Raw genomic sequence first — 65,688 nt, 5'->3', positions numbered from 1 at the left:
TTCAATTCTATGGGATTTTGGTTCCAAAATCCCAACAATCCCCCACATGAATGAGAAGTTCAGATATCATGACTCTTTGTGTATGCATGAGATGCAATGTGCGATTATTCCATGAGAAAACGTTGCATCAGGATAAGTAGTCTGAGACCTTGAACTTTCCTTAGTGAAACCTATCGGACTTACTCGGTCAATCGAGATTTGATGTCTTTGAACCGTCGACCTTTGGTGTAAGCCTAGACAATAGAAATCACACAACTGTTTCTCGAACAAAATTGGTTCTCACTTTGTTGTGTTCGTTTTGGCCATGAACACCGCTGGTCTCATGAGTGTTTTAGAGAATTCGGCCTTTTCAATTCTCACGAAGCGGCCCTCACTTCACACTCACATAGGTGATTTCGAACATATAGTATATCACATACTCAATTCGGAATCATTAAAAGCTTTTGCTTAACCTTCACATATTAGTCTTGTCTTCATCGGGGAATGAGTAACAATTTAACAGTACTCTACACTGTCTTCATAACTTAGTTGTCCCTTTGAACCTAGATCTTGGGATCTCCAGTCAACTAGGTAGGGTTTCCGCTATGATGACTTGTTTATAGGCCTTAAACCCATTCCCCTTGATGTTTTTGCAACCATCTCTCCAGTTAGGCCTTTTGTCAATGGATCCGCAATATTATCTTTTGACTTCACATAGTCAATGGTGATAATTCCACTAGAGAGAAGTTGTCTTACTGTGTCATGTCTTCGACGTATGTGTCGAGACTTACCGTTATACATGACATTCCTTGCTCTTCCTATTGCCGCTTGACTGTCACAATGTATACATACAGCGGGCACTGGTTTAGGCCAATTAGGAATATCTTCCAAGAAATTTCGAAGCCACTCTGCTTCTTCACCGGCTTTATCCAAAGCAATAAATTCTGATTCCATAGTGGATCTAGCAATACAAGTTTGTTTGGATGATTTCCAAGACACTGCCGCTCCCCCAAGTGTGAATACATATCCACTTGTCGATTTTGTGTCTTTAGTGCCGGTTATCCAATTTGCATCACAGTATCCTTCAAGTACCGCTGGATATTCTGTGTAATGCAAAGCATAATCTTGAGTATGCTTTAAGTAGCCCAATAAACGTTTCATTGCTTTCCAATGATTTTCATTTGGACTAACTGTAAATCGACTTAGCTTGCTAACCGCACAAGCTATGTCCGGCCTAGTACAGTTCATGACATACATTAAACTGCCTAGTATACTAGCATACTCATTTTGAGCCTTACTTTCACCAGTATTCTTCGAAAGATGTAAATTAACATCTATAGGAGTCTTTACCGGTACAATATCTAGATTCTTGCACTTTCCAAGAATCGTCTCAATATAATGGGATTGTGATAGAGTTAATCCTCCATATGTTTTATGGATTTTAACTCCTAAAATAACATCTGCAACCCCCATATCTTTCATATCAAATTTACTTGTGAGCATGCGTTTGGTCGCCTTAACAACCTCACTATCGCTGCCCATTATAAGCATGTCATCTACATATAAGCACAAAATGGCAAAACCATTATGAGTGTTCTTAACATATACACATTTATCACACTCATTGATCTTGAAACCATTCGACAACATGACTTGGTCGAATTTAGCATGCCATTGTTTCGGTGCTTGTTTCAATCCATAGAGTGACTTGATAAGCCGACATACTTTCTTCTCTTGACTTGGAACAATGAACCCTTCGGGTTGTTCCAAATATATTTCTTCTTCCAAATCTCCGTTTAAGAAGGCCGTCTTAACATCCATTTGATGGATTTCAAGCTTATACACCGCTGCTATGGCAATTAGCATCCTTATGGATGTAATTCTAGTAACAGGTGAATAAGTATCAAAATAATCAAGACCTTCTCGTTGCTTGTATCCTTTTACTACAAGCCTAGCCTTATATTTATCAATAGCACCATCCACTTTCATTTTCCTCTTGAAAATCCACTTACATTGTAGTGGTTTATTACCAGGAGGAAGGTCAACCAATTCCCATGTATGGTTTGACAAGATGGATTCAACTTCACTATTGATAGCTTCTTTCCAGAACGGGGCTTCTGGCGAAGTCACAGCTTCTTTGAATGTCCGAGGCTCATTCTCTAACAGATACGTGAAGAAATCAGGTCCAAAAGACGTGGAAGTCCTTTGTCTTTTACTACGTCTAGGTTCATCCTCAATTGGATCATTTCTAGATATAGTATCTCGAGACCTCTTATTATTATCAATTGGCTCATATACTATGTTATACGGAAATATATTTTCAAAGAACGAAGCGTCCCTTGATTCAATTATCGTATTAACATGTATATCTGGGATCTCTGACTTGTGAACAAGAAAACGATATGCATTGCTATTCTGAGCATATCCGATAAAAACACAATCAACAGTCTTTGGTCCTATCTTAACCTTTTTAGGCTTAGGAACCGCAACCTTAGCCAAACACCCCCACACTTTGAGATAATTCAAGTTAGGCATTCTGCCTTTCCATTTCTCATAGGGAGTTTGTTGTGTTTTTCTGTGGGGGCACTCTATTTAAAATAAAATTCGCCGTCAAAGCAGCTTCCCCCCACAAATTCTGTGGTAAACCGAAACTATTCAACAATGCATTCATTGTTTCCTTTAAAGACCGGTTTTTCCTTTCTGCCACTCCATTAGATTGCGGCGTATAAGGAGGAGTCATTTGGTGAACGATACCAAACTCAGTATAAATTTCCTCAAAAGGAAATTCATATTCACCTCCTCTGTCACTTCTTATCATTTTAACTTTCTTATTCAACTGAGTTTCAACTTCGGACTTATAAATTCTAAAAGCATTCACAGCCTCATCTTTGCTACTAAGCAAATAAACATAACAATACCTCGAGCAGTCATCTATAAATGTGATAAAATACTTATTACCACCTCTTGACGGTATTGATTTCATATCGCATATATCTGTGTGTATTAAATCTAAAGGTTCTGAGACTCTATTGTCTACAGAATGAAAAGGAGGCTTAGAAAATTTAGATTCAACACACACTTGGCATTTCTCACTAGAACATTCGAATTTTGGCAATAATCCCATGTTCATTAATTTCTTTATCGACTTATAGTTAACGTGTCCTAATCTATCATGCCATAAATTAGGAGACTCAAGCACATAAGCAGAAACAGCTTTATTCATAACATCATTGGGTACAACAGTCATTACATTTAACTTGAAAAGACCATCACTGAGGTAACCCTTTCCTACATACATCTCATTCTTGGAGAGTACAAACTTATCGGATACAAAAACCAACTTGAAGCCATTCTTGCTAAGAAGAGATCCGGACACTAAATTCTTGCGTATGTCTGGCACATGTAGCACATTATTTAGTGTCACAACTTTCCCAGATGTCATCTTTAGAGCAACCTTTCCAACACCTTCAACCTTAGAGGTCGATGAATTACCCATGTAGAGTTTTTCATCACCTTCCATAGGCATGTAAGATGAGAACATTGATTTATTGGCGCAAATATGACGAGTTGCTCCAGTATCAATCCACCACTCCTTGGGATTTCCCACCATATTACACTCGGATATCATGGCAGTTAGATTGATATCATCAACACCATTGGAAATTTCTTCCACCACATTAGCCTGAGTTTTCTGTCTTTTCTTGGCTCTGCAGTCTTTGGCTCGATGTCCAGACTTGCCACAGTTGAAGCACTTGCCAACGAACTTCTTCAGGCCTTGGGTGAATCCCTCTCCAGACTTGCTAGTCATTTTTCTCTTCTTGTTGGGTTTTGATCCTTCTTCAACAACATTGACCCTTGAGACCGCCAAATTGCTGCCAACTTTCTTTTCGGAATTTCTATTGTCTTCCTCTATCCTCAACCGAACAATCAAGTCTTCAAGTGACAACTCCTTTCTCTTGTGTTTGAGATAATTCTTGAAATCTCTCCAGGATGGTGGCAATTTTTCAATGAATGCAGCCACTTGAAATGTCTCACTTAGAGTCATTCCTTCAGCATGAATATCATGCATAATCACTTGAAGCTCTTGAACCTGACTTAAGATGGTCTTTGAATCAACCATCTTGAAGTCCAGAAATTTACCGACAATGAATTTCTTCAATCCGGCATCTTCGGTTTTGTATTTCTTGTCCAGACTATCCCATAACTCTTTAGCCGTTTTTAGCGGACTATATACGTTATAGAGAGTATTGTCCAGACCGTTGAGGACATAGTTGCGACACAGGAAGTCAGAATGATTCCATGCGTCCACAGCAGCAAGCTGTTCTTTATTTGTCTCTCCAACGTCCAATTTAGGACCATCCTCATTGAGGAATCTAGCCAAGTTCAAGGTCGTGAGATAGAACAACATCTTTTGTTGCCATCTCTTGAATTCCGTACCATTGAACTTTTCTGGCTTTTCGCCGTGATTCGGAACAGGATTAACCGAAGTTGAAGCCATTTCTGAAATATAAACACATACCATATTCACGAACAGAATTGAAAATTTCTAATATGAACAATATTCGAAAAATTCATTAACGAACAGAATGTGCAAATAGAATCGTATTCTATACGATATGACAAGGAACATACGAACTATACAAAAGTTCGAATTAAGGAAACGGCAATATGATATTTGATATGAACAACGCATAAGAATATACGAACAGAACCGAAGCAAATTCGTCTTAAGATTGTTGTCGGCTAAGTTCGTATATCAGAAATTAAAATCAAACGTTAGGAAAAAACTAACCTGAAAGCAGTACAACCAAATAAGCAGAATGTTGATCCGAGCCCAACGAATTAACGTCGTGTCCTTAAGACGAATTTGGCCCCTCAATCGCACTCCGAGGATATTGGACAATCGTCTCCCAGGGATAGAACGGATCTCGTTCCTCCGAGCGGTACGTATTCGGAGGACTCCAACGAACGCAATTTTGCGGAACAATCGCACCAAATGACAATGATGAAGTGAATATGCGTAGAGTGCGTCGGGAAAAAAATGAATGCCACGAAGTGATATATGTATTCCGAACTAAACTGTTCGGTCTTATTCAAGTGACGAAAAATGAAGAGTCGCGAGTTTTCGTGAATAGTAGCGAAGGTTCGCTTGAACCGGTTCGGTTCATGAACGATCGCGAGAAGGGCTTCGGTTTTACGTTCGGGCGAACCGAACCTCACGAACATACATGTTTATTTGTCCAAAAATAAATAAATAAATAAATAAATTCTAAACAACGTGTCTGTTCGAAAAAAATAAAAACCGATAGAGAGTGGACCCGGAACCGAGCCGAGCCGGCCGGACGGACGGCGGCGGCGGCGCGCGGGAGGTGGACCGACCTAGCTTGACGTAGGTCCTCTCTCTTCCACAAAAGTGGGGTACCCCTTGGGGCCCAAAGCCATTTGTGAGGCTCAACTATTTGAACCCATCTCCCATCTCTCTTCTACCCTATGTGGGACACTTTCACCCACACACTTCTCATTCAATTCTATGGGATTTTGGTTCCAAAATCCCAACAATTTTGTATTCGCCAGACAAAAAGTTTGTCAATACTTTCAAGAAATCGAAACAAGCGTGCCTCGCCAAGTCTTTGAAGATGAGTAACGTGGGTGTTCTCAGTGGGAAGGGCAAGACAGTGATATTTTAGGAGTCGTCAAGCAACGTGGGTGTTGAGGCTCGATCGTACGATGTCTAAGCATGAAGCTATATAGATAAGGAAGAAGTCAAATCACGAGCAAAGATAGATACCACAAGATGAATTCAATTCTGGGTGTAGATAAGGGCTGTCATTTCTTAACTTGACTTGACTTGCTCTTAGATTTCGTCGTTCAGCAGTCCAGAAAAATTCTTCTCTGTGGCCAAAGAGAGAGAGAGAGTCAGAAAGCCTTCGCTTGCGTGGTTGGACAAAGACGGCGTCATCGTGCAAAGGGCACGAATCAAAAGGAAGAACGCTGTTAGGTCATGGAATTGAAAAGAAGTAGAGATTTGAGTTTGCGTTTCCATCGTAAAAATGGAAAGACAACGAGTGAAATGAGACAATTCTTTTCGTACTTAAATTTTTAGGATAATGGCATAAATAATTCCTAAATTTTGACATAATATGTAATTTGATCTTTGAATTATATGAAAATGGACCAAAAGTTTAAGAATCACATTGAACAGATTAAAAATTCAGGGACTAAATTGAATATTAAGTTAAAGTTCATGAATTATATTGAACAAATTAAAAGTTCATGGATCAAATTGTACATTAGGTCAAAGTTTATGGACTATTTATATCATTTGTCCTTAATTTTTCTAAAATGAAAATTGAAGCCATACAGTGATTTCTACACTATCGTGCATGACAAGGTGAGATGAGTAGAAAGGGTAACAAACTGATAATTGAAGCACTTGATGTAATATAAGAACTCAAACAATAGAGAGAGAATTTGGGATTCGGGATTTCTAGGTAAATTGTTCTCAGCTAGGAACGTTCTTGCAAATCCAAAATTTCGATAATGCAGGAGGATTCATATGCTCGGTGCTTATCCAAATACTACATCAATCAAGATATACTCACTTTCTTACCATTTTCTTTCGACTAGTGTGCCATTCCTAAACCGTCTTTTTTATTTTCGTTATATTTTACTATTTAGGTCTATTTTGTGGTTGAAATCACAATGGGAGGACCTATGTGAGTTTAGTAGAGCGTTTAATTATTATATTCTCTCTCTTTTTATCAACTCTAGCTTTGAAATGGATTAGTGAGAGACGGCTTGGAAGAAAGTAATATCCATAACACACTCATCTAATTCTCTATGTACCAAGAAATCTCGAGAGCTGCTTGTTTGGAATGGCTTTAAGCCCGGACCCCAATTAGTAATGTCTGGAATAAACCAAATTTCGTTTCGGAAAGAAACTATGATACGCTTTAAGTCACTTTAACACTTAAATGATTAAAAAATCGTAAGTGAGCAATACTAAAAGAGTGTTTACTTTTACTTTCTAAACGTTAATGGACATCCATTGCAATTGTGTCAATTTATATCTTTTTTTACCAATTCAGTCTTAAACCTTTTGTATTTATGCCAATTCGGTTCATCTAGCCAATTTTGGCTAGCTTGTGCTAATGTGGACGCCGACCGGTGCCGAACATCCGACCGACGTTAATGTGGTAATTTTTTTAATTTTTCTTTTCTTTTCTCATTTGTTTTTTTTCTTTCTTTCTTTCTTCCCTTGGCCGATCCGACGACCAGCCAAGGGTTAGGGCCGGCCCCTCACAAGTGTTGGCGAGGGCGAGCCTCACTAGTGGCTGGCCAAGGGAAAAAGGAGAGGAAAAAAAAGGAAAGAGAAAGGGAAAAGAGGGAAAAAAAAGTAAAAAATTTGAAAAATATACTTAAAAATTGCCACGTCAATGTTAGCCGAATGTCTGACGTCAGTCGGTGTCCACGTTAGCACTGGCTGGCTAAAATTGGGCGGATGGACTAAATTAGCACAAATCCAAAATATTTAAGACTGAATTGACACAATTGCAATAGGTTTAAGACTTTTTGGTGATTTTCCCAAAAAATTGTCTCCAAAACCGAGAGCTCGACCCTTTTATCGGTAAATTCCCGACAACCTTGTCTTTTTCTTCTTTTAGTTTTGAAAACTTTTCACTCTAATAGATTTTATAAGATGTCTTTACAGGTGGGTGGATATAGAAAATTATCAAAAAAGTCTTAAACCTATTATATTTGTGCTAATTCAGTCCTAAACCTTTTAATTTGAGCAATTTAGCCTTAAACCTTTTACAATTTGCCAATATAGTCCATCCTATCAATTCTGGTCTAAAATCGTTGACGTGGACGCCGGCCATCATATGTGGCGTGGTCGGCGCTGACGCGGACAAATGTTTTTAAATAATTTTTTTCTTTCCTTTTTCCTTTTCTTTTTATTTTTTTTCACCCGTGGCCGGCAAGAGTTGCTGGAGCTTGCTGACCACTAGGCAATGGTCACGAAGCCCTCGTCGGTTGCTGGCGAGGGTCGAGGCCTTCGACGAGGCTAGCCTCGCTCATATTTGGGCAATGTGGCCTCGCTCGTGGCTGTAACCCTTGCCAACAGCCGGCAAGGGCTTCGTAGCCCTCTCCCAGTGGCCGGCGAGGACGGCGACAAAAGAGGAAAAGAAGGATAAATGACAACGATATGTATAAAGAATCTATCGTACTCGTATTGAGTACTGCTAAAGTAAGAATAACTTTAGAGGATGATATTGCAATTTCAACACAGATGGACATCTCCAAAATCAAGCTTTAACCGTTTATCACTTAAAGGTTTGAAAATTGTAAGTTTCTATCCTTTTGCTCGTTAACATGGCGTGCATCTCGTTTAAACAAGTGAACAACCAACAAAAACACAGCTCTATGCAATCCATCAGACTTTTCACCTGAAAGGCTTTCGCAAGGGAAACAACGAACATCAATCTCACTCTCTCTCTCTCTCTCTCTCTCTGTGCAGACGAGAAATGATTCCATGAGAGAGGCTCTAGTTGACTGCGCAATGCAGTAGCAGTGCAAAGTACACGCTGTCTCTCTGGCTTTTAGGTTTTCGGGCCATGGCCACTTATCACCATACAATGTCGGAGCCACTTTTCGAAGCGTTTCTGTGGATTGGGAGTCAAAATCTCTGCAACCTTGTCAAGAGCCACGACAAACGGGGCTTTTATTTTCAGCCATGTGGATCAAAAGGGACCATCTTCTCTAATCCGCGAGACACGACTCGTGACACATTTGTTAGCACCAGCGAGCAAATGACACGGGGGAGGTGTCCTCGGCGATGGTCCTGCAATGCAAGAAGATAATGACAAGCATCGTAAACTGTATGTTTTATCTCAGATGGGTCCTCCCAAAAAAAGAGAGCAATAATTGCTTCTGTGCTGATACCGTGCGTAAGAGAATCTATCACTCTTCTTCAGTACTGGGGCCCCCCGCCCTATGCCCTATATAAATTTATAGAACGAGCATAGCTCTCTAGCTCCCTCCTAATTAAAAGTTTCTGCTCTCAAATGGGTAGATCTTGTTCGTGTGCTATGCAGTAAATTCCATCTTTGGGGAAAGCTCCTATGTATGGGGAAAAAAGGAAAAGAAAATGAGAAAGTGTTTCAAGTTCAAGTCATTTATAACCGAGATGTTGAGCTCCATTCAACTATATATCATTGGAAGAATATACATCTTATCACTCCCTCTTATTTAAAAAAAAAAGCAATCTATTATTTTTAAAATAAGGATACGAAGTAATGTCATTTTCTAAATAAGAACTTAAAGTGAATATTGTTTCAAATAAAAGCCCAAAGTGGATAAGTTGATCTCAATAAGGTTTAAGCTCGCCGGATGGCCAAAATTTTGTCGGCCAGGGAGGCATTTTATTTTTCCGGTGATCGGAACAAAGCAATTTTGTCTAAAACAAAATCTGGATACAATTTGAAAAGAAAAATTCGACGTAGCGTTGATGTAGTAATTGCGTGGCGTCACATAAGTAAATAATTTTAAAAAAACTAAAATTCAAGGTCTTAGGGTGCGAATGGTAACCATTCTGCTCCAGAAATCAAATCCTTGCCAAAAATTGATTTCTGGAGGAGAAATCTGTTTGGTAAAACATGACTAATTCTGCTCCAGAAATCTGTTTTGCACCTAAAAAAATTTAAATTTTACTCAAAGTGGGTGGCCACATGTATTATAAGCCATTCTGTAAAGTTTTGAAATTTTTGATTTTTTTAAATTTTTTTGGGCACCTAAAAAAATTTAAATTTCACTCAAAGTGAGTGGCCACAGGTATTCTAAGCCATTTTGTGAAGTTTTGAATTTTTTTATTTTTTTTATTTTTTTGGGCAGCTCAAAAAATTTAAATTTTACTTGAAAGTGGGTGGCTACGGATATTAAAGCCATTACGTGAAATTTTTTATTTTTTATTTTTTATTTTTTGGGCACCTCAAAAATTTAAATTTCATTTCAAAGTGGGTGGCGCGGGTATTTTAAGCATTTTGTGAAGTTTTGAAAATTTTTATTTTTTTAATTATTTTTCTTTTTTTTGGGCACCTCAAAAAATTTAAATTTCACTCAAAATAGGTGGCAACAGGTATTTTAAGCCATTTTGTGAAGTTTTGAAATTTTTGATTTTTTTTGGGCACCTCAAAAAATTTAAATTTCACTAAAAGTGGGTGTCGCATGTGTTTTAAGCTATTACGTGAAGTTTTGAAATTTTGATTTTTATTTTATTTTTAAAAAAAATTCACCAAATTTCATATTTTCCAAATCTGACTTTTTTTATTTTCGGACATTTTTATGAATTTTTCTAGAATTTTTCAATTTTTATGCATTTTACGAAAAAAAAATTGTGAGAAAATAGGGAGAATGCGTTCGAATCAAGAAGCTAAAAAAGTAGCTTCTCTTTTTCTTGCCAAAAACTTATTCTGGAATCAAGAATGCATTCTGGAATCAAGTATTTTTAACAAATGTTTTTTTATTCCAGAATGCAAAAATCGCTCCAGAATGCATTCCGGAACAGAATGGCGTTTGTTAAAAAATTTCCGGAATGCATTCCGGAGCGATTTTTGCATTCTGGAATAAAAATGCGTTTGTTAAAAATACTTGATTCCAGAATGCATTCTTGATTCCAGAATGCATTTTTGATTCCGGAATGAGTTTTTGGCAAGAAAAAGAGAAGCTACTTTGTATAGCTTCTTGATTCCGAAATGCATTCTCCCTATTTTCTCATAATTTTTTTTTCAGAAAATGCATAAAAATTGAAAAATTCTAGAAAAATTCATAAAAATTTCCGGAAAACAAAAAAAAAGTCAGATTTCGGGAAAATATGAAATTTGGTAAATTTTTTTTTAAAAATAAAATCAAAAATCAAAAATTTCAAAACTTCACAGAATAGCTTAAAACACATGTGGCCACCCACTTTTAGTGAAATTTAAATTTTTTGAGGTGCCCAAAAAAAAATCAAAAATTTCAAAACTTCACAAAATGGCTTAAAATACCTGTAGCCACCTACTTTGAGTGAAATTTAAATTTTTTGAGGTGCCAAAAAAAATAAAAATAATAAAAAAATAAAAATTTTCAAAACTTCACAAAATGGCTTAAAATACCAGTGGCCACTCACTTTGAGTGAAATTTAAATTTTTTGAGGTGCCCAAAAAAATAAAAAAAAGTAAAAAATTTCAAAACTTCACAGAATGGCTTAGAATATCTGTAGCCACCCACTTTGAGTAAAATTTAAATTTTTTGAGGTGCCCAAAAAAATAAAAAAAAATAAAACAATTCAAAACTTCACAAAATGGCTTAGAATACCTGTGGCCACCCTCTTTGAGTGAAATTTAAATTTTTTTAGGTGCCCAAAAAAAATCAAAAATTTCAAAACTTTACAGAATGGCTTATAATACATGTGGCCACCCACTTTGAGTAAAATTTTAATTTTTTTAGGTGCAAAAAAAATCAACAAATCAAAACAGATTTCTGTTCCAGAAATCAATTTCTGGAACAGAATTAGTCATGTTTTACCAAATAGATTTCTCCTCCAGAAATCAAATTCTGGCAAGAATTCTAGAAATCAATTTCTGGTAAGAATTTGATTTCTGGAGCAGAATGGTTACCATTCGCACCCTTAGTTTATGCGTCATCCTCAAACGCTTGTTCTCTTTCTCAGCTTTCCCTTTGTGGGGGCAGGTTTCCACAGCACATCGGAGATGACTTTTCGTGGGTCTTCTCTTCTCGAGCAAAGGGAGGTTCAGTTTGACTCGAGTGGCTCGTCAAAGCTTTGATGGTGTTTAGGACTGTGATTTTTATAGAACGGTTATGGTATTTTATGTGACGAGTTATGAGTAAATGTTAATAAACAAGTTGCACCCAATATTCGTAAATATATAGTGTGTCGATTTTGCAAATCAATCTAGTATCATTGGTTTAGACACGAGAATTGAAAAGAGCTAGCAAGTGACAATCTTTTAAAGTTAATCGGTGACTCGAGACATTTGGTCGTGTGGAGTGCTTCCAAATTGAATTTACTCCTTAATTTATTCGATCAATTTAGATTCTTGGAAATTGGTTATTTTATTCTATTAATTTAGTTTGGGATGTTTATAAAGTATAGGAAATTTGAATCCATTGTCTCCATTATTCTAAGTTTTGAGATTTCTTAAGGCATCTTATCTTTGGTTGGAAGAACCCGAGGGATTTAGTTGTTCTTTAGCTTTGTCTATGGTTTTATTATCGTCTCCTTGTTTCCTTGTCCTGTTACTTTCTTGTTTAGTAATTCCTAGGGTTAAGGTTGCAACAGTATTTGTAATGTATACTTTGTCATAGCTCTCAGTTAGCCCTCTTTTCAGCAATCAATATAAAAAATCTGGAGACTTCTCTTTGCGCTATGGGCGTGCGTGCTTGTGAGTTGCGACTCGTGCTTTTCATTTCCACCATGTCATTTTGGTTCTTCTAATTCTGTAGCATAACATGCTATTGGGCTCACGTGAAAGTGTGGTTATGCACCGAAAATGCACGAACTTTATTCGTAGAATGTCCATAACCACGACAAATTACTCATAGCCACTTAATCTTTCTTCATGTCAATCAGCATACTTTGTGTCTGTAGCACTATTCGTCTATACCCAATTCAGATCTTCTTTCAACAAAAGAAAAGAACATCAGAAATTGTTAATGCCTCCTTCGTTTGGGCTAGATTATGTTTTTCTAACGGGCTTTTTTTCATTAAATAAATTTGCTTAACAGTTATTAAGGTGTGGTAATTGCGAACAAAAGCCTTCATTCTTTAGAGTAAAATAGAATGTTCACTAGCTTAGGGCTTAGCCCAAAACATTTCTAGGTCCATAATATCATTAGAAGTTCAGTCCAACCCAGGCCCAATTGCAGTCTTGATTTACATGCCATTTTTTTCATTTTCTTTTTGTGATAAACTTGAGTATGATTTAGTCGCAACAAGGTGGAACAAAAAGAAATGTATATATAAAGTGAATCTTTTTAATACCAATATAACTCATATGAAAAAAAGAAGTCCAGACATTCACTTCGACAACATATTTTTTGTTTCCCATTATTCAATTTCCATTTTCCACTGATCTAGAGGCAGAATCGCTAGAACAAAAACTTTTTACCCAGTTTATATAGCAATTTTTATTTCTCCCTCACTCGGTCCATCTTCCTCACGAAAATTAGAAAAGGGAAGAGAGACGAGAGCGTGGTCCTGCAAAAGTAATCACAAAGATTAGTCTTGACCTATGGGTTTTGGCCTGAGGCTTCTCGCGCGTTAAGCCCTCTATATAGTTCAAAATGCCATTAATGAGCCAACAAACCTAAGATTGATCGTACCGAGATTCTTTTAGATCGACTAAAAGATCTAGTCAATCTTCCATGACGTGGACATGAAATTATCAAAAAATTCCTAAACCTATTATACTTGTGCCAATTAAGTAAAAAACATTTTAATTGTGCCAATTGAGTCTAAACCTTTTGACAATTTGTCAATTTAGATCTTTTGGCCAAAACTTACTGATGTGGATGCTAACCGTCCTATGTGGCATGACCGATGCTGACGTAGACAATTTTTACAAAAATTTCCAAAATTTTTTATATGTTTTTTTTTCGTTTTTGCTTTTTCTTTTTTGCTTTTTCCTTCTTCTTCTGTTGATCACTAAGCCTCGGCAATGGCCGGCAACAAGCCACAGGTGACAGTCAACCTCCCCCGCTTCGGGCGAGGCTCGTTCTTGCCCTAGGCTAGCGAGGCCAAGTGATGCTCGAGCTTGCTGGGATCAGAGGCAGGCTCAACCTCACTAGTCTCAAGTGAGCTTGAGCCTCCCCGGACTTGAGGGAGCTCAATCTCGTGGGGACTTGGCGAGTTGGAGCTTTCTGGGATTAGGCGAGGCTCAACCTCATCGGCCTTAGGTAATTTAAGTGGGGGGGGGGGGGCTGGCGATGGGTTGCTGGGCTAGTCTCCCCCGAGGTATAGGCGCCCCGATTACCTGTGCGGGCTCATCCCCGGGGAATGATGGCGGATCCTCGGTTACCAAAAAAAAAAAAAAAAAACCTCATCAGCCTTAGGCGAGCTCGACCTCACCAGTATCTGACAAGCTTGAGCCATGCTTGAGTCTAGCGAGGCCAGCCCTCTCCTATAGTCGGTCGCCAAGGCCTGGCGATTGGCAGAGGAAAAAAAACAAAGAAAGAAAAGAAGAAAAATATTATCCACGTTAGCGTTGGTCGTGTCACAGGGGATGATCAGCGTCCGCGTTAGCAATTTCCGACTAAAATTGATCGGAATGATTAAATTAACAAATTTTCGGTTTAAGACTCAGTTGATATACTTGAAAGATTTATCACTGAATTGTACAAATGCAATGGGCTTAGGACTTTTTTGATAATTTTCCCATTTAAAGATCTATTTTGCTAAAATGCTAATTATGATTAAAGTCCGCCTACGTGGGTTTACTTTTAGAAGAGCGTATGAAATGTTCATTTTTTGAAAGGCATGTATGGACGTCCTAGACTAAGACTAGAGAGCGATAACTGTATGTACAAGGAAAAATGACCATCATAAAAACGAAAAAAAAAAAAAAGAAAAGAAATTGGGACTTTTTAATACTCGAGAGTAGAAAAAGCCAGATATCCTCTATGTATCTAATGCCCTGCCACGCATAGTTGAAGTGTTGATAAGGATCGGAACAGATTCAGGGAGGTATTTAGATGCTCTGAGCATACCATACATGTCGTCTATTAATCTAATTAGTGACAGAATGCAAAATATTATGCACCGTGGTGTCTTCCACCCAAAAAATGTGATGGGCTCGACATTATATACCCAGTGATTGATTAGGTGGACGGACGACGCGATCTTCTTCCGAGAGCACTAATAAACTTCATTCCAATGAATATGTTGGATTTGCGATGCATATATAGATCAGCGTAGTAAATGGCAAAGAGGACCTATGAACATGCTCGTGACAATGTCTGTGCTTAGCTCTTCTCCTTTTGGAATCAGTCAATACCATATCTACATGAACAAACGGTAGAAGGAGAAGTAGAGCAAGGACAAAGGGTTCCTTACTTACTCAGCCCAAAGTGGTGCGACGGTTCAGGATTTGCTCTTCTTGCTACATTTTAGGACATGGTTTTTCGGGAAACCGCAGCCTGAAGACGATGATCGACCTCTAGAAAGATTATCAGCTAAAGCTAGGACAAAGATTCGTGTACAGAAACGTGCGAACTGGTCGGGTCTAAGCTGAGGTAACATTTTACTGCACTGTTTCGTACAAAGAAAAGCGAAAATCAGTGGCCTCTTCTGCTCGGACATGGATCGCTCTTTCCATCCCCTTCCATGCATGATGCAAAATCGAGGGAGGGTCGTGAAGTGAAGAGCCTAGCCGCCGGGGGCATGCACCAAGACAGACGCGAGTGATCACTGATTGGTATCTACTGGAAGCTAGAGCCACGTGTACCACCACGTGTACCTCCTCTTTTCGCTCGGAATATTTATGGTTTATTGGATAGGAATGCAAAGACCCATCGGACGGTGACCGGCAAGATCGAGAGACCCTGGTGACGGCAGCCGATCGGGGAGGGCGGGGTTCTGGAAGCTTCCACCGGATTCTCAATTCATCCATCACCCGACGGAATCCTGAGCTCCACCGCAACAGGTACGAGCCCGACACAATATTTTACTACACAAAATCACCACCACCACCACCACCACCACCATAGCAGAAGTGTGTACTGTGTACAGATTTCGACTGAATTCAAAGCTACGACCTTTTCCTTTCTTTCTTTCTTTCCTTTTTTTGTTTGTCTTTGGTCTCTTCGTTCTGCGGAGGCTTAGCTCGGTGCAGATTCAAGGGGATTGGTGTTGGTGCGGGTGTTGGTGGGTTGGAGAAATGGGGTTAGATTACTACAAGATGTTGGGGGTGGATAGGAGCTCCACAGACGACGACTTGAAGAAGGCCTACAGGAAGCTGGCCATGAAGTGGCACCCCGACAAGAACCCCAGCAACAAGAAAGAAGCCGAGGCCAAGTTCAAGCAGATCTCCGAGGCTTACGAGGTGCGGCAAACTTCGTTTCTTGCCATGTTGCCCGTTCTTGTTTTGTTTGCTTCGTTTCGATTCGAGCGAGTTCTTTTTTCCCTCTATTTGATTGGTGGATTTTTTTTTTTTATTTGGTGTCGGCGTCCGATTCGAAGTTAATCTTGTACGCTTCTGATGGGATTGACTGAAGTTGGCATTTGAAGTCTTTCTCTGTGCGAATTTCGTTCTAGGTTTGAAAATCTGACAGTATGGTTCATGCACCCGGACAATTGATGTTGTTGCTTTTGATGGTTTTGCACGGTAATGACAATTTTGAGCTTGAGATGGTGTTGTTTCAATTGAATTGCTTGTAGGTCCTCAGTGACCCCCAGAAGAGAGCGGTGTATGATCAGTATGGCGAGGAGGGTCTGAAGGGTCAAGTGCCGCCGCCTGATGCCGGTGGCCCTGGCGGTGCTACCTACTTCTCGACAGGAGATGGGCCAACGGCGTTCCGGTTCAACCCCCGAAATGCAGACGATATCTTTGCTGAGTTTTTCGGGTTCTCGAGCACCCCCTACGGCGGCACGGGAGGGATGGGTGGCGGCAGCGGTGGTGGAATGAGAGGGTCAAGGTTCTCGAGCAGTATATTTGGGGATGATTTCTTTGGCTCCTATGGAGAAGGAGGAGGTGGAGGAGGGTCAATGTACCAAGCAGCTCCCAGGAAAGCTCCTCCTATTGAGAACAGGTTGCCCTGTAGTCTAGAGGATCTTTACAAAGGGACTACCAAGAAAATGAAGATCTCCCGGGAGATTGCTGACATGAGCGGGTAAGTCTGAGAGGCTATCTCATTTAAAGAAAGTAGTTGTTAGTTTGTCAAAAGTGTACTTTTCTTTGTTCACCAGAAATCCACGAGTTTTGGGTCAGTATTGGGTGAGAGAATATGACTGAAAGCCGGAAACTATTTTGGGAATGCATTAAATGTCTAGTGTTACTCGTTCGTCTTTTTGGATAGAACTAAGAACTAGACAATGGGCTCAATAGGGAAAGAATCGATAATGGAGACAACTTTGTGCCTTTGTCCTTGTTAGCCTCATGCCCTCGGGGTACCTAAAATTTATGTGGTTGTGTCGGGGCTGATCATTTTGTTGGTTAGCCTACTTTATTCCTTTGGGCCGATCATTGTGTTGGTTAGCCTACTTTATTCCTTCTTTACAGCTGAGACGATGCAGCTTGGTGTAACCCACAAATGATTGCTTGGGTTCATCTAACAGTTTCTGTTAAATACTATCTTACATATTGGGTGACTGGGAACCTTGGCAGGATTAATCCTCGAGTTGTAGGACTTTGTCTTCAGTGACATCATAAAGAAGTTTTTGGCTGAAAAGCTGTAATTTTGATATAATTTGAAATATCGCTGTATTGGTTTATGCACCTTCTGTAGATAGTCCATGTTTTCTATGCCACTGTACAGAGTTGTATCTAGGTAATATACAGGTAAAGCCACATTTCCTACAGGTGCTTTGCCATGGATATGCAGTGTGGACGTGTGGGTTTCGATGATTATTGGTCATCATTCTAGCATGGAGCTGCATCTCTTGTTGTCCGATGAACTTTCTTTTATGGATTGGTATTGAATACGCTGCCGATATGATGCCGTATAGTTGAGAACTAGTTAAATTGGTGTGCAGCCAAAGACATCCTGTCTTTAGGAATGAGCACACATCATTGAAAAGAATAATATGGCGACTGCTGAGTGGCACATTCTCCTTTTGCCCCTCTTAACTCTTTGCAGGAATGTCTGCATTTAATGCAATTATATGATATGAATATGGCACGATATTCGCAAACAAAAAACTGTGCATCTGTTGGTTATGTCAATATAATTAAATACCCTGAATAAAGCAGAATTTGTGCAGGAGGAGTTACTGGTGGTTGTTTGGTTTACTGGCATATTCATGACACACAATCATTTGTGCATGCAGACGCATGAGGATTTGTTGGGAATGTTTAAAAGGAAGTATTGCAGTCTTTTTTCCTCAGCTAGAGGCTTATATACCATGTTAGATTAACTGGGACTATGAATTTTGAAAGCTGGCAACTTATCAACTTTTGATCTAAACTTATGGAAGAGTATTGCATCACATGCTGAGTATATGGATATTCTGAAATTAGATGTCGCATGTTCAGCTCCGAATAGGGTTCGTTGCATGTCTACTCCTGCACCCAAAAAATAATTTCTTCTTAGGTTTTTAAATGTGGACCATGTGATATTGGAAATGTGTAAGGTTTATGAGCTCCCTGTATGATGATTTTTCAGGGATTTGGCCTTTCATTCTGTAAAGGTCTTGAACTTAGGCAAACACTTTGATTTTGCATGATCCACATTATCTTGGTGTTTTTTTCCATGATCTATCCTTCTGACTTTTGCATGTTATGGATTGATGCAGAAGAACTATGCCGGTAGAGGAGATATTAACCATTGACATAAAGCCAGGTTGGAAGAAGGGAACCAAAATTACCTTCCCTGAGAAAGGCAATGAGCAGCCAAACGTCATACCGGCTGATCTCGTCTTCATAATTGACGAGAAGCCTCACAGTGTGTTCACTCGCGATGGAAATGACTTGATCGTCACAAAAACCATATCCCTGGCCGAGGCCTTAACAGGTCTCACGGTCCATCTCACAACGTTAGATGGCAGGAGTTTGACCATCCCTATCAGCAATGTGATCCATCCAAACTATGAGGAGGTAGTTCCGAGGGAGGGGATGCCTCTCCAGAAGGACCCGATAAAGAAGGGTAACTTGAGGATCAAGTTCAACATCAAGTTCCCAACGAGGCTGACATCAGAGCAGAAGGCTGGAATCAAGAAACTTTTGGTTGCTTGAGAAGATGCAAATGGAGTCCCGACGAGCTAATGTGAATATTTGGTCCAGTTGCTTGGTTTTGCAAGGTCAGAGAAATTGCATGGGATCTTTCTGGCAGCAATTTGGGGTTTAGTTTATTGTTATACTTAAATTACGGTCCTAATTGAGAGTTACAGGCAGGTTCTTTAAACAAAGTGATAGTTTTGGTTGTCTTAGAGGCGATATCTGCAGATTCAAGCAGATTAGCACCCCGTCGGTTGATGCTGTTACCTGTATGTATGTAACAATGTGTTATGTTTCGATGTATAACTTAAATCGCTGATACCAGGACAATCTGTTGATAGTGAGGATGGCATGTTCCTTGTAACTGTATCAGTCCTTGTGTTTAGCAAAAAGAGAGGTATTAGTCGGATTCAAAATTTGAGGAATGAAGATGAACTCTGGTAAATGGTTACATGATATGAACTGAATATGTTATGTTGCGAGCGTCCCTCGATGGATTTTGGTTACCAATTGGAAGGATGTCCAAGAGCTTTGCTGGACAAAGAACAGGAAAGAAGCTGCGAGATCCTTTGATCCCCCTTGATGTTGTTGGCGACAATGATAATTGCAAGAAAACTAAAAGCTTCTTTGCCTTGCTCACTTCGTTTTCATTGAGCGAAAAACAAGAAACTTCATTGCTTGCTCACTGTCTTTGTGGTAATTCAAACCTCAGCTCAGTTCATGTCTGAGAAGTTCGGTTGGGCGATGGAATTAGCAGCAAACGAGTTTACAGTGCAAATTATGGTCAAGTTGCAGATCACGCTTCTGTTAGGCTTAATCTATCAAAATGTGACTAGAGATAAGCGTGAGATTGCCAGGATGATCAGGACACATTAATTTAGACGCAGCTATTTTTGTTTAAGAATATAGCTGGGTAGTCGGGTTGTCATCGTAAATTTCCCCCGTGGAGTTGATGAAAGATTACATATGGTGACTCAGTTCTTGCTAAGTATACCCTCCAACTTCATTCTTCCTCTGCTGCATTGCATTGTACGTATAAAAGAGAAGCACCAAATTTTCGAAGTGATACATACATATTATGGGATACATAGATCACAAATGAAGCACGGAGTAAGGTACAAGACGTGCACACATCGTGAGGCATCGAATGTGCTTTGATGTTATTGTTGCTGGTTCTACTTCTCACGTGAAAGAGGAAAGCCAATTCCATGGCGCGTGGTTGGATACAGCAAAAAGAAACCGGTACAAACACCTCCGACTGCCAAAGGCATGACCTCTAGGAGCCACTTGGCCAGCTCCGACTCCACTGGGAAGAAGCACTTGATCACATTCTGATCGAAAAATGCGACCACTGCAAAGACCAGCACCGACATGAATGCGTGCAAAAAGTCGATCACCTTCAACTTATATTTCTTTGCATCAGCATCTGAGAGCTTCACCGTTGCAGCAATCACCCACAGCCCTTTAGTCGTGGCGAATCCATACCGGACCTTGCCTTTTGGGTCCCTAACACTGTCGGTGAAGCATAAAAGGGAACACACAATCGCAGAGACTGCAAGGAGGCTTATGGTGAGGATGTGATTGAGAAAGCTGATGCATTGGCCTTTGTTAGTGAAAACTGGAGAGAGAAGCGAGAAGGCGAAGGTTGTGCCTGTGGGAAGGAGATTGGAGAGAGTTGCTGTGCCTTTCAGGGTTTTTCTCAGGGCCTTCTGGCTCCGGGTTTTTGGTTGTTGGAGGAGGGGTAGCAACTGATCTAGGCCTTCCGGCATAGTTGGTCTAGGTGTAATTTTTCAGTCCTCTGTGTGTGAATAGTTGATAATTCGAAGAACTTGCTTACTACTATACCTATATATACACAAAGAAAAGCATCACATATGATGTGTGCCATGCACAAAGGCTATAATGATTTGATGAATGCGGCATGATGGGATGAGTTTATCATTCTCTTTCTTGTGCATTAAGGGAAAAGAAAAATTACTTTTACAAAGACTCACATGTGGAACAGGATAAGACGGATGTGATGCAAAATTGATAGGCATTATAATTGATTAAATTGAAAGGAACCTGATCAATCTTTCATGTCCGATAGATAACATGCTCGAGTAAATCTATCTGAGGACTTGATGCGTCTTTTTCCGTTTAACAAAGAAATAGAGTAGTACTTAACAGAGGGATACAGCAGCACAGAAGCCTAAGCTAGGCCGCTCAATAACTCGAGTTATTGCGCAAAACATTTGATCCGTTAACCATTTTAAGGAACTTTCTCTGGGCAACGTCTGGATGAATTTCCATAGTAACCATGTAAGCTTTTCTGAGAGTTGACATCCCATTACTGTCAAAAGATTTCATCTGTGCTTCAGTCCCCAAATTATCCTGGACAAGATTAAGCTGCTGGGCGACTTTTGTAAAGGAAGTCATCAGCACTAGCACATGCAAATCTCCATATACTTTATATTGAAATCCCATAAGACTACTCTTCATGACTTCTGATCTGACTAGTTTAAGACTACTCTTTCCAGACATTCTCACAGAGGGTGATTTAATCTCACTTAGAAATACAAAAGCTGTAGTAAGTAGTAATGACTTCAGCTGAATGGTAGCTTACAACAACACACGGACAGTAATGTAACTGAGTTCAGGAAAGCAATCATAGTACATTCCAATGTTCATCAGACGTCATTTTCCTTGTCCGCAATTGTCACCTGTCTTTGTGATGGGCAGAGCATTCCAAATCAAAACTATCATCATGTTTTTCTCCAATGTTCTCTTGCACGGTGGCCTCGACATTTTAGTGGGGGAATCATGGTAATGGAGCACTAGAAAGAGTGGCAATGGACCAACAACTACCAGCCCAACCCCAAGCTGAACGTCCGAGCCTTCACTTTTTCTATGGTCAATTTTCTTTTAGTCTCATCTAACTTTTACTTTTGGGCCTGAATCAGGAGCAAAATCTTGTAAGAGCATCCTGTTTTACTTTTGTTCAAATAATCAACATTTACATCCCATCACTATTCTTTCATCCCTTTCAACGTTCATCTTCCCCCTTGAGGGTGATCAGTGTTACTTCAGTAGAGTTTAATTTTATGAGAAATAATGAAAAAGTTCCCTGAGGAAAATGTGAAAGTATTGTAATACTAGGATGATATCACTGGCTCGCCGCGCATAATAAGACATTCAATTACCATTTCTGCTTATTATTCACAAGACGAGTTATCATCATCTTTGACAATCCCTGTTTTATGAAAAACTGATGCTCCTGCACAAGATAGTATCAACACTGCCATTAAACCTTCAAAGAAGCTACTCTGAGAAGTACTTTAGCTTCGTGCCCCATGGCAGGCTCGGGAATAACTTTCCATTTTATTGCATGTTTTACTTGGTATACATAATGAATTGGCTGAAGAAGAGTGAAGAGGCAAAAATTTTCTAATTTGCAACTGGATCTTTTGCTTGTTAGCCTAGCCAAAATAATTCTCTAGTAAATGTTTTCTCCAGAATATGATTACTCTGCCATTTCAATAGTAAAATTTGACGACATTCATGATCTCATGACTTTCATCACCAATTGACATTGATTTAGACACCAAGGCGGAGAACCTCATAGGTTCATCTGTGCATCTCTATCCTGGTACTACGTCCGTCAATACTAGGGCATCACGTGAATGCTAGCTTTATTTGTCACCAGTACGGTCCGTACGAATCGAATTTTATCGCAGCAAATTGGCAGCACGAGCACCATCACCATGTGATATTTTATCAGCCTTTTCAGTTTTCACGTTTCAGAACTTGAGAAGAAAATTCCAAGGAGACCTTCCCAGCGAAATCTGAATAGTTCAACCAGGCACTACATTTTCGCTGCCTTCCCATGATCAATCTTGTGATAATTAATCACCATCAAAGTAAACACAAGCAATCCAAAACTCGACTCACCAAACTGCTGATTAGCATACGTTTTTTTTTTTTTTTTTTTTAACCGAGGATCCGCCACCATTCCTCGGGGACGAGCCTGCACGGGTAATCAGAGCGCCTATACCTCGGGGGAGACTAGCTCGGCAACCCACTGCCATGGCCCCCCACTTAAATTACGGAACCGAGCGGGGATTCGAACCCAGAACCTCTGAGGAGGAAAGGAAAGCGCCCACCAACTCGGCCATGCGCAGGTGGGTCTGATTAGCATACATTTTATTCGCTCATAGACTCTAAAATATTAGGGAAAACACGAGATAGCTTATGTATAGGGTCCATCAATTTCTCTGAAGCACAGGATGATTTGAACAGTAAAGTCGTTCCAGACATGCATGTGCGGTCGGCAAAATTGGCAGGCATGTACTAGCTACTTTTTTGCAATCTAGCTTACTCTATATCTATATATCTCATTAAAAGGATCAACCATGACAAAAAGGGCTATTGGGCACGTATTATGAGATCCAATGATGTGGCTTCAAGAATCAGACATAATGGGCATTGCGCAATCAGGAAAGAGTTCCAAATCTACATGGATTTATTTCACTTGCCAATCTACACTCTGCACTCCCTGAACTCCTACAGATTCTTTTCGACTAGTGCATAGATTTTTTGAACTGGAAGACTTCAACATTCTACAAGAAAGGCAAAAGATGAAAAACAATCGGGGAAAGATGACAAGGTTACTATAGTTGAAGAGAGAACATTTCAGGGAGAATGACTACATCGCTTACAAAATCACATAATGCAAGGTCAACATTTAGAGTCACTGGTTTCTTCCCACCGCGAAAGAAAGTTATCGGAGGGCTCTGCTTCGGATGATTCACTGGCGAAGTAATACAGACGGAGATATGGAGTAACAATGTCAAATGTTATACATTCAAACATAGGTTGGTCTTTGTTCTTTGAAGCAACACATGCCTTTTGTTCCAAGAAAGACTCAAGGACGCCAAGGGAATGAAGTCATCAACTCATCTGAATCAAACTGAACGCACCCAACATTTCAACTTCAACGATCCAGCAATCAGACGAAACCACCACATAAGTCCCCAAGAAGAACTCAGAGAATAGGCAATCCAATAAGAAGAAAGTAATTATTTTTATCATCCATCTATGAATGATTACACACCATTGCAATATTTCTAGCCCACGATACACAATCCCGTATTACTAATGGAAAATCGTAACAACAAGCAAAGCACAAAACTATCAAAATCTCCGAAAGAACAAAAAGAACTTACAACTCATCCTTCTTGTCTGTTAGAATAATTAAATATTAAATCACACATTTATCTAATATCTTAAACTTTTAGAATAGTTGACATTAATCCTATCAAATCTCACATGGTATCAGAGTTAGACGTCATAAGTTCAAATCTTTCCAGACCCCATTTGCCTCCCTAATTAAATATATTCACACTAAGTATTAGGTAAAAAGACCAGACTAAGTGTGAGGGGGAGTGTTATAATAATTAAATATTAAATCTCGCATTTGTCTAATAACTTAAGCTTTTAGAACAATTAGTAGATGAAAACAACGTCCTCAGGGTGCAAATCCTCGTGCCTTGCCTTCTCCTTCACGAAGCACCAAGCCAGCCGTGCCATGTAGAACGGCCATGCCACGTAGGAAAAAAAAGAGAAAAAGTAAAGAAGGAAAAGAGAAAAAAAGAAAAAAGGAAAAAAAAAGAAAAATTAAAAAATTAGAAACATATATTAAAATATTATTAAAAATTATTCACGTCAGCGCCGGCCATGTCACGTAGGACGGTTGCAGTCTATGTCAGCGATTTCCTGCCGAAATTGGCCAGATAGACAAATTAAAAAATTAGAAACATATATTAACATATTATTAAAAATTATTCAGGTCAGCGCCGGCCGTACCATATAGGACGGTTGGAGTCCACGTTAGCGATTTTCTGCCAAAATTGGCCATATAGACTAAATTGGTAAAACGTAAAAAGGTTTATGATTCAATTAGCATAATTAAAATGTTTAGGTTTCCCGTAAAAAGATAGATATCCTTTATGTATCTAATGTCCAAGCTATATGCCATGCATAGTTAAAGGGATTAGTGTGGATACCGCAAGTGTCGACAAGGATTGAGATAGATTCAGAGAGGTATTTAGATGCTCTGAGTGTACCACACACGTCATCTATCCACCTAATCAAAAAATTATGCATCGTATTGTTATGGGCTTGACATTTTATACCCAGTATTTGATTAGGTTGGCGGGACGACGTGATCTTCCAAGAGCACTAAAAGATTTCATTCCATGAATATGTTGGATTTGCGTGCATATATAGATCAGTGCAGTAAAATGCAAAGAGGATCTATTAAGTTATACACATGTTTGTGACAATGTCTGTGATAGAAGGAGAAGTAGTACAAGGACAAGGTTTCTTATTCAGCCCTAAGCGGTGCGACGGTTCAGGACTTGCTCTTCTTGCTACATTTTCCGTTAGGGTTTTTCGAGAAATCGCAACCTGAAGATGATGATCAACCTACAAAGAGATTATGAGCTACAGCGAGGACAAAGATTCACGTAAGGAAACGTGCGAACTAGTGGGAAACTAGCTGTCATGACTTTTACTGCACTGTTTTCTAAAAGAAAAGGCAAAATCAGTGGCTTTCTTCTCTTCTCGGACACGGATCGCTCTTCGATCCCATTCCATGCAATCAAGGGAGGGTCGTGAAGAATCTAGCTGCTGGGGTATGCACCAAGACGAGTGATCACTGATCGCTGATTGATCATCATTGGAAGTGAAAACCACGTGTGTACTGCTTCTTTTCGCTTGAATATTTGTGGTTAGAGGAATGCGAAGACCTGAGTATTCATGGGAAAGTTTATCAATGGACTAGAATTTTGCGTATGAAAAAGTATCGGGTCGTAAAAGGAAGGGAAATCAGAGCAACATTGGACGTCACCGATAAGATTGAGACATTGACATGGAATAAAGGGTTATTCCAGACTTACACCGAGACATTGACATTAATGGTGATTCTCATATATCGAAGAACAGAATATGATACGATGAGGTAGAATGTAATAGACATAAAAGACACGGAACGGATTCTCAATTCTATCACGCGACGCAACCTACGAACATTACATTCACATTGAATTCAAAGCTGCGACCTTTTTCTTTCTTTCTTTCTTTTGTTTTTCTCTCTTTTTTTGTTTTTGCGAGGCTAGCTTGCACAGATTGTTTGGACATAAGAACCGCCTGGTATAGCTCTCACCTTCAAGAAAGGGGATTGGTGGGTTAAAGATGGGGGTGGATTACTACAAGATATTAGGGGTTAATAGGAGTGCCAAAGATGACGACTTGAAGAAGGCCTACAGGAGGTAAAAGTATACTAGAAGTGTCATAACTTGTGTACGGCGATCATTTGGTGCCATAATTTTTTTTCGGATCACTTTGGTGTCAAATCGGAGGAAAATCGATCACTTTAGTGACTCCGGCCAAAAAGCTGACCTGGCATTTATACTAAAAAAAATGGTCTGACTTGTACACGGTGGAAATTACGTAGCTTTTTTTTCGATTTTTTTAATTTTTAAAAAAAAAGTTGCAGCAGCGGCGAGGGAGCCCTCGCCGCTGCTGCCGCCAACCCACCACCGCCAGGAAGGGCTGGCGGCGGTGGGCGCAGTGGTCGGCGAGGGTCGCCGGCCCTTGGCCGAGGCCCGACGATCCTCGCCGAGCCCAGCGAGGGCCGGATCCGGCGAGGCGAGACCTCGCCGTCGCAACCCAGGCGACGGCGAGGTATGGCCTCGCCTTTCTCGGGTGAGGCGAGACCTCGCCGTCGCCTCGGGTCGCAACGGCGAGGTCGGCCTCGCCTTCGCCGGACGAGGCGAGACCTCGCCGTCGCTCGGTCGCGACGGCGAGGTCTCGCCTCGCCGTCCGGCGAGGCGTGACCTCGCCGTCGCGACCCAGGCGAGGCTAGACCTCGCCGTCGCTTGGGTCGCGACGGCGAGGTCTCGCCTCGCCGGATCCGGCCCTCGCCGACCACTGCGCCCACCACCACCGGCCCTTCCCGGCGGTGGTGGGTTGGCGGCAGCAGCGGCGAGGGCTCCTTCGCCGCTGCTGCAGGTTTTTTTTTTTAAAATATAATTTAATTTTTTTTTAAAAAAAGTACACGTCAGCGGGATAAACGGCGTCGTTTTTGGTTTTTAATGCTGACTGGACCTCTCCGGCGAGCCGTGGACCTCTCTGGCGAGCCGTGTCAGCGCCACATCGGATTTCCGGCAAGCCACGTCAGCATTGGCACTAAAGTGATCGATTTTCAAAAAAGTTGGCACCAAAGTGATCCCAAAAAAAGTTATGACACCAAAGTGATCGCCGTACACAAGTTATGGCACTTCTAGTGTACTTTTGCCGCCTACAGGAAGATCTTTGAGGCTTATGAGGTGACAACCGTCGTTCTTGCAATATTGCTGTTTGCTTGTTTCGATTCCAGCAAGTTCTTTTTCCCCTTTTTGATTGGTGGATTCCTTTTTATTTGTGTCGGCGTCAGTCAGGACCTCTAATGTTTTTGGATGAGACTGATTCGAAGTTAATTTTGTATGCTTCACTGTTGGGATTGATTGAAGTTGGCATTTGAAGTCTCTCTCGATGCGAATTTCGTTCTAGATTGAATATCTGACAGTATGATTCATGCACCTAGACAATTGATGTTATTGCTTTTGATGGTTTTGCACATTAATGACAAATTTTAGCTTGTGAAGAATGGTAGTGTTGTTTCAATTGAATTGCTTGTAGGTCCTCAGTGACCCCTTGAAGAGAGCAGTGTATGATCAGTATGGCGAGGAGGGTCTAAAGGGTCGAGTGCCACCATCTGATGCCGGTGGCCCTAGTGGCGCTACCTACTTCTCAAAAGAAGAGGGGCCAACGTCGTCCCGGGTCAACCCCCAAAACGCGGACGATCTTGCTAAGTATTTCGATTTCATGAACACCTTTGTCGGCATGGGAGGCATGGGTGGGGGCAGCGGTGGTGGAATTAGAGGGTCAAGGTCCTCGAGTAGTAATTTTGGGGATGATTTCTTTAGCTCCTTAACAGAAGGAGGAGGCGGAGGAGGGTCAATGTACCAAGCAGCTCCCAGGAAAGCTCCTCCTATTGAGAACAGGTTGCCCTGTAGTCTAGAAGACCTCTATAAAGGGACTACCAAGAAGATGAAGATTTCCAGGGAGATTGTTGAAATGAGCGGGTAAGTCTGAGAGGCTATCTCATTTAAAGAAATTACTTGTTAGTTTGTCAAAAATGTATTTTTCTTTGTTCATTAGAAATACACGCCTTTTGGATTAGTATTACTCTTTTACCTGCGAATGCAATATAAGCATTTGGTTCGGCAATAATGATATCCCCAACATCCCAAAACTAGCCGTTACCCCATAAGTAGTAGGAGATGTAAGGATTGATACATAGAATAACTTTTTTATGATATTGATAATCATATAAAGTAGCAGATATTTTAGCCATTTGCATCAAGCTCAAGCTTCCTTCTTGCATACGTGCTCCTCCGGAAGCACACACTAAAATCAGAGGTAAAAATTGATTGGTAGCATACTCGATCAAACGGGTGATTTTCTTGCCTACTACGGATCCCATACTACCCCCATAAACTGAAAATCCATAACTCCAATTGCTATGGGAATACCGTTTAGTCAACCTGTGCCTATTTGAACAACGTCGGTCAATCCTGTCTTTCTTTGATAAGAATCAATACAATCTTTATAAGATTCCTCCTCCGAATGAAATTCAATAGGATTGAGAGAAACCATGTCTTCATCTATAGGATAGGGTGAGAGGATATAACTGAAAGCTGGAAACTATTTTAAGAATGCATTAAATGTCCAGTGCTACTCGATCGTTTTTTTGGATAGAACTAAGAACTAGACAATGGGCTCAACAAGGAAAGAATTAATAACGGAGACAATTTTGTGCCAGTGCCCTTGTTAGCCTCATGCGCTTGAGGTACCTCAAATTTATGTGGCGGTGTCCGGGGCTGATCATTTTGTTGGTTTGCCTACTTTTTTTTCCTTCTTCATAGATGAGACAATGCAGCTTGGTGCGGCCCATAAATGATTGCTTGGGTTCATCTAACATTTTCTGTTAAACATTACCTTACATATTGGGTGGCCGGGACCTTGGCAGGGTTAATCCTTGAGTAGTAAGATTTTGTCATCGGTGACATCATAAAGAAGTTTTTGGCTGAATAGCTGTAGTTTTGACATAAATTGAAATATTACTTTACTTGGTTTATGCACCTTATGTAGATAGTTCATGTTTTCTATGCCACTGCACAGAGTTGTATTTACTAGTTACTATACGTTTAAAAACACATTTCGTACAGGTGTTTTGCCATGGATATGTAGCGTGGACATGTAGGTTTCGATGTTTAGTGGTCATCATTTTAGCATGGAGCCGCAATCTCTTGTTGTCGATGAACTTTCTGTTATGGATTGGTATTGAACATGCTGCCAATATGATTCCATATAGTTGAGAACCAGTTAAATAGGTGTCTGTAGCCAAAGACATCCCTGCCTTTAGGAATGAACATACATCATTGAAAAGAATAAAATGGCAATTGCTGAGTGGCACATGTTCTTATTGCCACTCTTAACTTTTTACGGGAATGGCTGCATTTTTTGCAATTGTATGATGCAAATATGACACGTTATTCGCAAACAAGAAACTCTGCATCTGTTGGTTGTTTTGATATTCTTGCATATCCTGAATAAACCAGAATTTGTGCGGGAGGAGTTACTTGCAAGCATTTGTGCATGCAGATGCATGAGGATTAGTTTGGGAACGTTCGAAAGGAAGTATTGCTGTCTTGTTTCCTCTGCTAGAGGCTTATGCTCCATGTTAGAGTAACTGGGACTATGAATTGTAAAGGCTGGCAACTTACAAACTTCTGATCAGAACTTGCAAGAGTATCACATCACATGTTGAGTCTATGTGGACAGATTTATGCGACATGTTCAGCTTCGAATAGGCATCGTTGCATGAGTACTCCTGCTCTCAAAAAATAATTTCTTCTTAGGTTTTTAAATGTAGACCATGTGCTATTGGAAATGTGTAAGGTTTTTGAGCTCCCTGTATGATGATTTTTCGGGGTGGCCTTTCGTTGTGTGAAGGTCTTGAACTTAGGCGATCCACTTAGCCTTGGTGTTTTTTTTTCCCATGATCTATCCTTCTGACTTTTGCATGTTATGGATTGATGCAGAAGAACTATGCATGTAGAGGAGATCTTAAACATCGACATAAAGCCAGGTTGGAAGAAGGGAACCAGAATTACCTTCCCTGAGAAAGGCAATAAGCAGCCAAACGTCCTACCAGCCGAACTCGTCTTCATAATTGACGAGAAGCCTCACAGTGTGTTCACCCGCAATGGAGGCGACTTGATCATCACGAAAAATACATCCCTGGCTGAGGCCTTGACAGGCCTCACGGTCCATCTCACAACCTTAGATGGCGGGAGTTTGACCATCCCAATCAACAATGTGATCTATCCGAACCATGAGGAGGTAGTTCCGAGGGAGGAGGGGATGCCTCTTCAGAAGGACCTGACAAAGAAGGGTAACTTGAGGATCAAGTTTAACATCAAGTTCCTAAGGAGGCTGACATCGGAGCAGAAAGCTGGAATCAAGAAACTTTTGGGTGTTTGAGAAGATGTAGCTAATGGAGTCCAAACGAGCTAATGTGAATATTAGGTCAAGTTGCTTGGTATTGCAAGATCAGAGAAATTACACGGGATGTTCTTTCTGGCAGCAATTTGGGGTTTAGTTTATTGGTATACTTAGGTTATGGTCCTAATTGAGAGTTTCAGACAAGTTCTTTCGACGTGAAAAATGATAGTTTTGGTTGTGTCTGAGAGGCAATATCTGCAAATTCAAGCAGACTAGCATCCCGTCGGTTGATGCTGTAATCTGTACGTATGTAATGATGTATTATGTATCGATGCAAGTATGCGTAACTTATTTTGTAGTAATTCAAACGGCAGTACATGTTTGAGAAGTTAAGTTCAGCGTGAGTGATGGAATTAGCAGTAAATGACTTTACACTGCATGGATCATCAGGACACGCTAATCCGTACGGTTATTTTTGCTTAAGAAAATAGACGGGTAGTCGGTTTTTCATCGTAAAATTTCCAGCGTAGAATCAATGAAGATTAGATATGGTGACTCAGTTGTTGCTAAGTATACCCTCCAGCTTCATTTGTCCTCTGCTACATTGCATTATACGTATAAAAGAGAAGCACCAAATTTTCGAAGCGATACATACATATTATGAGATACATAGATCACAAATGAACCATGGAGTAAGGTACAAGACATGCACATACCGTGAGGCATCGAACGTACTATGATAATATTGTTACCGGTTCTACTACTTAAATGTGAAAGAGGAAAGCCAATTCCATGGCGCGTGGTTGGATACAGCAAAAATAAAACGGCACAAACACCTCCGACCGCCAGAGGCACCGCCTCTAGGATCTGCTTGGCCAGCTCCGACTCCACTGGGAAGAAGCACTTTATCACATTCTGATAAAAAACGCAACCACCGCAAAGACCAGCGCCGACATGAATGCATGCAAAAAGTCGATCACCTTCAACTTATATTTCTCTGCATCAGCATGTGAGAGCTTCACCGACGCAGTAATCACCCACAGCCCTTTAGTCGTGGCAAATCCATACCGGACTTTGCCTTTTGCGTCCCTCACACTATCAGTTAAGCATAAAATGGAACTGCAATCGCAGAGACTGCAAGAAGGCTAATGGTGAGGATGTCATTGTGAGAGCTGGTGCATTGGCCTCTGTTATTGAAAACTGGAGAGAGAAGCGAGAAGACGAAAGTTGTGCCCGTGGGAAGGAGATTGGAGAGAGTTTCTGTGCCTTTTTAGGGTTTTTCTCAAGGCCTTCTGGGTCCGGACTTTTGGTTGTTTAGGAGGGCTAGCAAATGATCTTGGCCTTCTTGCATAGTTGGTCTAAGTATAATTTTTCAGTCCTGTGTATGGGAATAGTGGATAATTCGAAGAACTTGCTTACTACCGTACCTATATATACATAAAGAAAAGCACATATATGAGGTATGTGATGCACAAAAGCTATAGCAATTTGATGAATGCGACATGATGGGATGAGTTCATCGTTCTCCTACCTGGGCATAAAAGGAAAAGAAAAATTACTTCGACAGAGACTCACGTGTGGAACAGGATAAGACAGAGGTGAAGCAAAGTTGATAGGCAAGATAATGGATTAAATTGAAGGGAACCTGATCAATTTTTCATGTCCAATCGATGACATGCTCGACTAATCTATCTGAGGACTTGATGCCTCTTTCCTCTCTGACAAAGAAATATAGTAGTAGTTAACAAAGAAAATGGAGCAGCACATAAGCCTAGGCTAGGCTACTCAATAACTCGAGCTATAACGAAAAACAATTGAACATTATCAACCATTGCAACGAACTTCCTCTGCGCAACATCAGGAAGTACCTTCATAGTGGACATTTAAGCTTTTCTGACTAATGACTACTAATGATTTCATTTGTGCATCGGTCCCCAAATTGTCCTGGACGAGACTAAGCTGCAGGTCGACTTTTGTAAAGGAAGCCATTAGCACTAACGCATGCAAATGTCCATAACTACTTCATAATGAAATCCCCTATGGTTGCTCTTCGGGACTTTTTATATGACTAGTTTAACACCACTCTTTACAGATCTTCTCACAGAGACACGGTGATTTGATCTCACTTAGAAACATGAAAGCTGTGGTAATGACTGCAGCTGAATGGTAGCTTACAACAACAGACAGACAGTTATGTATCTGAGTTCAGGAAAGCAATCATAGTCAATTCCAATGTTTATCAGACATACATTTTTCTTCCCCACAATGGTCACCTGTCTTTGTGATGGGGGGCAGTATTCAAAATCAAAATCATCATAATTTTTTTCCCCCAATGTTCTGTTGAATGGTGGTCTTGACGTTTTTACGATTGTTTCAGAGCAAAAAGCCACAGAGACGATCTTAGCTCATGGTGATGCCAAAAAGAATAGTGGGGGTTTACGGTGGGGGTATCATGGTAATGCAGCCCTAGAGAGAGTGGCAATGGACCAACTACCAGCCCAACCCCAAGCTGAACGTCCAAGCTTTCACTTTTTCTTAGGTCAATATTCTTTTAGTCCCATCTAACTCTTATTTTGGGCCTGAATCAGGAGCAAATTCTTGTAGGAGCTTTTGTTTTTCTTTTGTTCAAAAATCAACATTTACATCCCGTCACTACTCTTTCAACCCTTTCAATGTTCATCTTCCCCCATGATAGTGATTAGCGTTACTCAAGTAGAGCTTAGTTTTATGAGAAAGAATGAAAAAGTACATTCAGGAAAAGGTGAAAATATTGTAATACTAAGATGATATCACTGGCTCACCACCGGTAATAAGACATTTGATAACCATTTCCGCCATTTCATCAGTAAAATTTGATTTATGACCTCATGACTTTCATCATCGATTGAGATTGAATTAGACACCAAGGCGGAACACCCCATAGGTTCATCTGTGCATCTCTATCCAGGTACTACCTCCATCAATACTAAGGCATCACATGAATGCTGGCTTTCGTTGGCACTAGGACCTTATAACAGACAGTCCGTGAGAATCGAAATTTTATCGCAGCAAATTGGCAGCATGAGCACCAACACCAGATGATATTCTATCTGCCTTTTCATTTTTCAGAACTTGACATGAAAATTCCAAAGGAGACCTTCCTACCGAAATATGAATAGTTCAACCAGGCACTACATTTTCACTACCTTCCCACAATCCATCCTGTGATAACCATTCACCACCAAAGTAAACACATGCAATCCAGAGCTCAACTCACCAAACTACTGATTAGGATATGTTTAATTCACAAGACTAAAAAATATCAGGGAAAACACAAGATAGCTTATGTATAGGATCCATCAATTTCTCTGAAGCACGGGATGATTTGAATGCTAAAGTCATTCCAGACTTGCATGTGCAGTCAGCAAAATTAGCAGGCATGTACTAGCTACTTTTATACAATCTAGCTTACTCTATATCTATATATCTCATTAAAAGGATCAACCATAACAAAAAGGACTATGGAGCAAGGATTATGGGATCGAAGGATGTGGCTTCAAGAATCAGACATAATGGGCATTGCACAATCAGGAAAGAGTTCCAATTCTACATGGATTTATTTCACTTGCCAATCTACACTCTGCACTCACTGAACTCCTACAGATTCTTTTCAACTAAAGCACAGATTGTTCGAACTGGAAGACTTTAACATTCTATAGAAAGGAAAAAGATGAAAAAAAACCGGGAAAGATGATAAGGTTACTATAGTTGAAGAGAGAACGTTTCAGGGAGAACGACTGCAATTATCCCTTACAAAGTCACATGATGCAAGATCAACATCTAGAGTCATTGCTTTCTTCCAACCCCAAAAGAAAATTATCAGAGAACTCTGCTTCAGATGATTCACTTGCAAAGTAGTTCGGAGCGAGATATGCATTAACCATGTCAAACTTTATACATTCATACATAGGTTGGTCTTTGTTTTCTGAAACAAGGCACGCCTTTTTTGCCAAGTAAGACTCGAGGACGCCAAGGGAATGAAGCCATCGACTCATCTGAATCAAACTGAACGCACCCAACATTTCAACTTCAACGATCCAGCAATCAGACGAAACCACCACATAAGTCCCCAAGAAGAACTCAGAGAATAGGCAATCCAAAAATTCATGAGAACAAGATTAGACAGAAGAAAGTCACTGTTTTCATTATCCATCTACGAATGATTACACACCATTGCAATATTTCTAGCCGACGATGCACAATCGCGTATTACTACTAATGGAAAATCGTAACAACAAGCAAAGTACAGAAGTATCAGAATCTCCGAAAGAACAAGAAGAACTTACAAGTCGTCCTCCCTGTCCTTGTCCTTGTCCTTCTTCTTCCTAAGGATGAACACATCAGCCTCCTCGTACGCGTACTCGGGATGCAAATCCTCGTGCCTCACCTTCTCCTTCACGAACACCTCCTCGCACAGCTCCCAGAACAGCTTATCGGCCTCGGGCGACCTCAGCTGGTACCCCAGCAGCACCAAGCCGTCGCTCTTCACCAGCGCCGCCATCGCCTCCACCAGGTGCCCCACCGTCTCTTCGATGTACACCACGTCGGTGGCGACCACGATGTCGAAGGGCGGGTTCAGGGATCTGATCTGGTCGCGGTTGTTCCAGTAGAGGACGGAGGTCTTGAGGGTCTTGCGGAGGACGGGCTTGTTGCGCCTGAGGTTGTGGCGGAGCGCCGGCATGACGGGGGCGATGTCGGTGAGGATGATGTCGGCGAGGCCGAGGAGGTAGAGGCCCATGCCGGCGGCCCCGCAGCCGGTGCCGAGCTCGACGGCGCGCTTGCCGCTGAAGTCGAGGAGGTCGGCGTAGGGGTTGGTCGGGCGGCGGGCCGGGTCGGGCCGGGACCAGCGGTCGAGGAACTTGACGAGGACGAGGGAGCAGGGCCAGACGGAGGTGCCAACGTGCATGGAGCCGTTGTCTTGCCGGAGGGAGAGGCGCGCGTCGCCCACCGGGAGCTCGATCACCGGCGAGTCCGTGAACTTCATCTCTGTCTCTCTCTGTCTCTCTCTGTCTGTCTGCGCTCGCGTGTGTTGTCGGGTTGAGGACTCGAGACTTTGTTTTGGGCTTGGGCCGTTGATTCACATACATAACATTCGTTCCTAGGAATTACATTTGCAAATGCTAAATCTAATCTTTTTAGTTCTTCTTCGTATCTCTGATGTAATTCTCATTAACTATTTAACTAGAGAATAGATACCCTCGCCGGCCACAGACGAGGGATGGCCTTGCCCGGGTAGGGCAAGGGTCGCCTCACCTAGGCGCCGGCGGGGGTGGTCCTTGCCATATCTGGTAAGGGCGACCCTTGCCCAGTCCTCTCCGGACATGGCCAATGGCTAACCATAGCCTGAGACCGACCACCAGCGAAAATGAAAGAAAAAAAGAAAGACAAAAGGAAAAAAAAATTAGAAAAATAAAAAAAAATTCTAAAAAACGTTCAGAGCCTGATTTTATTCCCTTGTGATATAATATTGTGTATTGTGAGCTTGATTTTATAGTCACTTTTTCTTTGTGTGCGTCGTGCGAGCCTGTTTTTATAGTCACTTTTTCTTTGTGTATTGCGAGCTTGATTTTATTCACTTTGTGATACTTTTATGCAAGTTATTAGTACTCACTACAATCCATAATCTGGAGAATATACAAGTGTGTTGGCGGTGCTTATTTATTGATAATGGAATCTATCAGCTTTGGGTGGAAGCAACACGTGTTTCATTGTAACTACTTACAATATTATTGGGGATTGGTGGCTATTAGTCTAGGAGAGTTGGTGTAGGCTTGACATAAGCCGAACCAATTGTAAAATCTACGTGCATCATCTTCTAACTCTTTACTTAGTTCATCATTTATCTGATAGAAGCATCTTACATATGATATTATCGAATTTTTCCCGCATTTATCAAACTTTACTTGAGTTATTCCGCGAAAAAATTGTTAAGTTTTGTAAATCAACCTATTCACCGCCTCTATGTTGCATAGTTAGCCTCAACAATCGGTATCAGAGCCTGTGTTACTTGTTATTTGAAGTGATTTTACTTCTATGAAGGTCAATCTACTATTATACCTACATACTTCGATGGAACTAATTATAGTTAATACAAGATGAAAGCATTATCTAATTGACAGATCTTGCAATGTGGCATATTATCCAAAATGGTTTGGATGTTGTTCAACCGGAGAGACATCTGTTCCAACTATATCATCAGGCACTGAGAATTCAACCGATCAATCAACGACTCCGCTAGCAACAATTACTCCAGAGGAATTGACTAGGATACGAGCTTTAAATGACAAAGCCTTACATGCATGATATTGTGGTTCATCTCCTTCTAATTCCAATCACACACATTCAAGTACCACGGCCAAAGAAATCTGGGACTAACTTCAAGTCACCTTTGAAGGAACTAATAGAGTTAGAGAAACCAAGATAAAGATACTACTTGGAAAGTACGAAATCTTCAAGATGAAGTCGGACGAGATAATCACAATACCATACATGAGGTATAATGAGATTGTAAATGGCCTAGCCAATCAAGGGAAGACACACACTAATAAAGAGAAAGTGAACAGATTTCTAAGAGCACTTCGAATGGAATCACGTGAAGATATTTATTCAAGAAATGCCTTGAATTCAATCTCTATTAATGGATGGATTGATAACCTTGATGGCATACCTTCAGAATGATGAAAATAGTAATAAGGTAACAAGTCTATTGTTTTTAAAGCCAATACAGTAGATGTAGATGACTCAACATCATCCGGCGAAGACAACGAAGATAAGGAGGTGGGTCTATTAACTAGAAAATTCAAAAGGTTCATGAGAAAAGGTAGGAATTTAAAAGGCAAGAAGCAAATTAAGGAAACCGAAGAAAGAAAATTCTCCAAACACAAAGAGGACAACAAAGGTAAGAACGTCATTTGTTTCGAGTGCGGTAAACATGGCCACGTCAAGCCTGATTGCCCTTTACTCAAGAAAAAAGAAGGGAAAAAGAAAAAGAAATCATCGAAAGCCGAATTACGGAGCGACACCGAATGTGATTTCAGCAATGATGAGGAAGAGGAGTAAGAAAATCTATGTCTAGAGGCCGACACTCCATCCGAGGAAGTAGAGGTAAGCAAATACCAACTTGCCGATGATGAAATGGAATATTTCTTAAAAGAAATATATGATGAGCATAAAAAAGGCATAAAAAAAGGTTTTTGAATTGAAAAAAGAAGTTTCCAAACTAAAACGACAGGATATTTTGCAAAAAGAGAAAATAAATCGTCTGAGATTTGAGCTTGCAGCAATTAATGAGGAGCTAGATATTTCACAAAAGAAAAAGTTCATTTATTAAGGAAGAGATCTCTAAGATCATCAAAAAATTATGTCTTGGATCAAAAGCTCTTGAACATAGTTTGTCTATACATATTCTTATCATAATAAATATGGACTATTTTTTCAAAAGGAAAATGTGATTCAAATTCCAATTTCAAAGGTCAAGGAAAGATCGAAACAAAAACATTTTGTTTATGCATACAAAATCATCGTGGAAAGTAATTTGTTAAATCTGTAGGTAAGCAATTTTACAATTGTTCTAATTGCGGAGGTCGTAATCATTGTAAGCAACAATATACAAAAGAATTAAAAATGGTAAAAAAGAATCAACTGGAAGTTTGATGCATCAACTAACGGAAAAGGACCAAGTTCATTTGGGTACCATATAAACGATGAAGTTGTTATTTCTTGTAGGAGTCGAAGGAAAAAAAAAATAACAAATGGTTTCTTGACAATGGGTGCTAGCAGGCATGTGACCGGAGATTCTACCAAGTTTATAGGCCTTTAATGAAGGTAATGTTACTTTGGAGGATGTGTTAAAGGCAAGATCATTGGCAAATGGATCATTAAACTCGGAAATTTAGTCATTGAAGACGTATTAATTGTCAAAGAACTCAACTACAATTTATTGAGTATGAGTCAACCATGTGATAAAGGTTTAAAGATCAAACTTGAAGAAGGTATGTGCGTTGGGGTAAGTAAAGATAAAACTCAAACATTTACAGGAAGATGTCACGGTAATGTTTAGACGGAGAATCTGATTCTATCAAGTTTCTCATCACTATCAAAGACGAAAGTGATTTATGGCAAGAAAAACTTGGTTATATCATAATGAAACAAATCTTAAAGCTATCAATTAAAGAGCTAGTACGAGGTTTGCCTAAATTAAACGAAAAGTCTGATTTATGCAATGCATGTCCATTGGGAAAGAAAGTTAAAAGCTTATTTAAATCTATTAACTCTTTCTTTACTAACCGAATTTTGCAGCTTTTACATATGTACTTGTTCCGACCAACTTGAAGCTTAAGCCTCTATTGTAAGAGATTTTGCTTGGTAATTGTAGATGATTATTCTAGATTTTCTTGGGTGCTTTTCCTAACTCATAAACATGAAGCATTTCAATCCTCTGTTTAGGGTTGTTTTCGATATTGATAGAAAATTAAAAAGATGTGAAAATCAGCTTAGGATTGCATTTAGGTCACATCTAGGCGAGTATCACATTATAGGATTAATTAATTCATGATTATTTAGTATTTATCATTTAGTCTAATAATTCAAGTCTAGTTTAAATTAGTGCATAATTGTATTTTTTTTTACATCTCATGGGGTCCTGTCCCAGGGTTCAATGACAACAAGGCTTGTTCATTTTGCTCGATGTACTTTATTTGATATTGCTCGATTGTTGCTTGATTTAAATTTTTAGTGCTTGTGCACCTGTGCATGGTCATCTTTTACATCTTAAGACGATTTAGGGAAAATAATATTTGTATAGATCGAATGCGAATTGTTTAGATAAAAGAGATAAGGTACCGAAAGGGTATTAAATTCATCTAGCGTAACCAAGTTCCCAAACTCGTGAAACTTTGGTGCGCAGGAGTAAGGCGGGCTTCCACATCTTACTCGGGCTCTTAACTGGCACATAATAAGTTAGTGGAGGCTCCAAAGTAAATCAAGTTAATTAATGAAAGTGAAAATCAAGTTGTGCTCAATTGGACTTGGGAGGCATGTTCTAGGCGGAGGTGCCACCTCGTGAGAGGAATCATTTACGCCCCCCTTAGCAACCCGTCAACTCCCCTAGGGATCTCACCTCAGGAGGGTTAGGTCAGGAGGCCATGTCGTCATTCAATGGCAACTTAACACAGAGTCCCCGACCAAAAAAAAACCACGGAGTCTGCATTTTTGTTTTATCTTTTAATGGCCTAATACCCAAAAAAACCTCCAACTTTAGTTTTTGTCCCATTTCTACCTTTTGTTTCATAAAAAACCTCCAACTTTAGGTTATGTCCCAGTTTTACTCTTAACTTTTTTTTGTTCCATAAAAAACTCTCAACTTTAGGTCTTGTCCCAATTTTACCCTAAGCTTTTTTTCGCCCTATGAAAAACCTCCAACTTTTGGTCTTGTCCCAATTTTACCGTCCACTCTCAATTTTACTGTAAAAATTTTACAGTCTCATAAAAAACCACAAAATTTTACTTGAGTCACAAATCTGACCCCATTAATCCTCCGTCTAAAATTTCTCGTTGACAAGCAAGATATAGAAATCTCTTAAGCAAAAGTTGTTTGAGTGTACCAAGCGCTCTCTGACCGCGAGAGATGGAACATTTCCAAGCATGAGAGATCGATAAGCGCAAAATCCTAAAAGCGATTTTGACGGAGGGTTAATGGAGATTTTTATGAAATAAAAAAATTAGAGTGAAATTGAAATTTGACATAAAGTTGGAATTTTTTTATGAGATAAAAAAATTTAGAGTAAAATTGATACTGAATCTAAAGTTGATGGTTTTTTATGAAACAAAAAAAAGTTTATGGTAGAATTGGGACTGAATCTAAAGTTGATGGTTTTTTATAAGAAAAAAAAAGTTTAGGGTAGAATTAGAACATGACCTAAAATTGGAGGTTTTTTATGAGATAAAAGGTAGAAATGGGATAAAAGCTAAAGTTTGAGATTTTTTTGGGTATTAGGCCATCTTTTAATGGAAGGGCAGAAAGTTGAGAAATATGATGCCGAACATTTTGTAATGATTTTAGAACCTTTGATGCCTTTTGTCAATTATTCCTCGGACGAACCTGCATGTGCATATTGTTACATGGGGGAAAGTGAGGCAAATGTGGGCATCTAGACTTTAGACAACGGGTATATTACAAAGCAAGTGCCTGAGGCGTTGCAAGGTCAGACAAGACAACGCACACTGTGGCTCCATAATGGCCAACTTGGAACCCAAAAAGCATAAAAAAGACTTCGCAAAAGCGGAATAAGAAAGAAAACCCTAGCGAGAAAAAGACAGAGCAACAGGATATTAACCAACGCGGAAGCTAACCCGGATCTTACAATTTATATTAACATGAAATTACCAAAGAAATTAATGAGGAACGATAAGGACACCCAAAATTTATGTGATTCAGTCCGACATATCGGTATCTACATTCACGGAAGAGCCAGTACCAAATAATCTACTATAATCGAAGAATTCAAGTTTACAATAATCACTCACAACATTCCAGTGTTTCTTACACCTAGATTAAATCAAAATCCCAAGTGTTTATAAATAAATAACTCAAATGGATATAAAAACTCAATTCACATCTCGAGGAGTTTACCATGCTGCTGCTTCCTTGGAGTCTTCGGGCGGCTTCCTTCTACGACTCAGAGAAACCCATAATTTCTCTACTGCATACTCCTACGTGCAGCTACTATTCACGTTGAAGAAGCCCTTCTTTTCAAGAAAATATTAGGTGATCCTGACGCTCCACATTGGCGTGATCTCCGACCACTTATGAAGCGCCACATGGATCCGCTTAGCGCGATAGGGCCAGCGAAATTTTTGCCACAGAAAATAATACTCTTTCTCTCTCATTAACCTTGCACGCTAGGCTAGCAATGTGCCCCCCTCTCTCTCTCTCCATTTATCTCCGGTCTCTTCTTCTACGTTCTTTTCTTTGAAGAAGAAAACCCAACGCACTTCCCTCTCTCGCTCTCATATTATTTTGAATCCGTGATTTTGCTCTCAAATTTCGCTCGATGTTCCTAGTTGCTCCGGCACACACTCCATCCCCCTGTTGCTGCTTCCGCTTTCCTTGCTCTCCACCGTTGCCGACGAAGCATACCGCCCCGCTCCGACGAAGCTGCGACGAAGCAAAGCCCCCATCCTCGACTCTCTCCCTCCGGTGCTCACTCGCTCGCTCTATGCTCGGGCACTCGCTCCATCTCTACTCCGGCGCAGCTTTCTTTGCTGGGTAGCAGAGATCTGGGGATCCCATTTTGACTTCATTCAGGTAGGGATGATGAAACTTGCATTACTCTATTTGTTTTCTTGAATCTACATCTTTGCCATAGAGGTAAGCATGGTTCGAGTTGGGCCGGTCCACCTCCTAACCCTAAGACCAACTCGCACAGTATTGGTCCTCAATTTTTGGGATCAAGGACCGACCCTATTGAGCCTGGGACCGAGGACTGACCCTGGGACCGAGGGCTGACCCTGTTGAGCTTGGGATCGAGGACCGGACTGACCCAATGGGTTTGGTCCGGTTCCAGGGTCAACTCGGGACCTACCGATAATTTTTTTGTTTCATTTTTTGTACTCCCTGAAAAGGCAAACCTATTATTTCAAATTACATATCCATCGATAATGCGGTGTTGTGCAACCAAACTATAAATACCAGTACATATTAGACAAATTTAAGATAAGGCAACAATAGAAATTTCACACCCGTTAAAAGCAAGAAACCATAAAAACGATTAAGACCGCTACATACATATGGCTAACAAGTTAAAGAATTGATTGCACAAATTGAGAGTCTCACCTGAAATTCCAATGTCATAGCCTAAGATCGAACCGCCAATTGTAGCAACAAGGCATGTTACGACCACATAAGCGGGTACGTGAAGTAAAAGTGGAAAAATAAAAATCCAACACAAATCAAGAACATACATGAGGTTGAAACTCTAAAATCAAGCACGAAGTAGGACTCACCAGCCAAGTTGTGTTCGGAAAGCAGGGGTGAGCCAAGCGTTAGAGTTTCTAATTAGGGCTTTTTTTCCTTCTGATATATTCGGCGACGAGCGAGGTCAGCGAAGGGAGGTGAGCGTCAAGCTTCGAGTAGGGCAAGCGGTGAGCGGGGGAGCGTTGTGTGGCGAGCGTCGAGCGGTGAGCGGCTAGAGGCGAGCGGGGTGAGTATTGAGCGGCGAGTGGAAAAGTTTTTTCTTTCGATTTTAGCAAACTAAAGATTAAAGAGAGAGGACAAAGAAGACTAAAGGGAACGAGTACTGGAGGAGGACGTCGTGAGGAACCTGTTGAATGTTGTTTGATGCCGTTTGAGACGTCGTGAGGAGCTATTTCACGCCATTTCATTTAGGTTTTCTTTAGAATAGATAAAAAAAATTATAAATAATATATTAGATATATAATATATATATAGTATATTTTAGATATATTATATATAATATATACAGTCAGGGCTGGTCCCGGTTGGACCGACCCTAAACTCCTAGGATCGAGGACCAACCTGCACAATGCTGGTCCAGGGATCCCAGGACCAAGGACCGACCCAGTCCCCTTGGGAACTGGACCAGGACCGGCAGGATTGGACCGATCTAGGGTCGGTCTAGGGTCAACCCTGGACCGATGCTGACCCCTTCGCTGCCATGCCCAATCAAACACTGAGATATGTTTGGAGCCAAAACTTGCACTCTGCTCGGGCGCACGTTCCAGCGCTCGCTTAGTCTAGTTACCAATGAAAAGAAGAAACAGCTTTTAAGTCAACGCGCGAGGGAAGAACAACTCGGGACTCGACACCTCCTTCTCAGTTTCCGGTCAACTCTAGTCCCAGTCTTCACATAGGAACCACTCAGAACTCAACACGTGACAATCCGGGCCCACGTTTCGCAAGAAAAGGTTTCGTCTCTCTCCTCCCTCTCTCTCTCACGCGCGCTCTGCTCTCCGTCTCTGCAAAGCCACGCTCAACCCTCGCTCTCTCTCTCTAAAACCTTCGCTCATGTTCTGACAAGCCTCCTTCGAACTCGAGAGCTCGACCCCGGCGTTCGGTTTCGGCAAGGACAATGGGTTTTGTGTTGTGTGAGACAAGTCCGGCGGGCTGACCACGATTCCGGAGTCCCCGGAGGTTGAATATCTTGGGAAGTTGTCGCTGGAGATGGACCGAAGGCGATCGCATGAGTCGGGCATGAGCGATGGTTAGAGAGAGAGAGAGAGAGGGGGGGTTGAGCATGGGGTTGCAAAGATGGAGAGCAGAGCGCGTGAGAGAGAGAGAGAGGAGAGAGACAAATTTTCTCTGGCATGTGGGGGTAGATTGCTGCAAAAAAATGCAGGGAGCAGGAGGTTTGGGGTCCGCTTGGCAACCGATAAAATAGTAAAATTTTGGTTCTTTTGTTTCCAGAATCAGTTTGGGAGCAAAAATTCGTTTGGTAAACTTTTTGATTCTAGGCACAAATTTGCAAAAATTTATTTCCAGAATCAATTTTGGAACATAATCAAGAATAAAAAAAAGATAGTTTCTTGATTCTGGAAACAAAAATGAGAATCAGTTTTTTTTTCTTCTTTCTTTTTCTTGATTTTTTTCTTCTTTTTCCTTTTCTTTCTACTGGCCTGTGGCGGCCCTCACCGGTGGCTGGCGACCGCGAGGGTCCCCCTCACCGGCGAGGGCGCCCCTCTCCCAGGCCGATAGCGGGGAGGGCCGCCCTCGAGGCTGGCGGCCTGGGCGAGGGCGGCAGCGAAAATCTAGCCCTTGCTGGATCCGGCGAGGGCGGCCCTCGCCCAGGCCGCCAGCCTTGAGGGCGACCCTCTTCCAGGCCTCGAGGGTCTAGCCCTCGCCCTCGCCTGTGGCCAGCAAGGCCCGCGACACCCTTGCCAGCAACCAAGCCATGGCCAAGAAGGAGGAGAAGATAAAAAAATTGAAATATTTAAAAATATTATTAAAATATTAGTAATAAGTAGAAATTTTGTGTCGTTACCAAATGCATTTCTATTCTTTTACTATTCTAGGAATAGAAATTTTGGACCGTTACCAAACGCCTTCAAATGCTTAGAATCAGTTTTCGGGCATAAAATAAAAAAGAATTATTTTTTAGCAGAATCAGATTCCGGACATAGATTTTTATCATACGCACCCTTGATAGTCCAAGCGGTCAACAAGTCATTTATGACTGACGTTACTTTGCGCTTTTCATTGTACCTCTATTTCCTTCTCTTGGAAAAAAATGAATATTTAAAACGTAGGATGCAAAGCCCTGACTTCACTCCATGGTATAAGCGTAACTTGTTGTTGACATCTAAATTTTTCCTAATGATTTAAAGTTTAAATGCATAAAAAATTAATAACTTATTTTTAAATCCTAAGCAAAAATATTTTCATTAAATTACATGGTATATAAATATTATGCGCATTTACATTAATATAATTTAGTGAAACATATTTTCTTTTTATTTTATTTAAAAAATCATTATAAAAATTTAAAGAAAAATAAAAACGAAAAAGAAAAAAAAGAGAAGTCAAAAGGAAGAAAAAGGAAGAAAGGACATAAGAAATTGGTCTGCACATTTTCCTCGAGAAAGAAAGCAAAAAGAGCGGAAGAAGAGACAAACGAACGGAGGAATATCTTCTTTCTCTGGGGGAATACACGTCCAGAGGAGGAGAAGGGAGTGGAGAGGAAGTAAAAGAAAAAACAGAGAGAGAAAGACGTCGGAGGAGGGGAAGTAGGTCGAGTTTCCCGTCGGCCGGCTACGTCCGAACTCCATTCGACGACCTCCAGGCGACGCCCACGAGCCCGCAATTTCTTCGTCCACCGCACCAATCTTCCTCTTTGCCTTGTCTCGGTACAATAGAGACCGGGAGAGAATCGGAAAAAGAAGAGATTTTTGCTCGTTCGCCGGTGGCCCGTTTGAGTAGCTGTCGTTCCCGTCGAAAGCTCCACCAGCTGGCTGCCGTTCGTCGTCAAAGAAGTCACCCGAGCCAGGTAAACCTCCCGGAAATGCCTTTTTTTTTCTCCGCTTACTTGTTTTTAAGAACGTTGAACCAACCAACGAGATTCTGAGCAAACCATGCAAAACCCACCCTGAATCGTGAAGAACAATGTCGAGTTAACACTTAATATACTAGGTTTAGGGCTTGAATGATGGTAAATCCAAGCTTGGGTGTGATGGTCCAAGTCGCATGCTACCTGTTTGATAAAATGCCCAAACGAATGTCGAATCCGTTTTTGTAAAACCGATGCTCTAAAGCTTTGATTTATGCGCGATTCGTTCTAATATTGTTGCTGACTTCAAGTTATCTACGTTTTCTATGTGATTTTCTGGCGTTCGTGCATCACGGTTCGACCATGGACGGAACCTCCACTGGAAAACCATTCCCCTCGCCGGAGCATTGCCTGCGGTTTGAGGCCGCCACAGGCAGTACTATATTTCCTCGCCCTTAGTCTGCATATATGTGTTTGGGTTACTGGAACGGTGGTTGTTTGTTTATGTGCGTTCTCGGCAATATCAAAGTCGCCGGATCCGGTCCAGCGTCGGCCAGAGCGATAGCCATCGGGGAGGAGGCGATGCGGTGATTGACGTACGTGCGACCGGGGTTTCGCCGAGTGGTTGTCTGGCATGGCGGGCATCCCGGCGAAGGTGCGTCTGAGATGGTGGCGTCTCGGTGTGGTTGAGGAAGAAGATGTTCAGTGAGGGCTCTCGGTGAGTACGTGAAAGAAGAAGACCACGCACAGTAGAGGGGAGAGAAATAAAAGATAAAAAGAAGATTGAAAATTCGGATGTAATCCGGGCGGGTCGGAGCGCTGAGTCGGATCGGGTCCTCTGACCCGGTCCGAGATCTTCTTTTATTATTCATTAAAAAAATAAAAAAATTCAAAATAATAATAAAAATTCAAAAAATCCGAAAAGTCCAGAAAAATTAGCTAAGGGTTAGAAATTATTTTTTGGGTTAATTTCATTAGATTTTAGTGTTCATTTTATTTTAGACTTAGTATGAAAAATAGAAAAAATGTGAAAATCCTTGGAAATTTCCAAAAAAAATTGAACAATCAATTAGGGCTTTACCATAGGACTTTTGATTGCCTTTTTTTTTTTTTTTTTTTTTGAGATGATGCTAGGTCGTTGATTGTTTATTTTCATGCCAATTATTTGATTGCGTACCTTTAATACATTGGTTGTTATTTTTCATTTTTAGCATGGTTGAGGTGAGCTTTAGGCTTCTCGATAGGCTACCCTGGTGCGTTAGTTAGCGAGCGATCAAGTTTAGGTATTGAAAGGACACTAGTTAGATGACTAGTGTAATTAAATCCCCAATCCTTAGAATCTCTAGTTGCATACGTATCGAGACGACACTCCCGCGTCTCGATTATGGTCTCTAGTCAATCCTTGATTATGGCTAGTGTCAACTCCAATTGAATACATAGTTTATGCAATTCTCATCGCATGAGGTGTGAGGCTTGGGAGTACCTCGGTCCTTGGATTAATGAACTATTTGGTTTGTACTTCAAACGAATCAATCAATGCTCACATCCATCAATAAATACCTTTAGACCTATACATATTTCTTCCCCCCGATCGGGACGGGTAGGTTGTGACACTTGCCAGCCAGACCTCTCTCTTTTCAAACGCATACATACGCGCGCGTAAAACTTCTAGTTCTGAAGAGATGGCGGGAGGAAGATGGTTTGAGTCCCGGTCCCCACATTTCTTCAAGATTGTTCTGTCTGATGCCCTTCAAGATGGAAGACTTGTAATCTCTCTCTCTTAGGGTCTTTGCATGGAATGATCTTTCTTTATTCAACCATCATGCATTTTTTAAGTATGCAACATGGCTTAGTCATCCAACTTTAGTAAAAGTGTTTGTCTTGTCTTTCAGGACTAGCACTTATCACATAATTTTTGTGCTTCGACGTTCATCGTGCAACAGGGAATTCCAAAGAAATTCGTGAGAAAATATGGGAGCAACGTGGCGGACTTGGTCTTCCTCCAAGTAGCCAGCGGTGACGCTTGGGAAGTGGAGCTGGTGAGGCGAAATGACGGCGGGGTTTGGCTCCAAAGAGGATGGCCAGACTTCGCAAAGCACTACGCCATCAAACTAGGTCACTTCCTGGTGTTCAAATACAAAGGAGGCTCTGCGTTTCGTGTGGTCATATTCGACAAGAGTGCTTCGGAGATTAAATACCCTGTCATTTTTTATTTGCCAAAAAGGGAAGAAAATGAAGGGAAATGTTAGCTGAAGCATTTGAGGATCAATCCAATCAGTCATGCCGAAACCAAAGGCGAGAGCTACCTTCATCAACATTATTATCTCCACCTTTGAAGAAGAAGAAGAAGAAAACGAATGAGCACTTGAATAAGCAGGCAGTTGGAGGTAACTCTTGAATTTGCACTCTTTATCGGAACATTATGAAGCAACTTAAACATTTTTGTAGGAACTTTAGTTATATCTCAATGCACAAGATTAGTTTACTAATGAAATGCTAGATTATAGTGAGCGTTTAAGAAAATTGGACCAATGACGACAAATTGTTAAGTTGGTCACGTTAGGATCAACCAATGACGACAAATTCTTTAGTTTGCTGTCTTAGTTCATACTGTAAGGCAACAAATTCAGAGTTTTGTTGCCTTAAGTTAAACTCAAGCAACAAAATTTGTTCTTTGTAGTTGGGACAATTTTGAACCTGCGGCAACAAGTATGAATTTTCATCACCTTATGTGAGGCCTAAAGCGACAAATAATGATTTTTGTTGCCTTAGATCAGACTAAAGTGGTAAACGGTGCATTTGGGAGTGTTTTGGCTTAATGACTTTTCATTTGGACAGGATATTCACTTAGTGCAAATATCGTTTGGTAACCTTGGACTTTTGACTCTAAGGACTTTGGGCCACCAACGCCACCTCACCTTATGCCTCATGACGACTTAACAAACGTCCCCGAGCCCCCACATTTTTTGTCACCACATCTTTGATTAGTGATGAGACCGAAGTACCAAACCTGAGAAACGGGGGAGAATATGAAGATCAAACAGTGAATTCATCATGCGAAACTGACGGTATCAAACAGACACTAGCAAGTGAAGAAAGTACACCTCTCTGCTTTACCTTTCTCTTCAGCTCCTCTAATTCACCCCGAGGGTTTGACTTGTTCAAAACAGATCCAAAGTCACACTTGTACATTGTGTGTGTGTCCCTCTGTCTACATTGACAGTCGACTCAAGGTTGGGAAGGTTGAATCCAGGGTTAGCGAGCTCATACCTGGCCTTGCCAGCCTCCAGCGAGGCTCGATGTAGCGTCACCCAAAGCTCGGTGGTGACAAGTAACGCATGAATAGTTTCTTCTTACGTTAAAGAATCGCGATCCTCTTAGGAAATGATACATACTATATTCAGCTCTTTCCACATTGATGTGGGAATGGATTATTCCATCTTCAGCTGTTTTCACATTGATAAATCGAGACATTTCTAGTACAGGAAAATTCATTATCGGTTCATGCTTTAAATGTGTTGTATGGGCAACTCTTGCTCGTCACTCCTGATCCTCGAACATGGTTGCTATCAAAATAGCCAAAGACTAGTTGTGACTTCCGATCCTGCGCCAAGATGGCCAAAAGTCTCTTTTATGTCACTAAAACTTGTGGATGGCCCTCCTTATTGATAGTTACGAAGTTTGAATGATGGATAAACTTATATAAATCGTATATGAGTAGTTAAGATGATAGCGATCGGTTAAAGTTTTAACCTAATTTATTATCCAAACAAGTAACTTGCTAAAGTATAATATTTGTTGGCTCAAAAAAGAGAGTAGAATATTTAATCAACTCAATATATATCTCACTTTTAGATTTGAATTGATAAATATGGAATCACTTCATCGAATCTCTTATCTCAATGGGAAATCAAAAGCGTTATCTCATATATAGTGCAAACATGGAAATATTTTCCAGGCGAGATATGAAAATTTGCGTAAAATTTCATAATTACATACGTTGACAAAAAATTACACCAAGCATCCACGGCCAAGTGTAGTGAACACAACGCCAACTCACTCGATCCTTCGTGGCAGAATCAACCACCTGAGCAACAACTCGATCGGTCAATCTTGTTTCATCGTAATTTGAGAGCTATGAAATACGGTTTCTACATCAATCGTTAAATCAAGCAACAACGTGAATTGATTCAAGCATGACCGGAGGTAATATGGTTTTGACGAGTCGGGTTAGGGTTGGGTTAACAAGATTAGCTCTCGCTTTAGTCATGAAAAATGAATATTAATTAGCAAAAAAGATAAAATATAAATATAAATATAGAATGTCACATAGATAAATAATAATGACAAAAAAGATAAAAAGAAACATTAGGGTTACTTTAAAGTTTCTTAGACTTGCTAATAATGATTATTGAGTAAATTGGTGTTTTCTACATCTAGTTTTTCTAAAATTCCTAATCAAAATGAATTTTTTTTTTGTAAATAAATGAAATGATAAAACAGATTAAAAGAATCATTAGTTAAAATTCAATAAACCCGGTGTTCCCAATTTTTTTTAATGGTAGAATGAATATTAATTAACAAAAAAATATAATATAATATAATATAAATTTTGTAACAGCCCGAATTTCGACGTAATTCCGGGATCAATAAAATTGATAATATTTCGCATTTCATTTTAGTAAGTCTCGCCCAGAGATGATCACTCTCGGGATACTAACCAATGGGGTATGGCTAACTAGGAAACGGTACGTGGACCAGGGACTCGACAGTGAACGGGACACCGATCTCGAGATACGATGTGTGAATATTTTGGGCCAACGTGGGCCGATCTTAGGAAAGGTGATGGATTTGGTTTGGCCAAGGCCAACGATGTACAATCGGATCGCAGGTGATTCTTCTAGACCGAAAGTGCACATGGCCAACCAGTCCTGAACCTGAACCGAACGATCGTGACCTTTGGAACTAATGATAATTTCTCATTCTCTCAATGATCGGGACCGTCGTAATTCGAATAACCCTAGGTCGATACGCGTATGTCCTAAACAGCCGCCCGTTAGCCAGAGACCCTGAAATTGAAACTCGAGCGAATTTTGATCACGAAATTGGGCCCGGATTTCGATGTTGATTTTCGAAGGCTTAAGAGACTATTTTTGGGAATCTGACGTCATATTACGCTGGCCACACACGTTTGGAGTTAGTACGAGTAAAAATTGGAATTTCGGTCCGGGGGTGAAAAATTACGATTTTGCCCCTCGAGAAGCCAGCGTTGCTTTTCGAGGCCAAATGAGGTTATTTTTCGAGGCCGGCGCCATTTTTGGGTGGCCACGCATACCAGGAGTCGTTATGGCCAAAAATTGAAATTTCGACAAAAATTGGAAAAATAATATTATTTTATTCCCGAAACTTTGCAGTCGATTTTCAAGGGCTTAAAGGGCTGTTTTCGCGATTCCGACGCCATATTATGTTGGCCACGCACATATGGAACACGTATGTGCGAAAATTGGAATTCCGCCCCGGGACCGGAAAAATGACGATTTTGCCCCTGGGCCAAATTTAATTCCGAAAATTCTGAAAAATTAAGGAAATAATATTAAATGTTGGATCAGCTGAATTATTGGCCCTTGGACACTTTTGCCCTTGAATTAGTGGATAAGATGCAATATTAGCCCTTGGATGAGGGGTAAAATGGTCATTTTTGTGAGATTTTGACACATGGCACCCCTAGCCCTATAATTTGACCAAGTTGGACTGATATTCTCTCTCCTCACTCACTCCCACGATCAGACCAGCTTTCCTTCAGAAAATTCTCTCATTTTCCCACACTCTCTACTTTCTCTCATTTTCCCTCATTTTCTCCTTCGCCGGAGCACGCCGCCGACCGCCGTGCCTCGGCGTCGACCCCCTTGGTCCCCAGCCTCAGCCTAGCCTCGGTTCCGTCCATCCCTCTCTCCCTTTCCCTCTCTTTCTCTCTCTTTTTCTCACTTTCCTTTCTGCAAACAGTACCGCCGGAGCTCCGATCGCCGTTCCGTCGTCACCCAGCCGTCCAGCTCGTCCATACGTCCCTGTTCATCGCCGTAGCGTCGATGTCCGTCAAATGGTATCGCATTCACCGTCCCCGTGCGGACACTTTTTCACGCCGTTCCATACGGCCGTCGCGGCCGTCACCGGCACCTCGCCGGCCACCGTTCCCGGCACGTAGTACGATTGTCAGTACGGAAGTATGCATTCCCTTTTCACGTCCGTGCGGGTCATTTGTTCACGCCGTCAGTACCCGTGCACACGCCGTCGTCCGCCAGGGAATTCCGCCGCGGTTTCACTTTGTTCGCCGGTGATCGGCCGCCGTTCCCGACGTCGTGACTTTGGATTAGGTGAGTAAAATTCCTAAACCCGGATTAGGACTGATAGTGTGATTTTCTGGACTGGCTTAGGTATTATCGGTGTATTTTGGACAGGCTTGGGTAGTATCAGTGTGTAATTCGGACTGTATTGAGGATGGTTTGGTGGAAATAAAATCCGAGAAAATTAGTGGGATTATTACGGATAATTGTTGGGCCCGGATTGAGGAAATATCGGATGTCCATATTTTTTAGGAATGTACCGGATTATAATGGACAGCAAGAATTATTAGCTGAATGGCCGGGATTACCCATAATGATTGGCTGTTGATTGATTGGTGATCAATTGTGTTTAATTGTGAAATGCCATATTGCGTGCTTGTGTGGCTGAATCGTGCGGAGTGTGATTGGCCAATTGATGGCTTGAATTGTGTATTTGGAATTGGGCCGCACGGTATTAATAGGCCAAGTAAGCACGTGGCTTGTGAATTAGGCACTGTGGAATGACTTTGATTGAACTGTGTGCCTGTGCCTATGTTATGCGGATGCTCATGTTGCATTTCATGGCACCCATTATGAATACCGAGAATGAGGCTTGTGATGAAATTGTGTGAGACTGCGTGCCTGTCATGAGCATGTGATCACCTAAAATACCCTGATGCGTGTTACGAGGGGTTCAGATAATAATGGGTTGTGTGATCACCTAAGGGCCTTCGGGTCGTGACCTTCGGGTCGATACCGTCCTCGTGCACTTTGAAGCAGGACGATGCCCGGTACGTCCGGAAGACGACCGTCCTCATGCACTTTGAAGCGAGGCTGCAGTTCGTAAGGAGATCGGTGTTGCGCCTCATGCACTTTGAAGCGAGGCTAGAGACACCGGGCCGGATCGGTTCTTGCGCCTCATGCACTTTGAAGCGAGGCTAGACGCACGGGCCGTGAATGTTGTTGACTCGAGTCGTCGTAATAAATAATAAATTGGGCGATTGCCAGTATGGGCCAGTGGGCCGGGAAATGTGCGTGACCTGTCGACGACATTTGCATGCATGAACATGCATGGACTGGCATGCGAGTGTGTGAGACTCGGTGCATGAGCATGTGATTGGCGTACGTGTGATAATGTGTGCCACGTACGTGCCGTGATTATTAATTATTGAACTGCCTAACCTGCAGGGTCAGAGAATTATTTGATTGTTGTTGCATTATGGTTTCAAATATTTATTTCCGGTCAGGAGATTGCATGCTAGCCTAGCCTAGGTTTAGGGGTTGAACTCACTGAGATTCGTCTCACGGTTGTGTAAACCGAAACTTTTCAGACCCTCGACCGTAAGGATGGAGAGACCACCGCCTCTTTTTGGGATCCCTCTGCAGATCCGGCAGTATACTACTACCTACCCCTCAGGAAATGGGGAGGCTTTTGTGAGATATCGATCTGAAGTAGTTGTGAATATAGGCGAGTACTTTTACCAGAAACAAGAGTACGTGACATGGTGCCACCGGGATGCCAACGGAAATGAGGGAGAGCCCCTTAGGACCTTTGATATCCCGATCGATGATACTGGGTTGATGCAGCCAATTATAGCTGCTGGTGAGGTGATAGACCCTGAGGCCACGCCCGAATGGATGAGGCAGGAGGAAGAGATGTATGAGGAGCCTGAAGTACTAGCGGAGGACCCCGAGCCTATGGATGAGGAGGAGGATGACGAACCCGAGGCCATGGAGCAGGACATAGAGGAGGACGGAGAGGTTGCGGAGGTGGGATCGGACGAGGAGGGTTCGAGATGTACCGGACCGGGATGGAGGTGGACTCAGGGACGAGCGAGCTCAAGCCATGGATTCGGAGGAGTCGGGGACTAGCGAGGATGCCTCCAGGAGGCGTCGAACGATTCTGCGAGTCGTCGATCTTGGCGAGCCATAGAGTCGCCCCGTGTCCTTAGCTAGTAACGAGGGCCGATACTTTTTGGACTGTAGCCCTATTCCCAAGTTTGAGCCTAACCTCCCTAGCCGCTTACCACTTTTTGACCAAGTGGCTACTGATCTTATGTGCCTTTTTGGTTTGTACTTGTAAATATTGTAGAAATGGTTTTTTTTATATAGTAATATAAATGTGTAATTATTTTCTTCGATGTTTTTTTTTATGATGTATGGCTATCCTTGGTTCATATTGTAGTTGTCTGGGTTTGTTTATTTTATGCTTCCGCTTGTGTTTGATCTCTGTATGGGGTGTGGGTCGGCGACGTTTCCTGGGACGTCGCAGTCAAACGACCGAAGGTGGGATGCTCTCTGTATGGGGTGTGGGTTGGCGACGGTTCCCCGTACCCCACGAAACGCGAGCATCCCACCTTCGGTCGTTTGAGTGCGAAGTCCCAGGAAGCGTCGCCGACCCACACCCCATACAGAGATCAAACACAAGCGGAAGCATAAAATAAACAAACCCAGACAACTACAATATGAACCAAGGATAGCCATACATCATAAAAAAAAACATCGAAGAAAATAATTACACATTTATATTACTATATAAAAAAAACCATTTCTACAATATTTACAAGTACAAACCAAAAAGGCACATAAGATCAGTAGCCACTTGGTCAAAAAGTGGTAAGCGGCTAGGAGGTTAGGCTCAAACTTGGGAATAGGGCTACAGTCCAAAAAGTATCGGCCCTCGTTACTAGCTAAGGACACGGGGCGACTCTATGGCTCCCAGTCAGGATCAGACGACTCAGTAGAATCGTCTGACCCCTCCGAGGCATCCTCGCTAGTCCCCGACTCCTCCGAATCCATGGCTTGAGCTCGCTCGTCCTGAGTCCACCTCCACCCGGTCCAGTACATCTCGAACCCCTCCTCGTCTCGATCCCGCCTCCGCAACCTCTCCGTCCTCCTCTATGTCCCGCTCCATGGCCTCGGCCCGTCATCCTCCTCCTCATCCATAGGCTCCTGGTCCTCCGCTAGTACTTCGTGCTCCTCATACATCTCTTCCTCCCCGCCTCATCCATTCTGGCGTGGCCTCGTGGTCTATCACCTCACCAAGAGCCTATAATTGGCGCATCAACCCAAGATCATCGATCGGATATCAAAGGTCCTAAGGGGCTCTCCCTCATTTCCGTTGGCATCCCTGGGCACCATGTCACGTACTCTTGTTTCTCGGTAAAAGTACTCGCCTATATTCACAACTACTTCAGATCGATATCTCACAAAAGCCTCCCCATTTCCCGAGGGGTAGGTAGTAGTATACCGCCGGATCCGCAGAGGGATCCCAAAAAGAGGCGGTGGTCTCTCCATCCTTACGGGCCGAGGGTCTCAAAAGTTTTGGCTTACACAACCGTGAGACGAATCTCGTGAGTTCAACCCCTAAACCTAGGCTAGGCTAGCATGCAATCTCCCCGACCGAAATAAATATTTGAAACCATAATGCAACAACAATCAAATAATTCTCCCGACCCCGCAGTTAAAGTAGCTCAATAATTAATAATCACGCACGTACGTGGCACACATTATCACACGTACGCCAATCACATGCTCATGCACCGAGTCTCACACACTCGCATGCTGCCCATGCATGTTCATGCATGCAAATGTCGCGACAGTCACGCACATTTCCCGCCCACTGCCCATACCGGCAATCGCCCAATTTATTATTTATTACGACGACTCGAGTCAACAACATTCACGGCCCTGCGCCTAGCCTCGCTTCAAAGTGCATGAGGCGCAAGAACCGATCCGGCCCAAGGTCTCTAGCCTCGCTTCAAAGTGCATGAGGCGCAACACCGATCTCCTTACGAACCGCAGCCTCGCTTCAAAGTGCATGAGACGGCCGTCTTCCTGACGTACGGCATCGTCCCGCTTCAAAGTGCACGAGGACGGTATCGACCCGAAGGTCACGACCCGAAGGCCCTTAGGTGATCACACAACCCATTATTATCTGAACCCCTCGTAACACGCATCAGGGTATTTTAGGTGATCACATGCTCATGACAGGCACGCAGTCTCACACAATTTCATCACAAGCCTCATTCTCGGTATTCATAATGGGTGCCATGAAATGCAACATGAGCATCCGCATAACATAGGCACAGGCACACAGTTCAATCAAAGTCATTCCACAGTGCCTAATTCACAAGCCACGTGCTTACTTGGCCTATTAATACCGTGCGGCCCAATTCCAAATACACAATTCAAGCCATCAATTGGCCAATCACACTCCGCACGATTCAGCCACACAAGCACGCAATATGGCATTTCACAATTAAACACAATTGATCACCAATCAATCAACAAACCAATCATTATGGGTAATCCCGCCATTCATAATAATTTTTTGCCCATTATAATCCTAGACATTCCTAAAAAATATGGACATCCGATATTTCCTCAATCCGGGCCCAACAATTATCCGTAATAATCCCACTAATTTCCTCGGATTTTATTTCCACCAAACCATCCTCAATACAGTCCGAATTACACACTGATACTACCCAAGCCTGTCCAAAATACACCGATAATACCTAAGCCAGTCCAGAAAATCACACTATCACCCTAATCCGGTTTAGGAATTTTACTCACCTAATCCAAAGTCACGACGTCGGAATCGGGCGATCACCGGCGAACAAAGTGAAACCGGCGGCGGAATTCCCTATGGCGACGACTCACGGCTGTACGGACGGCGTGAACAAATGACCGCACGGGACGTTAAAGGAATGCATTTCCGCACGGACACCGTACTGACAGTGCCGGGAACTGGGCCGGCGAGGTGCCTGACGGCCGCGACGGCCGTATGGAACGGCGTGAACAGTGTCCGTACGGGGGACGGTGAACAGTACCGTACGGACACTGTACGGCCGGCGATGAACAGGGACGTATGGACGAGCCGGACAGCGTGACGACTGTAACGGCGACGAGTTCCCATCAGATCGTTTCTGCATAAAGGAAAGTGAGAAAAAGAGAGAGAAAGAGAGGGAAAGGGAGAGAGGAATGGACGGAACCGAGGCTAGGCCGAGGCCGGGGACCAAGGGTCGACGCCGAGGCACTGGCTGCCTGGCGTGTTCTGGCGAAGGAGAAAATGAGGGAAAATGAGAGAAAGTAGAGAGTGTGGGAAAATGAGAGAATTTTCTGAAGGAAAGCTGGTCTGATCGTGGGAGTGAGTGAGGAGAGAGAATATCAGTCCAACTTGGTCAAATTATAGGGCTAGGGGGTGCCATGTGTCAAAATCTCACAAAAAATGACCATTTTACCCTCATCCAAGGGCTAATATTGCATCTTATCCACTAATTCAAGGGCAAAAGTGTCCAAGGGCCAATAATTCAGCTGATCCAACATTTAATATTATTTCCTTAATTTTTCAGAATTTTCGGAATTAAATTTGGCCCAGGGCAAAATCGTCATTTTTCCTATTCCCCGGCGAATTCCAATTTTCGCACATACGTGTTCCATATGTGCGTGGCCAACATAATATGGCGTCGGAATCGCGAAAACAGCCCTTTAAGCCCTTGAAAATCGATCGCAAAGTTTCGGGAATAAAATAATATTATTTTTCCAATTTTTGTCGAAATTTCAATTTTTGGCCATAACGACTCCTGGGTATGCGTGGCCACCCAAAAATGGCGCCGGCCTCGAAAAATAACCTCATTTGGCCTCGAAAGCAACGCTGGCTTCTCGAGGGGCAAAATCGTAATTTTTCACCCCGACCGAAATTCCAATTTTTACTCGTACTAACTCCAAACGTGTGTGGCCGCCGTAATATGACGTCGATTCCCAAAAATAGTCTCTTAAGCCTTCGAAAATCGACATCGAAATCCGGCCCAATTTCGTGATCAAAACTCGCTCGAGTTTCACTTTCAGTGGTCTCTGGCTAACTGGCCATTGCTAGGACATACGCGTATCGACCTAGGGTTATTCGAATTACGACGGTCCCGATCATTGAGAGAATGAGAAATTATCATTAGTTCCAAAGGTCACGATCGTTCGGTTCAGGACTGGTTGGCCACGTGCACTTTCGGTCTAGCAGAATCACCTGCGATCCGATTGTACATCGTTGGCCTTGGCCAAACCAAATCCATCACCTTTCCTAAGATCGACCCACGTTGGCCCAAAATATTCACTCATCGTATCTCGAGATCGGTGTCCCGTTCACTGTCGAGTCCCTGATCCACGTACCGTTTCCTAGTTAGTCATACCCCATTGGTTAGTATCCCGAGAGTGATCAGCTCTGGGCGAGACTTACTAAAATGAAATGCGAAATATTATCAATTTTATTGATCCCGGAATTACGTCGAAATTCGGGCTGTTACAGAGTGTCTCGAAGGGGAAGGGGAAAGGAGACGTGAGCAGCAGCTGTTATCCTGCCATACCGCCTCGTTCTTTCTGGGCTTTTAATCTGTTTATGTAAGTGCATTTGGATCGGATTGATTTCATAGATTTTTTCCTAATTATTAGTCGCCTTTTTTTTTTGTTCTTACATCTATGTTTTTTTGGATGATAGGCGGGATTTTAGGAAGAGCGATAAGTTGGAATCTATCGTGAGTCTCGAGCATACTCATCTCTTTACTATTGGCTTTTCGTCACTGAATTGATTCAATGTACTGATGAAATGACTTGCAGATCATGAAAGCCGGCCATGAGAAATGGCGTTTCATGACTGAGAGCGTAAGATACCATGTATCATTAGCTCACTAATTATGAATACCATAAATTCACATGCACTAATTCAGCCTAGTGTTTATGCAGGAACGAGGTTCTTACGAAAAAAGACTGGACGAGAGGAGCTGGGAATTCGAGCAGTATTGCCAAATATATAAAAAAACTGAAAGAGGTATTTTCATTTCTTATGGCTTGTGTAATCCTTTTGAAGAGAGCCTCTTTGCTGGCTAGATATGTTGTTTCATGGCTGCTAGAATATGGATGAAGCGGAGACTCAGGAGCATCACACAAGCCATAAGAAAGGAAAATACCTCTTTCGATTTTTTATATATTTAGTAGTACTGCTCGAATTCCCGGATCCTCTAGTCCAGTCTTTTTTCGTAAGAACCTCATTCCTGCATAAAAACTAGGCTAAATCAGTGCATGTGAATTTATGGTATTCATAGTTAGTAAGCTAATGATTCATTGTATCTTACGCTCTCAGTCATTGAATGCCATTTCTCATGGCCGGCTTTCATGATCTGCAAGTCTTTTCATTAGTACATAGAATCAATTCAGTGACGGAAAGCCAATAGTAAAGAAACGAGGAGGCCCGAGACTCATGATAGATTCCGACTCGTCGCTCTTCCTAAAATCCTGCCTATCATTCAAAAGAACATAGATGTAAGAGATAACCGTGCTGTCACAAGTGACGCGTGAATAGTTTCTTCTTACGTTAAAGAATCATGTAGCGATCCTCTTAGAAAACGATACATACTATCTTCAGCTCTTTTCACATTGATGTGGGAGTGGATTATTTCATCTTCAGCTGTTTTCAGGTTGATAAATCAGAGACATTTCTATCTACAGCTATTCTCTGTTTTCTCTTATTTTGTGGTGTCCCTGGCTGGTCTTGATCTCGTGAAATAGTACATCTGACAATTATTTGTAATAAGTTGATTTAAATTGGAAAGGTTATAGGGCTGAAATGGAAAATGCAAGTATCATCGTCTGCTAAATTATCTCGCCACCAGGAAAAGCATTATTATATTCAAAGAATGAGAATCATATGTGAATAACTTGAGTGGTTAAGACAGGTAGACTTACACCAGGTGCTCCATCTGTGGCCGGCTCACATTTTTAAGCTCAGGCACAGGAATAAAGGCAGCTTCTAGGGTTAAAGCAACTAAAGCTTTTGACATGTCATCTTCTGGACGGTCCATGTTGTGCAGCATGTACTTCTGTAAATTCTGAGTAAACTCTTTCATAGCATACGATGATACTTGCATTTTCGATTCAGCCCTATAACCTTTCCAATTTAAATCAACTTATTGCAAATAATTGTCAGATATACTATTCCACGAGACCAAGACCAGCCAAGGATACCACAAATAAAAGAAAACAGAGAATAGCCTTAGATAGAAATGTCTTTGATTTATCAACGTGACAAGAGCTGAAGATGAAATAATCCACTCCCACATCAATGTGGAAAGAGCCGAAGATAGTATGTATCGTTTCCTAAGAGGATCGCTACATGATTCTTTAACGTAAGAAGAAACTATTCACGCGTCACTTGTGACAGCACGGTTATCTCTTACATCTATGTTCTTTTGAATGATAGGCGGGATTTTAGGAAGAGCGACGAGTCGAAATCTATCATGAGTCTCGGGCCTCCTCCTCTCTTTATTATTAGCTTTCGGTCACTGAATTGATTCCATGTATTAATGAAAAGACTTGCAGATCATGAAAGCCGGCCATGAGAAATGACATTCCATGACTGAGAGCGTAAGATACCATGCATCATTAGCTCACTAACTATGAATACCATAAATTCACATGCACTGATTCAGTCTAGTGTTTATGCAGGAACAAGGTTCTTACGAAAAAGGACTGGACGAGAGGAGCCGGGAATTCGAGCAGTACTGCCGAATATATAAAAAATCGAAAGAGGTATTTTCCTTTCTTATGGCTTGTGTAATGCTTTTGAAGAGAGCCTCCTTGCTGGCTAAATATGTTGTTTCATGGCTGCTAGAATATGGATGAAGCGGAGACTCAGGAGCATCACACAAGCCATAAAAAGGGAAAATACCTCCTTCGATTTTTTATATATTTCGTAGTACTGCTTGAATTCCCAGCTCCTCTCGTCCAGTCTTTTTTCGTAAGAACCTCGTTCCTGCATAAACACTAGGCTGAATCAGTGCATGTGAATTTATGGTATTCATAGTTAGTGAGCTAATGATGCGTGGTATCTTACGCTCTCAGTCATGGAATGCCATTTCTCATGGCCGGCTTTCATGATCTGCAAGTCATTTCATTAGTACATAGAATCAATTTAGTGACGGAAAGCCAATAGTAAAGAGAGGAGGAGGCCCGAGACTCATGATAGATTCCGACTCGTCGCTCTTCCTAAAATCCTACCTATCATTCAAAAGAACATAGATGTAAGAGATAACCGTGCTGTCACAAGTGACGCGTGAATAGTTTCTTCTTACGTTAAAGAATCATGTAGCGATCCTCTTAGGAAACGATACATACTATCTTCAGCTCTTTCCACATTGATGTGGGAATGGATTATTTCATCTTCAGCTGTTTTCACGTTGATAAATCAGAGACATTTCTATCTACGGCTATTCTCTGTTTTCTCTTATTTTGTGGTGTCCCTGGCTGGTCTTGATCTCGTGAAATAGTATATCTGACAATTATTTGCAATAAATTGATTTAAATTGGAAAGGTTATAGGGCTGAAATGGAAAATGCAAGTATCGTCTGTTAAATTGTCTCGCCAACAGGAAAAGCATTATTACATTTAAAGAATGAGAATCATATGTGAATAACTTGAGTGGTCAAGACAGCTAGACTTACACTAGGTGCTCCATCTGTGGCCGGCTCACATTTTTAAGCTCAGGCATAGGAATGGAGGCAGCTTCTAGGGTTAAAGCAACTAAAGCTTTTGACATGTCATCTTCTAGACAGTCCATGTTGTGCTGCATGTACTTCTGTAAATTCTGAGTAAACTCTTTCATAGCATACGATGATACTTGCATTTTCGATTCAGTTCTATAACCTTTCCAATTTAAATCAACTTATTGCAAATAATTGTCGGATATACTATTCCACGAGACCAAGACCAGCCAAGGACACCACAAAATAAGAGAAAACAGAAAATAGCCTTAGATAGAAATGTCTCTGATTTATCAACGTGAAAATAGTTGAAGATGGAATAATCCACTCCCACATCAATGTGGAAAGAGCTGAAGATAGTATGTATCGTTTCCTAAGAGGATCGCTACATGATTCTTTAACGTAAGAAGAAACTATTCACACGTCACTTGTGACAGCACGGTTATCTCTTACATCTATGTTCTTTTGAATGATAAGCAGAATTTTAGGAAGAGCGACGAGTCGGAATCTATCCCGAGTCTCGGGCCTCCTCCTCTCTTTACTATTGGCTTTCCGTCACTGAATTGATTCCATGTGCTAATGAAATGACTTACAGATCATGAAAGCCGGCCATGAGAAATGGCATTTCATGACTGAGAGCGGAAGATACCATGCATCATTAGCTCACTAACTATGAATACCATAAATTCACATGCACTGATTCAGTCTAGTGTTTATGCAGGAACAAAGTTCTTACGAAAAAGGACTGGACGAGAGGAGCCGGGAATTCGAGCAGTACTGCCGAATATATAAAAAATCGAAAGAGGTATTTTCCTTTCTTATGGCTTGTGTGATGCTTTTGAAGAGAGCCTCCTTGCTGGCTAAATATGTTGTTTCATGGCTGCTAGAATATGGATGAAGCGGAGACTCGGGAGCATCACACAAGCCACAAGAAAGGAAAATACCTCTTTCGATTTTTTATATATTTGGTAGTACTGCTCGAATTCCCGGCTCCTCTCCTCTAGTCTTTTTTCGTAAGAACCTTGTTCCAGCATAAAGAATAGGCTAAATCAGTGCATGTGAATTTATGGTATTAATAGTTAGTGAGCTAATGATGCATGGTATCTTACGCTCTCAGTCATGGAATGCCATTTTTCATGGCCGGCTTTCATAATCTGCAAGTCATTTCATTAGTACATTGAATCAATTCAGTGACGGAAAGCCAATAGTAAAGAGAGGAGGCCCGAGACTCATGATAGATTCCGACTCGCCGCTCTTTCTAAAATCCTGCCTATCATTCAAAAGAACATAGATGTAAGAGATAACCGTGCTGTCACAAGTGACGCGTGAATAGTTTCTTCTTACTTTAAAGAATCATGTAGCGATCCTCTTAGGAAACGATACATACTATATTCAGCTCTTTCCACATTGATGTGGGAGTGGATTATTTCATCTTCAGCTGTTTTCACTTTGATAAATCAGAGACATTTCTATTTAAGGCTATTCTCTATTTTCTCTTATTTTGTGGTGTCCTAGGCTGGTCTTGGTCTCGTAGAATAGTATATCTGATAATTATTTGTAATAAGTTGATTTAAATTGGAAAGGTTATAGGGCTGAAATGGAAAATGCAAGTATCATCTTCTGCTAAATTGTCTCGCCACCAGGAAAAGCATTATTACATTCAAAGAATGAGAATCATATGTGAATAACTTGAGTGGTCAAGACAGCTAGACTTACACTAGGTGCTCCATCTGTGGCCGGCTCACATTTTTAAGCTCAGGCACAGGAATGGAGGCAGCTTCTAGGGTTAAAGCAACTAAAGCTTTTGACATGTCATCTTCTGGACGGTCCATGTTGTGCAGCATGTACTTCTGTAAATTCTGAGTAAACTCTTTCATAGCATACGATGATACTTGCATTTTCGATTCAGTCCTATAACCTTTTCAATTTAAATCAACTTATTGCAAATAATTGTCAGATATACTATTCCACGAGACCAAGACCAGCCAAGGATACCACAAAATAAGAGAAAACAGATAATAGCCTTAGATAGAAATGTCTCTGATTTATCAACGTGAAAACAGTTGAAGATGGAATAATCCACTCTCACATCAATGTGGAAAGAGCTGAAGATAGTATGTATCGTTTCCTAAGAGGATCGTTACATGATTCTTTAACGTAAGAAGAAACTATTCACGCGTCACTTGTGACAGCACGGTTATCTCTTACATCTATGTTCTTTTGAATGATAGGCAGGATTTTAGGAAGAGCGACGAGTCGGAATCTATCATTAGTCTCGGGCCTCCTCCTCTTTTTACTATTGGCTTTCCGTCACTGAATTGATTCCATGTACTAATGAAATGACTTGCAGATCATGAAAACCGGCCATAAGAAATGGCATTCCATGACTGAGAGCGTAAGATACCATGCATCATTAGCTCACTAACTATGAATACCATAAATTCACATGCACTGATTCAGCCTAGTGTTTATGCTGGAACGAGGTTCTTACGAAAAAAGACCGGACGAGAGGAGCCGGGAATTCTAGCAGTACTGCCAAATATATAAAAAAACTGAAAGAGTTATTTTCCTTTCTTATGGCTTGTGTGATGCTTTTGAAGATAGCCTCCTTGCTGGGTAAATATGTTGTTTCATGGCTGCTAGAATATGGATTAAGCGGAGACTCAGGAGCATCACACAAGCCATAAGAAAGGAAAATACCTCTTTCGATTTTTTATATATTTAGTAGTACTGCTCGAATTCCCGGCTCCTCTCGTCTAGTCTTTTTTCGTAAGAACCTTGTTCCAGCATAAACACTAGGCTAAATCAGTGCACGTGAATTTATGGTATTCATAGTTAGTGAGCTAATGATGCATGGTATCTTACGCTCTCAGCCATGGAATGCCATTTCTCATGGCCGGCTTTCATGATTTGCAAGTCATTTCATTAGTACATGGAATCAATTCAGTGACGGAAAGCCAATAGTAAAGAGAGGAGGAGGCCCGAGACTCATGATAGATTCCGACTCGTCGCTCTTTCTAAAATCCTGCCTATCATTCAAAAGAACATAGATGTAAGAGATAATCGTGCTGTCACAAGTGACGCGTGAATAGTTTCTTCTTACGTTAAAGAATCATGTAGCGATCCTCTTAGGAAACGATACATACTATCTTCAGCTCTTTCCACATTGATATGGGAGTGGATTATTTCATCTTCAGCTATTTTCACATTGATAAATAAGAGACATTTCTATTTAGGGTTATTCTCTATTTTCTCTTATTTTGTGATGTCCTAGGCTGGTCTTGGTTTCATGGAATAGTATATCTGACAATTATTTGCAATAAATTGATTTAAATTGGAAATGTTATAGGGCTGAAATGGAAAATGCAAGTATCATCGTCTGCTAAATTGTCTCGCCACCAGGAAAAGCATTATTACATTCAAAGAATGAGAATCATATGTGAATAACTTGAGTGGTCAAGACAGCTAGACTTACACTAGGTGCTCCATCTGTGGCCGGCTCACATTTTTAAGCTCAAGCACAGGAATGGAGGCAACTTCTAGGGTTAAAGCAACTAAAGCTTTTGACATGTCATCTTCTGGACGGTCCATGTTGTGCAGCATGTACTTCTATAAATTCTGAGTAAACTCTTTCATAGCATACGATGATACTTGCATTTTCGATTCAGCCCTATAACCTTTCCAATTTAAATCAACTTATTGCAAATAATTGTCGGATATACTATTCCACGAGATCAAGACCAGCCAAGGATACCACAAAATAAGAGAACAGAAAATAGCCTTAGATAGAAATGTCTCTGATTTATCAACGTGAAAACAGCTGAATATGGAATAATCTACTCCCACATCAATGTGGAAAGAGCTGAAGATAGTATGTATCGTTTTTTAAGAGGATCGCTACATGATTCTTTAACGTAAGAAGAAACTATTCACGCGTCACTTGTGACAGCACGGTTATCCCTCCATCTCTCGATGCTTCTGAGTCTCCGCTTCATCCATATTGTAGCAGCCATGAAACAACATATTTAGCCAGCAAGGAGGCTCTCTTCAAAAGCATCACACAAGACATAAGAAAGGAAAATACCTCTTTTAGTTTTTTATATATTTGGCAGTACTGCTCGAATTCCCGGCTCCTCTCGTCCAGTCTTTTTTCGTAAAAATCTCGTTCCTGCATAAACACTAGGCTGAATCAGTGCATGTGAATTCATGATATTCATAGTTAGTAGGCTAATGATGCATGGTATCTTACGCTCGCAGTCATGAAATGCCATTTCTCATGGCCGGCTTTCTTGATCTACAAGTC

General features: G+C 41.3%; 4 protein-coding genes and 1 long non-coding RNA gene across 10 annotated transcripts; 3 read left to right on the top strand and 2 right to left on the bottom strand.

Annotated features, from left to right (window-relative positions):
* Positions 1–15,550: 15,550 nt before the first annotated feature.
* LOC115682332 (uncharacterized) lies at positions 15,551–19,385 on the top strand. The gene is made up of 3 exons (XM_030606515.2): positions 15,551–16,076; positions 16,412–16,863; positions 18,485–19,385. Exons 1-3 carry the CDS (start codon positions 15,912–15,914, stop codon positions 18,921–18,923), a joined length of 1,056 nt encoding a protein of 351 aa, XP_030462375.2. The 5' UTR covers positions 15,551–15,911; the 3' UTR covers positions 18,924–19,385.
* A 695-nt stretch (positions 19,386–20,080) lies between these two features.
* On the bottom strand, positions 20,081–20,674 carry LOC115682335 (protein DMP7-like). Its single transcript, XM_030606518.2, has one exon. It carries the CDS (start codon positions 20,672–20,674, stop codon positions 20,081–20,083), a length of 594 nt encoding a protein of 197 aa, XP_030462378.1.
* A 3,150-nt stretch (positions 20,675–23,824) lies between these two features.
* On the bottom strand, positions 23,825–35,560 carry LOC115682334 (uncharacterized). 6 transcript variants are annotated; one of them, XM_056321528.1, is made up of 2 exons: positions 34,823–35,559; positions 23,825–23,843 (listed from the first exon to the last, which is right to left on the bottom strand). In XM_056321528.1, exons 1-2 carry the CDS (start codon positions 35,518–35,520, stop codon positions 23,840–23,842), a joined length of 702 nt encoding a protein of 233 aa, XP_056177503.1. In that variant the 5' UTR covers positions 35,521–35,559; the 3' UTR covers positions 23,825–23,839. The 6 variants fall into 6 exon arrangements, with proteins under 6 accessions (XP_056177503.1, XP_056177501.1, XP_056177499.1 ...); XM_056321526.1 differs by lacking the exon at positions 23,825–23,843 and adding an exon at positions 31,391–31,412; XM_056321524.1 differs by lacking the exon at positions 23,825–23,843 and adding an exon at positions 31,855–31,924 and having other exon boundaries at positions 34,823–35,560.
* On the top strand, positions 25,783–30,834 carry LOC130140989 (uncharacterized). The gene is made up of 4 exons (XM_056321529.1): positions 25,783–26,215; positions 27,253–27,274; positions 27,627–28,072; positions 30,095–30,834. Exons 1-4 carry the CDS (start codon positions 26,139–26,141, stop codon positions 30,534–30,536), a joined length of 987 nt encoding a protein of 328 aa, XP_056177504.1. The 5' UTR covers positions 25,783–26,138; the 3' UTR covers positions 30,537–30,834.
* A 9,652-nt stretch (positions 35,561–45,212) lies between the features above and the next one.
* LOC130134735 (uncharacterized) lies at positions 45,213–46,081 on the top strand. The gene is made up of 2 exons (XR_008814264.1): positions 45,213–45,535; positions 45,847–46,081. It is a non-coding gene; the product is annotated as an uncharacterized LOC130134735 (long non-coding RNA).
* The last annotated feature ends 19,607 nt before the right edge of the window (positions 46,082–65,688 follow it).

Source organism: Syzygium oleosum, unplaced genomic scaffold, assembly GCF_021117445.2.
Source record: "Syzygium oleosum isolate NSW1041296 unplaced genomic scaffold, Sole_v2.1 Sole_v2.23, whole genome shotgun sequence".
Taxonomy (NCBI): Eukaryota; Viridiplantae; Streptophyta; class Magnoliopsida; order Myrtales; family Myrtaceae; genus Syzygium; species Syzygium oleosum.
This window is presented reverse-complemented; position numbering and strand designations above follow the sequence as displayed.

What these genes read in the sequence shown, in the direction of transcription:
- LOC115682334 (XM_030606517.2), bottom strand. Translation starts at nt 35,520, where the DNA reads ATGAAGTTCACGGACTCGCCGGTGATCGAGCTCCCGGTGGGCGACGCG. An exon ending in AAGGACAGGGAGGACGACTT is followed by an intron (nt 32,216 to 34,822) that starts GTAAGTTCTTCT and finishes TTTCTTTGTCAG; the next exon opens with AGAGGAAAGAGGCATCAAGT.
- LOC130140989 (XM_056321529.1), top strand. Translation starts at nt 26,139, where the DNA reads ATGGGGGTGGATTACTACAAGATATTAGGGGTTAATAGGAGTGCCAAA. An exon ending in TTGAAGAAGGCCTACAGGAG is followed by an intron (nt 26,216 to 27,252) that starts GTAAAAGTATAC and finishes TGCCGCCTACAG; the next exon opens with GAAGATCTTTGAGGCTTATG. An exon ending in GAGATTGTTGAAATGAGCGG is followed by an intron (nt 28,073 to 30,094) that starts GTAAGTCTGAGA and finishes GGATTGATGCAG; the next exon opens with AAGAACTATGCATGTAGAGG.
- LOC115682332 (XM_030606515.2), top strand. Translation starts at nt 15,912, where the DNA reads ATGGGGTTAGATTACTACAAGATGTTGGGGGTGGATAGGAGCTCCACA. An exon ending in AGATCTCCGAGGCTTACGAG is followed by an intron (nt 16,077 to 16,411) that starts GTGCGGCAAACT and finishes AATTGCTTGTAG; the next exon opens with GTCCTCAGTGACCCCCAGAA. An exon ending in GAGATTGCTGACATGAGCGG is followed by an intron (nt 16,864 to 18,484) that starts GTAAGTCTGAGA and finishes GGATTGATGCAG; the next exon opens with AAGAACTATGCCGGTAGAGG.
- LOC115682335 (XM_030606518.2), bottom strand. Translation starts at nt 20,674, where the DNA reads ATGCCGGAAGGCCTAGATCAGTTGCTACCCCTCCTCCAACAACCAAAA.